The sequence below is a fragment of the Pinus tabuliformis genome, chromosome 8 (genome assembly GCF_031772625.1).
Source record: "Pinus tabuliformis cultivar Carrire ecotype Pingquan chromosome 8, CPIR1, whole genome shotgun sequence".
Classification (NCBI taxonomy): Eukaryota; Viridiplantae; Streptophyta; class Pinopsida; order Pinales; family Pinaceae; genus Pinus; species Pinus tabuliformis.
Genome location: NC_142294.1, coordinates 65,951,636 through 66,023,724, shown reverse-complemented (window position 1 = coordinate 66,023,724; position 72,089 = coordinate 65,951,636). Strand labels below are relative to the sequence as shown.

The following is a 72,089-nucleotide window of genomic DNA, read 5'->3' as shown; positions in this document are numbered from 1 at the left end:
CGCATTCCCGGTGCATCTGACCCTCCACCGTTTATCACCCCTTCGTGGATCCAACGGTCTACATATATTTCGGGTGGACATGTAGCTCGAGGAATACCCACCCGAAAAGCGATATCCTCTTCCTTCCCGCTGCTACGTGTTGCTTGTCGAGTGGAATTGGAAGCCATCCTCTGAATACCAGTTCCCGCTTATGCCCCTTCTGAAATGCCATTTGTGGAATAAGAAACCACTTCCTCACGAAAGGACTTTTGCACTTTACCGCTGAGCGATGACCGTCGATCCCCCCTTCGGATGCTTCCTACTCCTTGGATGGATTTACGATGGATTTATGCTTAAACCCCATTTTATCTACTTTTCATTGAATCACTGTGTATCCATTGATCCATTGAATAACTGTGACAAGCCTACCACACTTCTAGGATCTGTCCTTACGCCCCTGCTTCCTTTGTTTTCCTCCTCTGATCTCGACCTTTCCCATTGTTCCATATCTTTGGCAGCCTGACCTAGACAATCCTCTAATAGTTTGCCTGGGGGTATTAGCTCCCAGATGTATCTGGTGTCCCTTTCCTTTTTAATCACACCTTCATTCGCCAAACGATCTACTACCATGTTAGCTTTTCTTTTCACATGGACAAAGCTTACAGTTTTTAGGATTCGCAGGTGGGAGTAGATACAGTGAAATATTTGCGAGAGCCTCCAGTGTTTCTACACTTTATCCGGCGATGTACCATTACATATTTTTTTGGCTGCTCTGATAATCAGTTCTGAATCTACTTCAATGATGACATTATGAGAATCTGAATCCACCAATATTTCCAAGCATTGCTCTAGGGCCATGAGTTCCGCGATGTTATTAGTTGCCTTTCCTAAGTGGCCATGAAAGATTTTCTTAATTTGACCCTGTTCATCTCTTATAACACCCCCAAAACCAACTAACCCTGGGTTGCCCTTAGATGCTCCATCTATATTGACCTTTAAGAAACCATATGGAGGAGGCTTCCAAATGTTTATATCTGAATTTATTTGGCTCACTCCCTTGATAATGCCCTGTGGGCTTATGGATTGAAGACCCAAATGTAGAAGAATACTCGCATCTTGGGGCAGAGGAGGGTCCTTAGGAAGTGTCCTCAACAGGCTGTTAATTGTGTTCTTGAGTTGCCTTAAAATTTGTTCAATTATGTGTTGTGGCTTGCTTGCTTTGTTCTTGAAGATTCGAATATTGCGCTCTTTCCAGACATTCCAGATGACAAAGCCTGGAACCAGGGTCCAGGCTCTATTAATAATTTCATTCCCTGAGAAGTTTTTCCTCCAATTCTTCAAAGTATTGGAGATGTTGAGTCTGTCCCTATCAGTTTGCTTAAAGATTGAGGCCACCCATTCCCACACGATGGAGGTGAATGGGCAGAGGTTAAGAAGGTGATCCATCGTCTCCTCTTGTGAGTCACAAAGGTAGCATTTGGAAGGTCCAATGAATCCTTTTTTCAAGAGATTCTTCCATGTTAAGATTTTCCTACGATGAACTAGCCAAATAAATAGTTTTATTTTCATCTGGTGGGGGCTCTACCAAAGATTCTTCCAAACTTGATCAGGATTAAGATAGTTAAAACCTGTTACTACCTGTTTAACTTCATTGAGATTAAAGTTTCCTTCGTTGTTCTTTCCCCATCTTAGCTGGTCAGGCAAGGAGGATACCAGAATTCTCCTATGCTCTAGATCCTGGGTAAGAGAGTCTGCCTGGGCCCTCATAGGACTCTCTTCATTGTGGCCTAGATCCTTCCAAGTTCTCCATTTTCCATTGTTCCTTTCCTGGTCCCAGAAGTCTTTTACCATAAGTAGACCTTTGTTATCTGTGTCATTCTTGAGAGCTGCTAATTCATCCTTGTACAAGTTGGGTTCCTGCTGCTAGTTATCCTCCCAAAATCGTGCTAGGTTCCCAGCTCGAATTTCCCAGAAACTATGTTGCTGAACAATACTTTTATTGTCCCAGGCAAGGTTCCAAATGTGGGAGCCCTTTATGTGCCCGGACATTCTGATGTGATCTTTCTCCTGCCAATTCTTTGCATATTTTTCCTTCCATAGCTTAGCCCAGGGAGTAGTCGATTCCTTGATCCATCTCCACCAAAGTTTGGCTCCCGAGACCTTGCTGATGGTTTCCGGATCATGAAGCCCCAAGCCACCGTGGCTCTTGGGTTTACAGATCTTGTCCCATGCTACTAAAGCCCATTTCTTTTTTACCTCTCCTTTGCCCCATAGAAAGTCCCTTTGTATGCTCCTGATCTGCTGCTTGACTCCTTTAGGAGCGGGAAGAGTTGAGAACATAAATATGGGAATGGCCTGCAGTACAGCTTGTGTGAGCACAAGGCGCCCCGCCAAATTTAAAGACCTGCATGTCCATTTTCGGATCTTGTCCTGCAATTTATTTACAATTGGCTCCCACACTTCCTTGCTGAGAGGTTTATCTGTGAGAGGTATGCCCAGATACTTTGAAGGTAGTTGGTCCCTTTGAAACCCAAGAATTCTGGTGATATTACGTTGAATAGTAATGTTAGTGTTTAAGAAAAAAACTATTGATTTGTTAAGGGTTACCTATGTGCCAGCAGCCATAGCAAAATCGTTCAAAATTTGTTTGATCGTTATGGCTTCCCTAACAGTGGGTAAGCCCTGCAGCATTGTGTCATCCACAAATTGTTGATGTGTATTTGCCTCTCCATCCAAGGTGAGTTTGATGCCCTGGATTCTTCCTTTAGCATTAGCTGTTTTGAATGCTCTACCAAGCCCTTCCATCATGAGAACAAAGAGGAAGGGTGAGAGCAAATCCCCTTGCCTGAGACCTCTGGAGGGTGTGAAGAGTCTTGAAGGAGTGCCATTAAGCAGTATGGAGAAACTAGTCATGGTGACTAGTGCCATAACCCATCTTATCCAATTGTGGTCGAAGCCATAGGCTTTTAGAACTTCCCTTATATAAGACCAGCTTAGCTTGTCATAAGCTTTCGCTAGATCTAATTGAATGATCATACTAGCGCGTTTGTTGCTTTTGAAAGAGTGTACCACCTCATGAGCTTGGATAATATTATTGAGGATTTGTCTTCCTTCCACATATCTTGTTTGCTCCTCTGAGATGAGAGCTGGTAAAAGTTTCTTGAGTCTATTGGCTATCACCTTGGAAATAATTTTATACACCACATTACATAAGGCTATGGGTCTAAAGCCATCTGGAGTCATGGCATTTTCCTTTTTTGGGATCAAAGCTATGAAGGAAACATTAAACGTCCTCAGTACCTTCTTAGATCTTCTTGAGTCTTCCATCACCTTAAGGATATCCTGTTTGACTGTTTTCCAACATGCTTTGAAGAAGTCTACATTAAACCCATCCAGGCCTGGAGCTTTTCCATTTTGCATTTCATTGATCACCTCACTGACCTCCTCTTCCGACATTGGCCTGTTAAGATTGTGGTTATCTTCTCTGGTGACCAGCTGAGGGATGTACTGTGTGAAATGGTTGATGAACCTGGATTAATCCTCCAGGGGCTCCTCTGCAATACCAAGGAAGTGTCGTACAAGGAGAGATTCCATGTCTTTGTGAGAGAAAATTTCTCTCCCTTGAGAGTCTTTGAGCTTTGTAATTCTGTTGTGTGCCCTGTGATCCATGGTGGATTTGCGGAAGAACTTCGTGTTTCTTTCTCCCTCTTTTATCCACCGTATCCTTGACTTCTGCCTCCAGAAAATCTCCTCTTGTAAGCACTAATCTTCCCATTCTTCCTGCAAAGTTTCAGCTAGCTTTTTCCGCTCCTCGGTAAAGCCCTCTGTGATGTTGATCCTATTGATTTCCTGGAGTTTCTGCTCAACTTCTCTTTTGGCTTTGAAGATATTTCCAAATTCCTTTTTGTTCCAGCTTTTAAGCTTGGCTTTGATATGTTTAAGTTTCTGTTGGAGCATGAACATTTTGGTGCCTTGAATGTTTAGATCCTCTTTCCACCATTTGTCAATATTACTGTTGAATTTAGGATGAGAGAGCCAGGCATTCTCAAACCTGAAAGGTCTGTTTTTTGGTATGCCCATAAAAGTGGCTTCTAGCTAAACAGGTCAATGACCCGAACCTCCAAAGGGAAGAATAGAAGTTGTCATGGCCGGGCCTGAGAGAAAGAGTTCCTCTGAGATAATAAATCTGTCTAATTTAGAGGCGACTTGTGAAGCCCCTCCCCTCTTGTTGTTCCAGGTGAAGGTCCCATTTATTATTTCCGTGTCCACTAGCCCCATATTCATTATGAAGTTCTGGAAAGCCGTGGAGTCTCTACTTAGCTGCATGTTGCCCCCATTTTTCTCTGTAAGAGATTTTATCATATTGAAGTCTCCTGCAACGATCCAGGGCATATTAGGGTATCTTGCTCTTAGTTTCTCAAGGGAGGTAAGAAGCTTGAATTTATCTTCTTGCTTTTGAGGGCCATATACATTTGTGATCATGTATATCTCCTTATTCCCTAAAGGTCGACATACCAAAGAAAGATAATTGCTAGATGCCTCAACATCTAGTATTCCAAATTTTTGTGGATCCCACAGCGTGAGAATCCCCCGATGAGTTTTTTGCTTTAACCTCTAGATATTCATACTTGATTAGCCATTTATTATGTATTTCTCTAATCTTATCCATCGAGCATTTTGTCTCCTGAATAAACACCATATCTGGTTTTTCTTCTTTTATTCTATTACTGAGATTTCTTTGTTTCCTTCTACTTCCTAAGCCTCTAATATTCTAGGTTGTGAGCTTCATTAAGAAATATTAGTAAAGGAGTAGCTGGTAAGCTCTTTCATCTTACCTGAGTTAATCAATAGTTTTCCACATTCGTTCAACAGCTCCTTTTGTCTTTTTCTTCCTCTTTTCCTGCCTGGGTTCTTCGGAGATAGTGCCTATGTCTCCTCCATCATTTTGACCCCTCTGTATTCCTGGATTTCATGATTTCTTTTGATTCCATTTCCTTTCGATTGTGATCTCCATAGGAATAGCTGTTGAACCCTGTCATATTCCTCTTTTGGCATGGAGTCCACTCCTTTGGTCGTTCCTTGTTCCAGAATCTTTTCTAGATCTATATTTTCCTCTCTAGAATCTCCTACAATTCATGGTCCTCCGTTCCCACCTCACTTGGAGTCATCTCATGGTCCTTATTTATCTCCATCATGGTTTCTATGATTTCTTCCATGTTTTCATCTCTTTCCTTCTTAGTGATAGTGTTCTCCATTTCTTGGTTCGTTTCTTTGTTTCCTTCTTCTTCTTCTAGGATCTTAAAGCTATTGTGGCTCGGTTGTTTTTCCTCATTGATCTTCTTTTGCGGCCTCTTTCCACCTTTCCCTTTGCCCCCAACCTTGGTAAAACCCTCAGGATTTTTATCCACAATGGTTTTCACATTTCTCTCGATGTTGTTTGTTGGGCAATCTCTATATAGATGCCCATGCTCATGGCATTTGCGGCACCTAAATGGGATGTGCTCATAGTCCACTGCCTGTACCCATTCTTCATCATATACTTCTAAAATTATTGCGTCTGGGAGTGCTCCAGATAAGTCCATTTCCACACAAATCCGGGCGAAGGAGGTGTATTTTCCTTTCAGAGTCGCATCTGAGATATTTAGAAAATGCCCCAGTTTGTTGCCTATTGTTTTCAGCGATTCTGGTAACCAATAATCCAGAGGAAGGGAGTATAGTCTGATCCATATCGGTACCGATGAAAATGTCTCGTGTTTCAGAACAAAGTTCATTATCCAAGGCCGCATGTAGAGGCCTGCAACAACGTAGAAATATGGTCCTCCTTAAAATACTCCGTCTTTATCCTCTAGGCTTGTGAATACTACTATGAAAAAGCCCTTGGATCCGAGATGAAGGGTTATTTCCCCCTTTGGCTTCCAGTAGCTCCTTATCCAGACATGTAGTGCCCTCTTCGTCGGCCATATTCCCATGAATTTGTAGATAATCTCATGTTCTGTCATATGATCCCTATGCGCTTGTAGCACAGGGTCGCTCAAGATGACCCGAGGGATGGTGTTCGACTTAGGTTTGCAGACCCCAGATGTTCTTACAGAAGTAGGTTTTTGACTGCTATCCCCTTTCTCCTTTTCCTTCCTAGCTTCCTGCTGCTCCTCTTCCTGTTCATGAGGTCTGTTTCCTCCCAATGTGTCTGTATTACTTGCTCTTATTGCCTTCTCCATAGGCTTCTTGAAACGCTGCTTTCTCGCGTCCTTGCTTCTATCCATAACTACTTTACTGTAGGAAGGAGAAACACTCCCCCCTACACGTCCCGCCATGGTGCCCAACGTCAAAACCCTAACCCTAGTTCAAGTTGCAAAGTTGTTCCCTTGTTTGCAGACCGCAAAGATTCTTACCACTAGTATCATTAATCACATAGACTTTTTCTTTTAATATAAATAAATAAATAATAATAAATAAATAAAAATAAATAAATACATAAAAACTTAGGAATATAAAGCAGGGATCCAACACCTACTGATACTCTAGCCATCATCTCTATTCAGATTAACATGCCTCTTTTCAATTTCTAAGGCCTCTCTAAATTTACAATGATGAAAATGGTCAATCCTAGCAATGACCCTAGCCTCTTCTATGCAAATGTGATGATTGGTCTTTTCCACATGTTCTGCCAAAGCGGAGGAGTGAGACCTCCCATGCTTGATGTCCACAACATGCTCATAAATCCTTTGATTTATTGATCAACCAGTCTCACCAATATAAGGGGTCCCACAAGAACAAGGAATGATGTAAACACCCTTCCCATCTTTGGGGTTCACCAGGTCCTTAACTGATCGAAGAGAACTCCGAATAGTGCTAAGGGGCCTAAATGTTGAAGGAATCTTATGCTTTTTCAGGATCCTTGCAATTTTATCTGTGGTCCCCTGAATAAAAGGAAGATGAACTCTGAAAAACTGATCCTTGGGGTCATTCTTAATGTTAGGACCTTTTTGAGCCTTAAGGAAAGCTCTAAGACCCTGGGATCTACTATAACCATTTCTATTAAAAACTTTAAGGAGGTGGGTTTTTTCATATTCAAGGTGATTTTCATTAGAAATTCACAACTTTTGAGTGGCTAAGGTGTTGAGTACACCTAGTTTTTGAGCAGGGAAATGGTAGGAACTAGCAAGAAGATATTATTTTTTTCTTTTTTAATTTTTCTATTTTTTTATTAATTATAATTTTTTCACAATATTTTCCATTTAAGGTGACTTCTTGATAATGATGATGATGGTGGTGGTTAACGTCCACTGAGACCAAATTGGTCTATCGGACCTATAATTTTCTTAGTTTTTAATTGTCTGGCTTCTCGTCTTTCTTGGCGAGATTGGTGCTGTAGCTATCTTTTTTTTCTCTACGGTCTTCCAACTTCCTTTATCTTGCATCTTCTTCATCTCTTATAGTTCTTGGGACATTGGTGTCTTAGCTTCGCGATTTGTTGTGTTTGTCCTTTTGAAGATAGTCAGAGAAGAAGTTTGGTCTGGGAGATCTGCTTTGTTGTTAAATGAAGATTTATTTTGTGCGGTATTCGAATCCTCATAACTGTTGATGCTTGAGGGGTTGTCGAGTTCTTATTATTATATTAAAAACATATTTTAATATATAAATAATTATATATATTAATAAAAATAAAACACATATATAGATATAGGTATGTTAATATAAACAATATTATTATTTTTATTATTATAAACAATATTAGTTAATCATATTTCTTAATTTTTGGTGATGACATTTAACTATACACTATTTTATTAATTTATTTATTTTTGTGATAAAATACTTATCTTTGTTTTTTTTTTATTTAACTAAATTATATTAAAACTAAGCTACAAGTACTAGCTACTATGTAACCTGTGTTATTTTACACTTTCCATATTTAAAAAAATTATTAAATTTAAATATTATATTATATAAAAAATTAATTATTTTTATTTTATAATTTTAAATAGAGTAATTTACATACTTCACCACAGTTACCAAAGATTACCAAGGGCAGACCTAGCACAGTTACTCTACAAGGCTTCTATGAGTATATAGAGTCTTTAGAAAAACGCAGAGAAGAAAGAGAAGCCAAGTTACAAAAAGAGTTAGAAGCCGTGCTGGAAAACAAATTTGCATCTCTTGAAAACACTATCCAGAAACAAATAGAAAATAAAATAGAACTACTGGAGAATAAAATGGAGGCAATAGAGACTAGACTGCATGTTATAGAAAAACAAAACCAAGATACTAACCAACCATCCGAGCAAGGAGACGCTGATACCTTAGAGGGTCTTAAAATAAAAGACATGATTAAAGAATTAGAAGACAAAGTTAATAGCCGCCTCACCCTAAATAGTGTGGTAGATAAGTTAGATATTAAACCAATTAAAGACGAAATGAAGAAATTAATAGAATTAGACCACGAACGTAACAAAAGGACCTTAAACCTTATAATCTTTGGTTTAAAAGAGGAAGAAGATGAGGATACTTTAGCCTTAGTCCAGACAGAATTACATAATAGATTACAAATTGAAACAGTGTGTCTCACAGAAGCAACAAGGTTGGGGAAATTAACCGAGAATAAAGGAAGATTAATCCGCATAAAGGTGAGCTCTACTGATCACAAACACAACATACTTAGTAAAACCTCAAGTCTAAAAGGAACAGGAATATTCATAAATGAAGATCTCATTCCAGAAGATCAAGCAGAATTAAGAAAGGAGGTTCAAAAGGTAAAAGAAGCTAGAAAGGAAGGAAAATGGGCAATAATAAGAAATAGAAAAGCCCTTATTCGGGACAAAAACCAAAAAGATAGTAATCAATAGCAATTAAACATGCTCCGGATCCTTTCTTGGAACTGTCGGGGCTTCCCATGGAACAAAGGCCCCAAGCTAAGTTGGATTCCAAATGATGTTAATATTATTTTGCTTGTTGAAACTTGGGAGCACGAAGAATCTAAGGTCCCTAACATAGATGGCTTTACGCTATGGTCTACATGGAACAAGCGATCCTCCCGTAGAGGCATTGGGGGAATAGCTTGTTACGTTAAGAAGAACATCTCCCCCTATGTTAGGCTTTATAAAAACGACCCTTACAACCAATTTAGTTGGTTAGAGATCAGAGACATTAATAATAAAAAGTCCTACATAGCTATATGTTATTTCCCCCCCATTAATTCTAACTTCTATAAGAAGAAGAATCTAGATAAAACTAACCCTTACAATAGTTTAGAGAACGATATTTCTAGCCTAAGGAATGATGGTAATATCCTTTTAATAGGTGACTTCAATGCCCGAACTTCAAACAACCAAGCTATTATTCTAAGCAATCGTTCCAACCCTAATCCTCTTTGGTTAGACGAAGACCCTACCCTGGCTAGTAGATACAAAAGGAGCTCTGAAGACCTCGGGGAAAATTTGTTTGGGTCAGAGCTTGTCAAGCTCTGTAGTGCTCAGGATCTCATAATTTGCAACGGTCTAAAAAAGTGGCCCAATTCCAGCAAGATGACCTTCATCCATGGACTTGGTAGCAGCGTGGTAGACTACGTTATTTCCGATCTTCCATTATACAATGAAATGATAAACTTCGACATCTTAAACGACCACGAGCCTGACTCCGATCATAGGCCTTTACTTATAACCCTCAATTTTGTCATGCATAGAGTTCCCATAGAAAATAATACTTACAACCAAAAGAACTTAATATTTGATAAAAATAAAAAGGACCTCTTTCTAAATGAATTAAAAACTAATTTGCCTCCTTTATCTAGCATAGATAATATAGAAGACCTATATCATAAATTTACTACAACCCTCTCATATTCTATTAAAAAGTTCTCAATTGAAGTCTCAAATAATAAAAGAAATAGCAAAACCAATCCTTGGTATGACAAAGATTGTAAAAATGCGAGGAGAGCAATTAAGGAAGCTGTTAATGATTCTCTTAAAATGGACAAGATAAGATTATACAAAGCCCTAATTAAAAGGAAAAAGAGGCAGTACATTCGTCAAAGACATGAGAATCTCTTACACCTCTCTAAGGTAGCTCCTAAGAAATTTTGGAGGCAGATTCTGACCAGGAAGACTAAGGATAATAATAAAATTGCTCTTCATGATTGGAATTCTTATCTTAAAAAGCTTTATGAATCTCCTAATGTCACGGATAATTTGGAAACCCTGCTCACAATGAAAGAAGTCTTCTCTTTAGAAGACATTAAGTTTGGGGTTAATCGCCTCGCGAATGGGAAAGCTAAGGACATTGAAGGGTACCAGGCAGAAATCTTAAAAATTGGAGGCCCTGTCCTCATCCCCCACATCCACAAGCTTTTCAATCTAGCTGTTAAGCAAGGGTTCCCTAAGCCTTGGACTGAGAGCCTCATTATCCCTATTTTTAAAAGTGGAGATACAAATAACCCCTCTAACTATCGAACAATTATGATCAGCCCTCTCTTAGCCAAATTATATGGTAGTATTCTGGAAAAAAAGTTAAGCATATGGCTTGAAAGTGAAGGTAAGCGGGCTAAAGGCCAAGCAGGTTTCAGAAGGCATCACTCAACAACTGACCACCTTGTTACGCTAAGGATCATTGCGGAGGAATGTCGTAATGATAAATCCAATTTATTTTGCTGCTTTGTAGACTTTAGAAAGGCGTTCGATACGGTTCCTAGATACAACCTCTGGAATAGGTTAGAAGAGCTAAAGGTTCCTCTTGAGTTAAGAGTTGCTGCTATAAGGCTATACGAGAACGTAATTGCCAAGCTAAAGAGCAATGAGGGGTGGTCAAAAGATATTAAGTGTAACATCGGAGTTAAACAAGGTTGCCCCCTCTCCCCTACTCTATTTGGCATTTACATCGATAAGCTCGAAGGTTATTTAGAAGAAGCAGGATGTGGTGGCACAATCTTAGCTGGGATAGTCATTATCCTTCTTCTCTATGCTGACGATATTGTTCTTTTGGCAAGGTGCCCTTCTGATCTTGATAAGCAACTCAAGCTTCTTAAGGATTTCTGCTCTACCATGGGTATGACTGTTAACACAGACAAAACAAAAGTTATGATTATCAAATCTAAGAAGGACACTTGCGCTAATTTTACGTATGACAATAATAACTTGGAGGAAGTGCATTCTTACAAGTACCTAGGAATTGATATCCATCACAAGCTCAACTGGAACCATAGCATTGAGAAAAGGATCAATGGGGGATGGAAAGCTTATTTTGGTCTTGAAAATAATTGTAAAACAACAAACCTCGTAATGTGGGATAAAAAGAAGTTCCTCTTTGAAACTTTAGTCACTCCTGTTATCTTATATGGCTGTGAAGTTTGGGGTTGCAGCATCTCCAGAGAATCATGGAGGAAGATTGAGCAAATCCAGAAGCGTTTTATAACTTATAACCTGAAAATTAAAAGTAATACACCCTATCCTATTCTCCTTATAGAAGCAGGTCTTTCTTCTATTGAGAGCCTAGCTATGCTCAGGTTTCTGATGTACAAGCACAAGCTCAATAACATAGACAATCATAGACTTCCTAAGCTAGCTTTAAATTCCAGCCAAAATCACCTAAGGCTTAACCGAGGTTGGCATAAGGACACAAAGGCCTGGTTAAACTATTGGGAGATCAATGAGAATGATGCTTTGCAAAACATAAATAACATTAAAGATATTGTTACTTCTAAGTTCAAAGAAAAATTGTGGTGTGAGAAAGATTTAGCGTCTAAAAGAAAATTAAGTTATTATAAGAAGGTCATCAACCCCACCCTTGAAGATCAAAAGTATCTCTCTATTCTAACTAGCTCAAAAAAGAAAATTAATATAGCAAAGATTAGAACTAATTCTCATGAGCTCCATAGCGAAACTGGCCGCTGGGCAGTTCCTAAAACACCATGGATGGAAAGGATCTGCCATATTTGTGAGAATAGGAGCATCGAGGATGAAAACCACTTCCTCTTAGAGTGCCCTGCTTACAACCACATTAGATCTCAATTTCACAACCTCTGTTACAATACTGACCTTCCTAGCCTTTTACAATGCCAAAATTATAGTGAACTCGGGAGGCTTCTCTCCAAGCTTTTTGAGCATAGGAATAAAATCTTAAATCAAAATAGATAATTTGTCTTTTTAGGTCCGATAGATCATTATTTGGTCTTAGCGGACGTTAACCATCATCATCATCATAATAAAAATATCATATAACATTTATTTTAAAATTTTAAATAAATAATTTATTTAAGTAAAGTGATTTCTGTAATAACAAATAATAATGAGTTTTAAGATCAAATTAAAATTATGATTTTAAATATTGACCTTTAAAACTTTGTATTTATGCTATGAAAGACTTCGTCGTAATGTATGAAAATGTATAAAGTATATTATTAAATTTAAATATGGATATATTAAAATTTATTTTATTAAATATAAAAAAAAATAAATACCAAAAGGGCATAGTCAGGAAGGCCCACCAATCACAAGATAAAATCTTAAAGAAAGCTGCTATAGAAAGATAGAAAGCATTGCGGAGAAAATATAGAAGGATTCAGTATTCGAAAAAGAAGTGGAATTTGATTTTTTTCCACCAATTCCTTCGTATTGTCCAAGACGAGCATCAGCAGAGCGATACAGGTGGTGGCACAGGGGCGATATGGGGCAGGTGTTCCGCAAGCTGTTCGATAATATCTTCGGCAATAAAGAGATGAGAGTAAGTACTCCTCCTCTGTGATTGTCATAAGTTTTTTCTCCATTAGTTTTCATATCATTCGCCATATTTATCTGGCCGTAAAATTAGAAACTTCATCTTCTTTGCTTGTGTTGTTTCAATTTAAGATTCCGTGAAAGCTTAGTGCCATATGTTCTCGACCTAGTTTAATTTGGCATGGATCCAGGTATCAGATTCATTCTTGTATCTGATTTACGTATTTGCCATTTGATTCAGCGAGCCTGTATGCTGTATCCCTAAGTTTTGGGTAATTGGCTAGGGGGTTTTAGTACATTTAAACATAATTCTAAGGTTTAGGGTTTTGGTTTTAAAAAACCAGCACAAATTTTCTCGAAATATGAGGAAAATTACCCCTGAGATAATATTCTTTACACTTAATGAGGGGGTTGAAGCCTTTGGTGAATCAGGTCACCGAATTCACCTGAAACATTACAGCACAGTGTTGATTCTCTGATATGTGACATGCCAATGAAATAGAGCCAATAAGATAAAATTTTAGGTTTTTCAAGATTTTAGGAATTTGCGGGGACTTCGTGCTTCAGCGGGGAAGACGGTGGTATGTTTGGCTACCCAGCAAGGGTCAATTTCCCTGGCGGCACGAATAAGCGGCTGGTCCCAGGTGGGAATCTCGGGTGATTTCGAATAAAAACACCCGCGGCTGAACTGAACGAAAGTGTTTGTGTTCAATTATTTGCCTCTCGGGCCATTTCACCTTTTCGCCCGACCTCTTTGTTTGTATGTGATCAGAAACGGGATTGAGAACTATACGAGAAATGGGGCTAGAGGGTTTTGGGTAATAAGAAACATGAACACCTTCCCCACATATCTTGAGAATGGCAACCGGGACAATGGGAAATGGCTCTCATGATCGGGTTTTTTGTAACTTAATTTGCGGCCGTTTGTAATGCTTCTCTTGATTCTTCAGTTTAGAGGGAGCTCTATTTAGAAAAAACCAATGTTAGGAATTCTATTTTGGGACATGACAATAGCAATTCATGCTATTTTACTATTTTAGCCTCAGACCAACTTGGTTTTGTAACCTGTGTTATAGGCATCTGTCCAGGAATCATAATTATGCGAGATTGTTTGCTGAACTGGCTTATGTTGTACGTAGCTGTCTGAAATGCTTTGCAATTTGTTCCAACCTGATAACAATGATGTGTATTTTGAAGGATTGATCTTAACAATTCATCTGAAAGCCTCTTTGAGACTAACACGCAAGTTACCCTATGGCTATTCGACAATTAGAACAGACAAAAGTCATTGTATGATGAATTAATGTTGCATACGAATCTGGTCAAAATTGGCTAACTTATAATTCAAGGCTCTATGCCCGTGGGGGTTTGAATTTGAGCCATGGCGGCGTCCTGTCCCAACGACTAGACCACAACCCAATGGACAACATTAATTCAAAAAATAAGTCCTTACAAGATATGGCATGAAAATTGTGGGTCGATACAAACAGCAAGAGTTCACCTGCATATTATGGAACAATTTGCCATAAGAATATAGATTTACCAGTACAAGGCATCTGCTATAGCCTATAAGTATAATCCCATCACCTGTCAGTAAAAGTGCAATCGCAACCTGATAAATTGTAAGCTGTGAATCACTAGTGTATGAGACTGTCAATCATATTCTGATGGGAGGCTAAGTGGCGATAACCACGGCTTTGTAACCTGCTAGCCTACCTTGAAAGTATCAACCTACAGCTTCTTGCTTCCTGAAAATTTGGTTGTGGATCGCCAGATGGTCATCCTTGCTAGGTCACAGGTGAGGAGTGCAAGGGTTGACTTCTCTAAAGTAACCCTTCCTATCAACTAAGTTGGCCCGCAGTTGTGAAACTGTATCCCGTATTTACTAAAGAATACATTCAACAGATTTTTGCCTTTCTTCTCTTAGCTGCTTGTTATTTTCTAAAATTCTAGGAAGATGTGGAATCTTGGAGTTGAAATCATCTGATACTCACAAATTTAGAATGCTGGATTTTTCTGAAGTCGACTCCACAGTAGACATTTTGACAAGTAGATGTTTCGAATAACTTCACATTATTATATGCTTTATTATAATTAATTACCTTTATTTTTCCTAATTATTTAATTTTTTCTGTCTACCACTTATTCTTTTAGGGTTTTCTTTCCTTGTTTTTGGTGTTTCATTTTGTAGCTACCTTTCCTCCTGTTGCTTTTCTTCTGAGACCATGTATTTATTTATTTTTCCTCCTTTTCTTCTCCTTTACTCTGATGTCCTGATGATGTATCCGGTCATTGAATTTGAAAAGTTGACTTGTCAAAATGTCTACTGTGGAGTAAACTTTGGAAAATCCCAGCATTCTATCTCATTCCCGCAGGAATCTCAAAATTACCACTCCCAAATTTGTTGTTCCTGGCACAGGATCCATTTTAGTATGGCTGTTGAACTCCCATGCATACTTGAGACTCTTTCTCCTGCTCTTGGTTCACTCAATTCATTCGCCTATATAGTGAAAATGTTCAGAGTTAAGTTGCACGAAATGCCAAAACTTCTGGAAGTTTCCAAAATGGGTACGGCTGGAAACCGTGACCCCCGGGAAATGGAAAGTCGGCTGAAACATTATATATATATGTATGTGCCTGCGCATAATTACGTAATTTTTATTTTACAAATAAGTTAACAGCACATTATCTTGCAAGAACAAAAAGAATGAAACACATAAATGGCATTTTAGAAGGAAAACACAGTACATATTAACTCTAATAGATGCTTACATGATTCAAAATCCAAAATTATCCTTTATAGATGGGGCTGTACATCCAAGATTCGAAAATTAGTCTTCATACATGAGGCTTTACGTACAAAATTAGCCTTTATGTGTGGCTATATGTGCTGGAAATGAAATAAAACATGGGCTAATGACAAGTACAATTACATCTGATAATCTTCATTAACAAAAATAGAACAAGGCGTGTTTTTAGCAGAACTAGAGCGTGGATTGATTAGAGATAAATTAGTTTGTGGAGTGATTCGAGATAAAATTCAGTGGTAGATTACATCTTTTTTCGCCATAGAAGGGCCACACACCCTTCTTTGGTGCTTGAGTGAGTTCGCAAAAACAAAAAAAGTCACGGAAACTGGTCAGAACTGGGTGGAAATGGGGCAGATTTCAGCTGAAACGTTTCGACGACGTTTCAGGTACAGGTACTCCAACTTGGGGGCCGTTTCTTGCAATGAAGGTTCAGAGGTTTTGAGAAAGATAAATGGCATGGTATGATATAGAAGACTGCCCATTCTTCTTTCTCTAGTAAATTCACTTTATGCATATTCGACTTTTACTTTTCTAGAGTTTAATAGAAGTGAGGATACACACACACACTTATAGAAGCATTAACATAGGTAACTATGTATTTGAGTTTGCTTTGGTATGACCACACAAACATAGTTGGTTGGATTATTTTTCCAAGGAAAATCTCTTGGGAAACTAAAGGGATGTTTGTCGACATTGTGGGATGGGATCCCTAGAAAACTGATTTCTTAGACTAGTGTGCTTAACCCAGGGGGATTCAAACCAGGCACCTTCTGGTATGGAACTAGCCAAATGGTGACAACTAGTTGAGCTAACCTGTTGGGCCATAGTTGGCCGAGTATGCATCAATTAGGTCTAGCTTGGGTGGTTAAGAGGAGAAGTCATTATTCTCCCCACCTAGGTTCAAAACTTGTTTGTGGCATGTTTGCTCCTCATGGGCTGATTGGGGTTGACAAGTTACCAGCTATCTCACTAGTAGCTGAAGTGATTGAGGGTTGGATGAGATGTTTCAAACATTTTTTAACCCAAGGGGCTAGCTCAACTAGTTGTCGCTAATGTTGTTGGTCATTTGGCTAGTTCTGTGCCAATATGTGCGCAATTCGAATCCCCTTGTTTACTAGGAATAGCATCCATGAGTATGGGAAAGCGACCGTTGGGAAGAAACATAGTTGGCTCGACATACCTAGTCCTATTAAGTATTATGTTTACTTACGCTCGGATGTTGGTTAGATAGGTAGAGGACATCATGAACAAGTGGTGCTGGATTTCAAGAAATCTTTTACTGATTAGTTTAGGAATTGAAATGGAAGATGACTTGGAAGAAACAAATATCGAGAGCAGAACTTGACACAAGAAGCAGATGTTATTTGTATTAAATTTATTTTGGAAAATAGGCAGATAAGGGTATAAGCTATTAGAACAACGCTATATATATCATGTGACTACCCTTGATGGGAAAATGATACCAACCACCTTGTTTCAGAAGCAATAGATGAGGATTTGACATATTTGTCTCATATATATCTAGAAGTCACATGAATGAGGGTATGGCATATTTGTCTCATTTAGATCCATAAATCACACGAATGAGAAACTTGTCAAATTAACCATGATTGTTATAGATTGTCTCACTTGAGTTGAGTTTTGAAACACACGAACTAGAAGTTGGTCTGATTTGGTAAATTTGAATGCAGATGTCCTAAATAGGAGTAGGCAAAGATTAAGTCCAGTATTGTTTGCAACTTTGAACAGAGGGGCAATACAGTTTTTGGGGACACATGCCATGGCCAATCAGACATACATTGGGCAGATCTACATAATCATTATCTACCACTGTAGTAGATAGCTTTGAGTCCTTGAGCCAGTTGTTGAAGACTCTAGTCTGTTACATTTACGTCCTTTTGGTCCTTTTAGGAGAAAGGGCACCCCTGCCCCCATCTGACTCAGAATGCACCGATGCAAAGTCGAATACGAAGAGTTCAAAGAGGATCCAGGGGTCTAGGCTGTGAGATCTAGGCTGGACACTGGTTAGCCACTGAAACTCTCCCAATACCCAAGGCAGTTGGAAAGATTCTAGTAATGGAACACGGATAGGCAGTGCTCTATGAAGGGTGTGTTTGATTCAGAGGTCTGATAGAGCTGGGATGCATGTTGCCCTGGTGGGATCTAATCTGAGGGTCATGCCATGAGTGAAGTTTCATCAAAGCCCTAGTCAGAACCAGTATACAAACAGTAGGTCTAGAGGAGATGTGGACTCTCACTGATTTAGAAGTTTACGCCTCATGGGACTCTCTACATTACTTACAATCATCATCCGCCAAGATCCCAGGAAAGAAAGGAGTAACTAATCTAACATGGTTGGTCTTGGGTGTACCGTGTGGAATCTGTCTTCTGATATCTAGGACGTCCCTTAGAAACAAACCTAGACATCTTTAGTCTCGTTACCTGAAGACAGTAATAAGGGATCTTGATTTTCTATAGAGGCAACAGAACTTCCTCCTGATCTCATAGTATACCAGGCTCTAGAAGATAAGGTGGTTCTTTGACTTGATGTCATGTAGGTGACAAATCTGACATATCCTCCCATATACCAGATTGTATGATTATTGCTCTGTAGAAGAGGGCTCTGCCTTTCCCAGCAAGCGATCTGATTTTGGGCCTCCAACATATTCTATTTTTAGACAGCAAAAGGGTGCAATATGTCTGCAATTTAAACTTTGCATTTATGAGATATTTTTCCTGTTTTTAGCGGGAGTTGAGTGCCCTTTTGACCTCATTCTGGTCACCTTCATGGAGGATTTTTTTTCTGCAGTATCTAAGTCTAATTTTAATGCAAGCAAGGTGCTGGCATGATGAATGGTTTTAATATATTGCAAGAATATTTCTAACTCGATGACACTTTCTGTAGAGTCCTTTTTAGCTTGCTTTTCCAGGATTGCTTTGTTCTATTTTGAAAAGGATATAAGTGTTCCATTGGATCTCCATTGAGGTGCTGCATGACAGTTATTATTGGCATGCTTTCATGAATATTATCATGTCATATCTTCAGCAGATTAAGGCACCTTGTTCGACCTTACCCCTTCCTTTACTGGCATGCCAAAGCAAGCTTTTGAGGATATTCTTTGCCTTTTTCTCTGATCCAGAAGATCTATGTTGTTAGTGTCACAAAAATCGCAAGCCAAACTCACTGAATGACTTGGACTGGGTGGGAAAAGTGTCTTTATGGCCCAGCTTATGTCAAACTCGGGATTTACTGAGATTGACTCAGTTAATGCAAGTTCGAGTCATGATTAATCATAAGTCAAACTTTCCTTGCCTATTTTTACTGTTTCTTTCCCAATCCGAGTCAAGCTCCTGTCTCTTCCGCTTTGCCAACTTTTTCCTGATTTTGAGTCTTGTAAATTTCGATTTGGGCACATTACATATGGAGTAGTGGGTGCTTTATTTGAAGCTTATTCCAGGCATGCATAGTCTTATTGTTTCAGAAAGATAAACTAGCTGTTGGAATGCCATATTTGAGCTCGTTTAGATTGAGTTTGCTCCACATGCATCTAGGAGTGACGGGTTCTGTTAATTCTAGGTTTACCTTCATAAATCCGAGTTCTAGTTTCTGGTATATATTTATGGATATCATATAGGTTGAGTCAGTGTTAAGAATTTCACCATTTGGCATTGATGGTTCATAAGTACCTTAGCTTTGTTCCCGCCTTACCTTATTCCAGAGTTGTATTGTATGAGTTCCGGGGAGTAGTCAGATATTAATGTTTCAGAGGGATAGCACATCTTGTGCTGTAATTAGTCGAGCTTTCAGTGGAGACCTCTATCTTTCTATTTACAACAGTTTTTCCCATGCATCAGATTCACGTTAAGACTGAGGAGCATGCATGGGGAATGGAGGACAGTCAAATGGGCACTTTAAGACAGTGTTCCATGGGGACACGTCCCCCAGGGTCAGGTGCATGCACCCCTCGCACCCGGGACAGGGGAGTCTCTTGGGGGTGTGTTTCCCCACGCATCCTTTTTGGGGAGTCTTGGGGAGACGCAAGGGGGTGCGTTTCCCCAGTGTGGGAGTCTAGACTCCCCAAAAAGGGTGCGTCTGGGCGTCCCCCTTCAGTGTGGGAGTCTAGACTCCCCAAAAAGGGTGTGTCTGGGCATCCCCCTTCAAAAAGGGTGCTTTTGGGTGTCCCCCTTTAAATTTGTCTAATAAGACCCAAATTAAAAATTAAAAATCAAAACAATTAAAAAAATTTAAAATTAAAACTAAATAGAACAAAAAAATATTAAATAACTAAAAGTCTAAAACCTAGGTTCAAACTTTGAGTTATATAAATTTAGTGTTCAAACTTTGAAAATATTCTAGTATGTTTTGCTTTCAATTTAGATTCTAGAATGATGAATGATGAATTTAATTTTTAAATCAATGTAGATTGTAGAATGATGAATCATTGAATGATGAATGATATGGATCAATGTATTTGAATATTTCATTATTGATTTTTATTTATTTTATCGAATCTCATGGTATGTATGAATAATTCAATAATGAGACTTGAGTATGTCATATGAATGATGTATTTATCAAAATGAATGATGAGGATGGATCAATGATTCAATTGTCTATTTAATATTTTTATTCTTTCATTATTGAACATTGAACAATGAATATGAACTTGAATTTTATATATATATATTTATATAAAATTATATACCTCGACGTCTTCCTGCACCCCCGAAATTTCCCTAAAATTTGAGGGTGCTCCCACATGTTCCCCCTGTGCGTCTCCCCGCACCAGAGTCTTGGTGGAACATTGCTTTAAGATTCTTGATTTTGCTATTTTAGCATGTTGATGATATTTCTGGCATGTTGATTTTGATTTTTTTTATATATTTTTTTTCTCTTTTCTATGTACCTATTATGGCATAGAGTGTTAGTGCAAAATCTCAAGCCATTCTAAGTGCTTGTATTTTTCAGTGATAAGTTTTTTTTGACACCTGCTATTTTTGGAGGTTTGTTGTTAGAGTGCTATTTGGACTCTTATCACTGCTATTTTTATTAGGAAATGGAGTGCTACACTTGAGGGGGTTTCATGTGACTTATTGGGACTTGTACATTGTTACTTTTGGCTATGCCTATTTTGTAAATGTGGGAGGAGTATAGTGAAGAGAGATAAGATGTTATTCACTAGTGATTTTGCTTGAGTTCTAGTCACTTAATACTCGTTTTTTGATTGGAATGATTGTGAGAGTGCATAGTAGAGGTAGAGTTTGCTTGCATTGTGTTCACATGATTTTATCCCTAACACTACGGCACAAGGCTCTTCAGAAGTGGTGGAACACCCTCGGGAGCTCTTGTAGGTGAAATTGGTATCCCCTCCACAAATATTGTACCTACCACTTTGGAATTAAAGGGGTAACATCTATTCAGCCACTATATCCCTTTTACTTTTATGCATGCAGATCTGTCCCTTTAGGAGGAGATTTTTGTGTTTTGACGGCAGACTTGCATATTTCCCAATGCTGACGTAAATCTTTAGATGTAAAACTGCAATTTGGTTTGTTGTTTAGTGTTTTTAACTGCAGATTCCAGGTTTGTTTTTTTGAGCCGAAAGAACACAGAAATAGGATAGGCATGGTATGCCAATGACTGCACTGTAACCCACACTCAGCTCTCATTCCTGCCACGGAGGTTTTTATGAATGAGGTCACAACCTGGGAAAGCAAAAAGCTGAGTAACTTATGGCAAGATTTTATTGCAGTTTGGCAGTGTTCTGTTGTCTTTAGAGTTCACTCTTCACTCATGAGCTGCATAGGGATTCCCCCCAGTGGTTAGCAAGCACTAACGAAAAGGGTAGGGAGATTGTGCAAGGTGATAATGTACATTCTCAGGATACCTTGTAGCCCTTCCAGTTTTCAAGTGTTAACAGGCTCCTTTCTTCAGCGAATTTTAGCCCAACCTCAGCTTCTTATTTTCAGTTTGTGACCAGTTCGAGCCCTTTATTTGAGGCCAGATTGGCTGTTCTTCTTTTCACGTTTGCTCTGTTGATCTTATATGCAGACAGGTTGAACTGCTTGAGCATCTTTTGGGTAATGTTAAATGTGCCATTTAATGGATAGAGAAGGTGCTTTTGCTGTTTAAGATCATGCATACGAGGATAAGGATTAAGTGAGAGATGTCAAAGAATGAATCAATCCTCAAGAACACAAGGAGAAGGCCAAAGCTACTGGTCACTGGTGCCTTGAAATTTTTATCCTCCTGCTTCTCTCTCCTTCTCCTGCTTTAGTATTCAGACTCTTTGAGCCACCATTGACTGCTTGAGTTGGGTGTCTCTCTTATACTGCTTTCATAATGTTGGTCTTCAAGGGATACAGGTCCTAAGACTTGATCTTCAGATCCCCTAAGATTCTTTTGTGGGTGTGAAGTCAATCCGAGTTCCTCAGATCTATGTACTTGCTGCTCATCTGATAAACAAAGGAAAATGATTGTCTGTGGAAATTAATTCAAGTATTTCATTGGTGTGAGAATTTTATCCTACGTTATCTCTCTTGCTTAGCATTTTTATTCACAAGTTCTTATTAGTAAAGCTTCTTCTTTGTTTTTTTTTGTTTTTTTCTAAGTAATACTATTCTATTTAGAAAGGCAAAAATAAAAATACAGCGAGGCTCTGGCCTCTGCGGTGCTGAACAGAGTTATGTCAAAATTAATCAAAAAAGACTAAACTCGACTGCCCACCGGGGGAAACCAGTCCGAGTGAACCCATTGTAAAAAGCCCATGCAGGGGTCTCAGAACTTAACTTAAAAAGGCCCACACAGGGGTCCTAAATCAATACCAATCAAAACTAGCCACATGGTTAAAAAAAAAAAACAGTAGAGAAAAACTCCATGAAAACAAACCCATGAAACAACAATCTGAATGGACACCTGGCAACTGGCTCAACAGTCTGAATGGACCCCCTAGGTGTCATCTGGTGGAGGCTCTTCCACAATGCGACACACGTACTCATACCAGTCATCATCCTCTGCTGACGTGCCGCGCAGGAGGCCACCGACTGCTTGCGTGCCTGCTGAGCTGCCCTCCACTGCATGCTTGCCTGACGTGCCGCCCGGGATGCCACCAACTGCCTGCATGCCACCCGAACTGCCTTCGATTGCATGCTTGCCTCCAGCCAGCTCCCCTCCATGCAGAATGTTGTCAAGACCAGCCTTGCTCGTTTTCTCTGCCGTCTGCTGCTTGCTACTGTTTCCTTTCTCTGGTTCACGGTCATCCTTGTTCTTCTGCTGCTCGCTGCTGTTCCTTTTCTCTGGTCCAAGGTCGTGGGTCTGAGCATCCTGCTCATCTTGCGGACTGATTTCCTCACTGAAGGTCACAGTGACAGTGGCTATGATATCGGGGCGATGCAACGTGCTGTGGAAGCGAAATTGGGTCGTGTGGTGAGAGGGGTGAGGGGGGGTGGGGAGATTGGCCGTTTGGGTATCAGCGTTCAATCTTCTGGCGCCATGGGCCTATTCTCGACCTCTACCACTGCGAGTGTCAGGGTATCTGCCAGAGAAATGACCTCTGGAATGAGTAGTAGAAGGGGATGAGGAAGAAGTAGCTGGTTCAGGGCTGGGCATCAAGGGGAGGCGAGTGCTTCCACCTCGACTACCACCTCTTCTGCTACGCATTCGATGGCGAATACACGTCATGGCTGAATGATGGCTGTTGAGCTGGGCCAAAATGGCAGTGTTGTGTTCAGTGATTGCAATTGGGGAGGCATAGTTAACTCTGGAGTGGATGGAGCTATTCAGAAGAGAAACAGAGGAGTTCTGGGTGGAATTCAGTGCATAGTGAGTTGTTTGAGAGAAATGGAAGCCATTCCCCAAATCAACATAGCTGAGAATCCAACATCACCGCCCAGTAATTGTGCGTGAGCTTGGCTCCGCAGCTTGAGGGGGGCAAGAGCAGTTTAGCGGGGAAGGGGTGACTGAATTATGTCTTGTGGAAGCCATGGCCTTATGCCTGCTGCAAACTCCTCGACTTGAGCACTAGAGTAATGGTGCTTGCAGGTCGACTATAACTTGCCATAAATTGTCATGGAAAGGGATGCAGGAGGCCATGTGGCCTGGCCGCCTGCTGTCCTTCTGTCTAATCTGCATTAGCTTCATAATAATCACCTGCATCCGGGTGTAAGCTTCTTCTTTGTTACTACACTAGTATTCTTCTTTTTTGCAATCCATCTCCTTTGAAGCATTGCATTGCACTTGTTAATGGATCAATTTAAAGCTAAAGATTAATATTTGCTTGCAGAATTTGAAAATAGATTTCAGTAATTCATCACTGTCTTTGGAAAGTTTCATTACGAAGTTGCAGGTCTGCAACTTTTCTTGCAGACTTTAAAGTTTATTATTGTGTATTTTGACATTTTCTATTGCAGATCTGAATTATAGACTTGCCGATTCGAGACTAGCAGTTCGAATATTGAATGCTTTCATTTTAGATCAGCAAATTTGATTGCAGATTTGGAGGTCTTTTCATTACTGAAATCAGAAGAGTACCCTTCAGATCTTCAGGGATACCCCTTCAGACCAGCATTGATGAGACAAGTACTTTATCTTACTGATCACTGGAAGACTCTTTGTAGAGGATGATTCCAAGTGACAACACTCCCCTAGGTTGTAGGGCTAAGGTTATGCATCTTCTGAATAAGAGCCAAACATTTGATTGTCAAGTATAATTGCCATTATGTGAGAAGGATACAATGTGAAATGAGTAGCTTCAATTATTGGATTAAATGTGGTATTGTATTTGCTCTCTTCAATTATTGGGCCAAAATGCAGTGCATGCCTTTTGTGTTCATAGGTAAAACAAAGATGGGAACATAATCATTATAAAGCCTAATTAAAAATACTAAGCTAAAATGTACTAATTAATTCTGAAGTTAGCGAACAAGATCATGGTAATGAAATATTCCCTTCTGCCATGAATCCAAGTCTTTCAAAACTTAGGAAAAATTTGGTGGGAAGATCATCTCGGAAAGTCTAAGAAATTAGCAAAAACTCAGCAAAACTTTGCATGCATAACCTGAGACCTGAAAAACCTGGTAAAACTTGGACAGGTTGGTAACCTAGAAAACTTGTAAGATGTTAGAAAATTCAGGAGCAATCAGAGAGTTTTGCAACACTGAATTTGATTCATGAATCGTTGATGATGGGATCCGAATTTTCATATGTTGTACTTTAGTATCTCCTTTGATTTTATAAATACAATTATTGTCCAAAAGGTGCATGGATATTTTCAAATTGGATTGCCAAAAAAAGGGGAAAATTACTTCATAAATTTCTCATGGAGTGTACTTTCCACCTTTTCTTTCCTAAATGTTCTGAATCCATGAATTTATGAGAAACAAAAAGTTTTTTCTTGACAAAGTAACAAACCAGAGTAATCACCATATTTATTTTAGAGATATTAATTCTGGCTCACTTTAGAAATGAAGTTCTAGACTTATTTGGGGTCATGGCCTTCATTCCTAACTTCACTTAATTGCCTTCTTTCTTAGCTTCAGTGAGTGGCTGCTGAAGAGTATGAAGAGCACCCTAGCTGAAATTCTGTAGAAACCTGTTCCATTAGGGATGTCAATGGAAGTGAATTGCAGTATATGGTCCACTATGATGGCTGGGAGAATCACATGTGAAATCTAATAGTTTTATAGACTGCGATAGTTGAAATATAACACCTATGCCAGAGAGCTTAATTAAAGATGGGTGTTAACGTAAACCTTTCTGGAGTCCCTTTAAGTGACATCTTCATCATTTCTAGTTGTAAAACATCTATATATGTATGCACTCACTTATTTTATAATTACTGATGGTAATCTGCAAAGAGTTTATTTGATGTTGCAACTATGTTTTGCTTTTTGTTATCATTGTTTCTGTTTCAAACTCTCTTTTGTGTTTGTGTGTTTGCATGGAGATCATCAAAAAATAGTAGTCATGATGTACTTATTTTGGGTGTCCACTTTTTGGCTTATGCCATTAACTGTGTTGATTCCTTCGTATTAGAATTAACTTTTATGGATTTCTCTTCCTTGTGGCTCAATGTTGTCTACGCAGGTTGTTATGCTTGGCTTGGATGCAGCTGGTAAGACAACTATATTATACAAGCTACATATTGGAGAAGTTTTATCTACTGTGCCAACTATTGGTGAGTCGATTTACTCAAAATAAATTTCTTTCAAGTCATAACAATAAAAGAGAGATTTAGATCATTGTTTTACAAAACGGGCGGGTTGAAACGGAAACGGCCGTTTCGGACCGTTTCATTAGCCCACAGCTTGACCCGGCCCATGACCCGGCTCGGCTGACCGAGTCAGCAATGACTCGGCCGAGTCATCCAATGACTCGGCCGAGTCATTGCTGACTCGGTCAACCCGGCCGGGTCCGTATTGACTCGGCCGAGTCATGGAAAGGACGGCTGGGCAGCGATTTTAATAAAAAAAATTCATGTTTTTGCTGATATTTGGTAAAGGTAAGTAGGGGTCAAGCAAATTTTCACTTGGATGCATCAGTGGGGTTGCACATCAAAAGAAAATCACACTCAAATAGCCAATGTGATGCAATCTTACACACTCTATGCACTCTTTTGCTACATTGTGCTTCATTTCTTGTTGTTTAAGGTTCCAATCTTTTCTGTTAGTTTGCCATTCACATTTTTTTGCTTGCCCAGTGACCTCTTGCTTACCACTATCTCATGGTATCCTCATTCACCATAGATGCCTATACCACAATCAGTATTTGACGGTATCCTTGCAAACATTTTTGCACAACCTTCAGATATGATCTGTTGGGTAAAATGAAAAACACGCAAACTTATTAATTTCCAGGATGTAAAGCTGGCACTCTTGGTCATACTAGTCTGTGGACTCTATAACAAATTGAAGATTAAAGGAATCAAAGTTAATTGTCTGACACAATCAAAATTAACTGTCTGACACAAGGCAAAGATTAAATGCTAGTCAAATACTCAAGTGCATGGCTCTTTAAAGTCTTTCAGCAAACTAATTCAGGCAGCTTTAGGGAAACCTGATTCAGCATTTGATTTTTGAACCTTCTATCTACTGGATATAACCGTGTGAAATGTTCATTTATGTGACTCACCTCTTAATATGGAATTGAATGGTTGTCTTCCATGTATATTATAATGTTGTGTGTTTGGAAACTTGAATGAAAATCTTTAAAATTATGTTTAAAATATTTAAAATTATGTTTTTTTATAAAAAAATAAATATTTAATGTATTTTTTACAACGACCGAGTCATTGAAATCGAGCCGGCCGAGTCATTACCGAGTCCGAGTCCGAGTCGGAGTCGATCCTCGGCCGAGTCCGAGTCCGAGTCCGAGTTGTAAAACATTGATTTAGATACCTTGATATGTTTTCCATTTGTCATTTAGTCAGTTGTTTCCTCTTGCTTTCTTCCTATGGTCATGAGCCTATTGCACCATGACCTCCTGCCAATGTTGAAATTTGATGGCTCACTGTGCATGTGAAGAAAATTGAAAAATGGGCATGATGGTGAACAAGTTTGAAAATTGGTTGAGTGCCTCAAGATATGCTTTAATGGGTAGAAGAAATCTTTTGATTAGTATCGGCTTCCAACTAGTCCTAGTGAATAGGAGTGTTAGTTCAGTTTGAATGATAGGTGATTCAAGTTTTATCATCTATAATGTGTTTCATTTCTGGTGCAAAGGGTTGTGTGTGTATTGCACCATGTCCTGACTCCTACTGCAGATATTGAATATGTATAGTTTACTAACTAGTTTAATGATTGGTGATTCAAGTTTTATCATATATAATGTTTTTCATTTCTGGTGCAAAGGGTTTTGTGTGTATTGCAGCATGACCTACTGGCAGCATGATCTTCTGCAAATGTTGGCTTATCCGGCATGTAAAGAAAATTGAAAAATGGACATGATTGGAAAAAAAATATAAAGCACTTCTTTGGACAGCATTTTTGTGTGTGTGCGCACGCGACACGCAGTTTAGAAAACTGGCTGTCAACAGCATTGTAGAGACTGTTATATATATGTGTGTATGTATGTATATTGCATTCAACATCTATATAAACATTTTGTACACTATAGTAAAACAACATGCAAATGGCCATCAAAAATCAACAGTCTGCTAGGGTAATAATCCTCATTCATTATTTGTATATTACTTAAGGTTAGGCCACCTCAATGGTAAGTTACATCATGCTTATTTTATCTCCTATTTATAATAACGAGATTCATTTGCATAAGCATCTTGTCTTGTGCATTTGATTTATTATAAAGGGAGGTTGCCCCCTTGTAGTGGCTTTTTATTCATTGAATCTTTATCGTTCTAAAGGCTTAGATTTACGTCTTTCTATTTCTTTGTTATTTCGGGAATTTGGCTCATCAGATTTGTCTTAGAGCGTATATGATTCTTGGGTAACTCCTTCAAAAGAAGTTATTGTACCATTTTCATCATAACTTTTTGGGGATGTTTCAGAGAGTTAAAGTTTCAGTTCACAAGGATACATAGTGATTGTGGTAAATATTTCAGATTCTGATTTGCTATGCTTTTCAACTTACAAGTTGTTGAAGTTTAGGATTTTGACTAGTCCTAAAACTATTATCAAATAGGTGTTCTTGTTAAAACAATCATATCTGACTATAGAAAAATCCAAATTTATGCCTCCAATTTCATTTGAAAGAGGAGGAACCATAGTATTTTAGGTCAAAATTTTAGAAGTAGATTACAAAATATGGACACACTGTATGCCGTAGAAGTTCGTATGACTCATGCAGAAAGTGAATACATACATAACTAGCTATCCGATTTGGAGAAGCAGTTTAAGGAATTGAGTGATAGGTCAGCTATAGATGTTGGTTTGGTAAACTCACAACGACAAATAGAAATTAAGATGGATCAAAAGATGGAACAAATGAAATAGAAGATGGTGTCCAAACTCACATGGACCCTAGATGGGAGGTTGCCTAAAGTGATAATGTGATCGAAGGAGCTTATGAAAATAAAGGTATTATTCATTTTGAACAACCTTCAATTAGTAAGCATATAGAAAGAGGTTTTAACTCTAATATTGGAGAGATAAACATGGATGGGTTTCGAAGGGTATTTGCTTTCCCAATGTTCAATGGTAATAGTGGGTGGTTGAAATGAAGCCTCATTCTTATCACTATACTAGGGGTTTATCGACAAGAGACTTAGGAGCACACTATGGCAAAGTTTGGGAACAAGACTTCTTTAGTTAGTTAACAAGAATTAAGCACGTAGGGGATGTTGAAGATTAGAAGGGTGGATAACATAAGTGATTGACATCTATTGGAAGCTTACATGGATGCAATTCAAAGTTTGGGTCTATTTGGTTGATCATGGGTGAGCCAAATAGAGCCATAATTTGAATTGCATAATTTTATGAATCATAAGCAAAGGATTTTGTTAGCAACCTTGTACATTGAGACAAAGCCTTATCGATGGTATCAATTGTTGGTTGAAAGGAAGCCTCATTCTTGTCATTATACTTGGGGTTTATTTACAAGATACTTAAAAGCATAATATGACAGTTTGCGAAAGCACGTAAGTAAGCCTGCGCTCAAGCGCCCCAACAACTGACTTGTCTTTGTTTGTTCTTGCAGGCGGCAAATTTCCTTAGTCAATTGACAAGAATTAAGCATTTAGGTGATGTTGAAGATTATAATTTAGAGTTTCAAGTATTGCATATAAGGGTTGATAACACAAGTTACAAACATATGTTGGAATCTTATATGAATGTATTAAAAGAAAACATTACACATTTATGGAATCTATGTAATCTGCTTATCTTATACAAGCCAAGAATAGGGCTACACACGAGTCTACTGTTTGGATAAATAAGGTCTTCCATACGGGATGAACACCTTCAATAACCACTCACACAACTAGATCAAAGATCACAATACCAGTACTTTTACTTGGTTAAAACCCTCTAAGGGAGAAATAGTTCACTACCCCAACCAACGCGGCCACTTGAGACAATTTTATTAATGCAAAAGAAAATATTTTACACAAGAGAGTTTCCTAGATTGATCATTAGCCATGACCTTCCATGCCCTTTAAATAGAGATGATGGACCAATCGAGTGTCAAGCCACAGATCAATAGTCGTTAGTATCGAGGAGAATATGAGTTGTCAGATCACTCTATGTTCAGAACATATTGTGAACATTGGATTATGTTAATTTTAGGTATGTTCTATGCTTAGAGCAATTTATTTCAATTTTCACAGTTAGCTCAATATCTTTCCCAGATTAGCAATCACATCAGCATTAAAGTAAATTGCAGATAGAACATAAACATAAATCGCAGAAGACAAGCGAAGACAAGAGGACACAAGATTTGGCGCTAGCCACGGACCAACCCCAATGTGGGGAAACCCTTGATCAATTCTTCTTATATGTTCTTCAATAGTTCCGCAGAGAGAGAGAGATAGTACATTTACAACAAAAGTCAACACTTTGACTTATCTTAGATAAGAGCATAGATCATCTCTAAGTAGATGACACATGAGGTAGCTGAACTAAGTTGAAAACATGCCGCTTCCACTGATTCTCCCAGGTGACTCCATCACCCATCATAGTGCTGCACCTCGTCATCATGCTGCACCTCACTGTGATGCATCGTGCTGCACCCATCATCACTATGCTGGACCTCATTACCATGCTGTACACATCATATTGCTGCACCATGATTGCTTGCTGTCCTATGCAAGCACCATGTCCTTGCTGTCCCATCTACGATGCTCCACCATGATTGCATTTGCTGTTGTCCCACTGTTTAGCATTGCTGTGCCATGTCGTAGCTTGCTGTCCCAAGTACCAAGCTCCAACAAGCACCATGTTCTGCTGTCCCACTGTTTAGCATTACTACTACTGTCCCAATGTGCTTTTGCGGCCACATGTCATCGCTGCTATTATGCTGCCCATGTATCTTGCTGCATTATCACATTAGTATGCATTCAAACTTCATGGGTCACCTTGCTGTTGCTGCTGTCCTGTTGTGCCATCATTGCACTATGCCATCGTTGCTAGTACTGTTGTCCCAATGTTATTGCTATTCCATGTTTGCCATACTGCTGTCCATTGGCAGAGTTCTGGTCACTGGTTAGGGCATCCTCTTGTAACTTACAGCAGCCCAACTATCATGCCAAAACCCACCTTAAACTATGCGGCCACCCCCTTTCTTTATAAGGTAAGTGACCTCGCTGTTTGAGGAGGCACCTACAGCTCCATGTATAGGGATGTTTGACCCTCAAAACAACACCTACAGACCTGTGGCTTAATCATCCCAGCAAGATCCCTTACTCGGCCTATCTCAGGAAGGATTCTCCTTGGTTTTCTTGCCCAAAACTAGGGCTTGCTAGGACAACGTCTAGGGCTTCCTTAGGACTGCATCTAGGGCTTCTTGAGGACAACGTCTAGGGCTCCCTTAAGACTGTGTCTAGGGCCTCTTTAGGACAACGTTAGGGCAGCGTAGAGGTTCCTTCCATGGCTGAGATCTGATCTCCATTAGGTCTTCCTCTCCTAGATTTCTCTTCCACTAAAACCCAAAACAAGTGGAGAGAAATCAAGAGTGAAGTGTGTGAGAAATGACTCTCAAGTCATCTCTTTTTATACTAAAACGTTGAGCACATGTGGGGGTTATTTGGTTGCTGGCCGACCTTGACAAATTGTCTTATAACACAAATAAAATCATAACTCCATGAATACTTATCAGAATCGGATGATCGTTAGATCAATCCTACATCTCTCGATGAGAGGGATCCAAGAAAAATATTAGCTGCCATAAATAAGATGACCCACATGGAGTTTGGCCCTAGTTGCCAATTTTAACACTCCCTCTCAACTAGGGAGAACTCCATCTGCTGATCCATTTGCCAGACTGTACTATCTCTGCCATTAGTGCCTTGCATTGCTCTGCTTTGCTCTTGCTGAACCATGAAGAAGAAGAATTGATTGAGAATGTCTCATACCATTCTCTACTGACTCGAAGTCAGTTCCATATGAAGGGAGCGTGTCATATCACTCTTACTGACCCAAAGTCAGTTCCAATTGATCCCAGATCAATATCAAAAGAGAGTGTCTCAAACCACTCATACTGATCCCAGATCAGTTTCATTGATCCTAGATCAATGGAGGTCATCCTAGCATAGGGAGTACGATAGATACAACGATGCGTCCATCGATAGTACTACTATGGTCCCTAACCCCATTTCCCTACTCATTGGCCAGATGAGAGGTACTTCCCATGAGTCCCAGACTGCATGGGTAGGATGCCTCGACAGGAGAACCACTCATCCTGTCCATAAGTCGCCACGGGGTATCATAGGGGAAGGCTGAACCATTCACCCTATACACAGCACACCATTAGGGGAGGGTGAGTCGTCCTATGGTCACTTGTTGCTCCAAGAAGTACCCCGAGCCCCCAGAGCTCCCAGAGCTCATTGCATGCATCATGCAAGACCCTCATAAGAGGGTCTCTCAATGACTCCAAGTCGTTCAGGAAAGTCACAACTTTGACCTTTCCCTGGGGCTTCGACAAAATGTTTGTGACTTGTACATCAGTCTCAATGCGATGGAGCCTTCTGCTCATCGATGTACCATATCCCAGATAAGGTAGTATCTGATGTCTATATGCTGGAGCCATCATAGAATATGAGATTCCTCAATAATCAAATGCCCCTCCGGTTGACATAGAAGATCACGGTGGTATCCATCATGTGTCAAACAGTTCACTGAAGAGCTTCTGCAACCAGGCATCTTCACACGTGATCTAAGTCACATGACACAAGGACACGAGACACGGAGGACACGTAAATACGAGTATTCAATATGAAACGCAACGACCTGTAAACAGGACACGGGGGACACGTTTTATATATATTTAATAATATATATATATATATACACACCGAAATATAGTTTTTTATCCATATTAAATTGCAGGTTGCAACTTATCTAATCAAATTAAAATATAATTACTTCTCAAAGTTTATAGTTCACTTTACAAAAATAAATAGAATCAAAATTTACTATTTAGAAATTAGAATGTGATATGCTTGGTCTTGATTCTTGAATATTCAATGTTCATTGTTCATGTACAACTTACAAGCACATAAGAAAATAACTAAAGTCTAATCCTATTGATTTCCTCTGCCCCTCTTGCGAGAAAATGCCACAACTTTCCCTTTCCCTCTAGATGTAGATGCTTGTGCTGGTGGAGTTGGTAGTGGAGTTTGCTATGCTCTAGAAGCTGAAGAACTAGAAGTAGGAGCTATAGGAGGTAGACCACGTCCTCTACTGGTGGCAGGGGTAGCCCGGGCAGGTGGTGTCACCTGGAAACATTACAATCTCCCAATCTTGAAATCCTGAAAAACTGATAAGTCTGCTGCATTTTGAATGAAATCTAAAATCCTACTTTCTCCATATGAAATCCAATGAGGCCGGAACCACTCTCAAACATCCTGAGTCATTTCATGGTAATGTTAAAAATTTAAGTAAAATGATGAAAATGAAGATTAAGGAGAATGTAACTTTTAATTTAAGAATTTAACATTACCATGAATAGCATATCAATACTAGGGCCTAGACTTGATCATTAAGCTGCCCCACTAAAAAATTATTTGTTTCTTTCAAAAAAAAATTGCAGCTGATGCAGGCAACATTTTCGATCAACGGAATACGCGTTTTCCAGATGCAGTACACGACGAAAACTGGCGAATATGTTTTACATTTTACAGGACACGATGAAAAACGTTTTTGACACGTTTTAGGGCCGTTTTCGTGTCCGACACGTAAAATATGGGACACAGGACCTTGGAGGACGTGTCCTGTGACTTAGCACGAGATCATAATTGTAGCTATGTATTCGGTCTCAACGGTGCTTATAGCAACCGACTTTTGCTTCTTGCTCATCTAGGATATCGAGCAGAACCCAAAGAGAACCAACACCTAGAAGTGCTCTTGGGATCCTCCACATTGCCTGCCTAATCAACATTCAAATAATCATCCAGCTTCATATTTTTGGCAGTGTATCTCAATCCATGAGAGATTGTGCCTCAAAGAAATCTCAAAAGATTCTTGGCACCAATCCAGTGAGGCTCAACCATATATGAGCCCAACATGCTAACTGCAAAACATATATTCAGACGAAAGTTCACCAAGAACATCCATGCGAATGAGTTTATGAAACTCAAAGGCATTTCCCAAATCTGGTTCGGCATCACTACCACATAACTTCTGAAAGTTAAGCTCCATCGAGGTAGTCACATGCTTGCAGTTCACCATTCCAAATCCGAAATCCAACTCCCTCTTACTTCTGCAAATGAGAGGGTTTGCACCTGTTAGAAAGAGGTCGTCCTCAGAAGGTGCCAGTATGTATCTTCCACAACCTTCAAGCAATGGTTTGGATTGGCTTCACTCCTAGTGAATCTCAGCTTCATCAAACAACTATCAATCCTCTCATATTAAGCCCGGGGTGTTTTGCTTCAAGCCATAAAGGGCTTTCTTCCACCTGCATACATGAGATTCTCGTTCATGAATCTCAAAACCCCTTGGGTTGTTCCAGACCTGTGGACTTGCTACATGAGGGGAATGGTCCCCTTGTAAGATTTTCCTTCGATACATCTCAAATATGTACCTTCATGCTCTTTTTGAATTCAGGCATCCCTGTCACCATCTGACTCACATCGGGTAGGGCCCCATAAAGTAGACCTCTGTGTCAACTGACATGGTCCCCATTGGACTTCCTACAACTTGATACAAATTGCCAACCCTGAACCCATGAGTAAAAGCATCTTTGAAAATTCTATTTTCAAACACGTACCTTTCCATCGATGAATGCCTCTTTGAAACCTTTGATTTCCATTGCCGGAATGGACACCAGGTTCTTCTTGCGATCAGGTACATAAAAGAGATTCTTGTAAATGAATCGAGTTACCCTCATTCAATTGAGGGGTAACATTCCCTACACCCTTTTCGGGATAGGTGGCATCGACTCCAAGTATAATCCCACGATTGTTTCCATCTCTACCAAATTAGAGAGAGCACCCTTCTATTTGATGAAGTGCCTTGAAGCACTACAATAAATAAGCCAGATTCCCAAAGAGTCTGGAGGAGAGGGCCAATATAAGATAATGTTGCTTTATCTTACCAAAGACAACATTTGATTCTTCATACCTGGGGTTCCTTGCTTTCTTTGAAGAGTCTACTATTTCCTGGATGACTTGCATTACCTGTCATTCCTACGATCATTGAAGATGTTCCTGGAATGATTGTTATCATCATCAAGTGATGTGTCCCTGCCATTCGGACAGTCCTTCGCATAATGGCCGAACTTATTAAAAACAATCTGCCTTTCCTTCTATCCTCAGATCCAGACTTCCCATTGAAGTGATCTTTAGGTAGGCCATCATAAGCTTCCGCTATGCCATTCTGATAATATTCTCTGCTTCGACTTCACCCTTGGTGAATTAGAAGAGGGATGAGGAATCCATTGATCCTTTTGTCTTTTCCCAACTATCTTCGGTGGTTGCTCTTTCACTCTTGCTTGGGCTTTGTCTTCACGTCAACTCTAATTCCATGTTAATTTTAGGTATGTTTTATGCTTAGAGAAATTTATTTCAATTTTCACAGTTAGCTCAATATCTTTCCCAGATTAGCAATCACATCAACATTAAAGTAAATTGGAGATAGAACATAAACATAGATCGCAGAAGACAAGCCAAGACAAGAGGACACAAGCTGTGGCGCTAGCTAGGGACAAACCCCAATGTGGGGAAACCCTTGATCAATTCTTCTTATATGTTATTCAATAGTTCAGCAGAGAGAGAGAGATAGTACATTTACAACATAATTCAACACTTTGACTTATCTTAAATAAGAGCATAGATCATCTCTAAGTAGATGATACATGAGGTAGTTGAACTCAGTTGATGACATGCTGCTTCCACTGATTCTCCAAGGTGACTTCATCACCCATCATAGTGTTGCACCATGTCATCATGCTACACCTCACTGTGTTGCATCGTGCTGCACCCATCATCACTATGCTGGACCTCATTGCCATGTTGTACACATCATACTGCTGCGCCGTGATTGCTTGCTGTCCTATGCAAGCACCATGTCCTTTCTGTCCCATCTACCATGCTCCACCATGATTGTATTTGCTGCTGTCCCACTGTTTAGCATTGTTGTGCCATGTCGTAGCTTGCTGTCCCAAGTACCAAGCTCCAACAAGCACCATGTCCTGCTGTACCGCTTACCATGCTACTATCCTACTGCTTAGCATTGCTACTGCTGTTCCAATGTGCTTTTGCTGCCACATGTCATTGCTGCTATTATGCTGCCCATGTATCTTGCTGCATTATCACATTAGTATGCATTCAAACTTCATGGGTCACCTTGCTGTTGCTGCTGTCCCGTTGTGCCATCATTGCACTATGCCATTGCTGCTGGCACTGTTGTCCCACTGTTATTGCTATTCCATGTTTGCCATATTGCTGTCCATGGGCAGAGTTTTGGTCACTGGTTAGGGCATCCTCCTGTAACCTACAACAACCCAACGATCATGCCAAAACCCACCTTAAATTATGCGGCCTCCCTTTCTTTACAAGGTAAGTGACCTCGCTGTTTGAGGAGGCACCTACAACTCCATGTATAGGGTTGTTTGACCCTCAAAACAACACTTACAGACCTGCGGCTTAATCATCCCAGCAAGATCCCTTACTCGGCCTATCTCAGGGAGGATTCTCCTTGGTTTTCTTGCCCAGAACAACCTTCTATGAGGGCAGCCTTCACACAAACCTTGCTGCCTCTTCAAACAGTCCTCAAGGAGCAAATCAGAGCTCCTTTCCTTTGCGGCCAGCAGCAAGGTAACTTCGCTCTCCAACAGTCACAAGGGTGACCTTAACGTCCCCTCTCCTTTGCTGAAGTAGACTCTGTATTGCGGCCTTCTAGCCCAGCTCCTCGGCCCTCCTAACAACAGCTCTGACCCTGTAATAAACCCAAAACTAGGGCTCCCTTAGGACAACGGCTAGGGCTCCCTTAGGACAACGTCTAGGGCTTCTTTAGGACGTCGTCTAGGGCTTCCTTAGGACCTCGTTTAGGGCTTCTTTAGGACAACGTCTAGGGCTTCCTTAGGATTGCGTCTAGGGCTTCTTTAGGACAACGTTAGGGCAACGTAGAGGTTCCTTCCATGGCTGAGATCTGATCTCCATTAGGGCTTCCTCTCCTAGATTTCTCTTCCACTAAAACCCAGAACAAGTGGAGAGAAATCAAGAGTGAAGTGTGTGAGAAATGACTCTCAAGTCATCTCCTTTTATACTAAAACGTTGAGCACATGTGGGGGTTATTTGATCGCTGGACAACCTTGACGAATTGTCTTATAACACAAATAAATTCATAACTCCATAAATACTTATCGGAATCGGCTGATCTTTAGATCAATCCTACACCTCTTGATGAGAGGGATCCAAGAAAAATATCAGTTGCGATAAATAAGATTACCCACATGGAGTTTGGCCCTAGTTGCCAATTTTAACAGATTACAATGCAACTAATGCTTTTTAAAGAAACTAAGAAACACACTTTTACCTAATAGACTATTATACCAAGTTGAACTTAACTAACTCCCAAGTGTCTAAATATCTCAACACCCCCCCTAAGAACTACTTGGGATAGGATTGAAGGATTTACAAAGGTGACACAATAGGAGAATGAAGGAGGCATTAGAGCCTAACCCCCCTTAATGACAACTTCCTGAACACCTAACATAAATCAAAATTTAGGAAACTTCCTTTTGTAAGGACTTTGTGAAAATGTTTACAACTTGATAACTCGATCATGGATGAGTTTTTTGATAAAGTGCATTTGTACTTGAATGTGTTTATTGTGCTGATGTTGAACTGGATCGTTGTCGAGCTTGATGGCACTCTAATTATCACACTGGAAGGTGGTCTGATGCTATTTATAGAATCCAAACTTTGAAAGGATTTATTGAAGCCACAAGACTTCTTGATTTGCATTAATCGTTGTTCGGTACTCTGCTTTTGCTGAAGGAAGAACCATAGCCTGCTGCTTTTCACAAGCCCAATTGATAGGTCTAGAACCAAGATTGAAAACATTAACGCGCAGTAGACTTCTGATCATCAAGGTTGCCAACCCAATCTAAATCAGTGAAACCGACCAACAAAGGAAGTCTCCCTTGGACTGTGATGTATGCCAAATTGAGCTATACCTCGAATGTATTGCAGTGTCTTTTTTGCTGCTTTCCAATGACTCTCATGTGGTGTTTCCATATACCAGGCAATAAGACCAATAACAAAGAAAATATCAAGACGAGTATGAGTCAAATATGAGAGGATACCAACTAACTAACGATACAAAGTGCCATCAACTTCAAGTGTAGTGCAGGTGATAGTAAGTTTGACTCCAAATTGATAGGGAGAAGGGGTTGGTTTACATTCTTCATGTGAAAATGGTGAAGGTGGTCACATGCATTCTTAGATTGGGAAAGAGAAATTCCTTCCATGGTTTACAATACTCGGAGGGCAAGGAAATAATTCAAATATCCTAATTTTGTTATTTCAAACTTCTTCTTAAGGCTTGACTTCACATGGGTTAAAAGTTTAGGATCACTACTAGTGAGGATAGGGCCATCAATTTACAAAACAAGGATTATGAGATGATTCTTGCTTTCTTGGTGTAGACAATGGGGTTAGAATCACATGTAGAGAAGTTAATGTCAAGAAGAAAGATATCCATTTTTGCATACCAAGCTTGAGGAGCTTGTTTAAGACCATAGAGAGATTTCTTAAGGCGACAAATAAGGTTGGAGTCACTTTGAACATAGCCAGGAGGTTGTTCCATGTAGATTTCTTCTTGTAGATCCCCATGCAAGAAGGTAGATTTAACATCCATTTGATGGACCTCCCATCCAAGTGAGATAACAAGGGCTAGAATAAGTCAGATAAAATTCATTTGGTGACAAAGGTTTCATTGTAGTCAGTTCCTTCAACTTGAGAGAGTCCTTTAGCAACTAACTTAGCCTTATGTCATTCAACACTTCCATTTGATGCATACTTAGTTCTGTATGCCCATTTACATTTGACAAGTTTTCTTCCTTCTGGAAGCGGTACAAGTTCCTAGGTACCATTTACCATGAAGGAACAATATTCTTCATTCATTATTGTTTCCCAATCTGGATGGCTTGAAGCTTTTGCTAATGTTTGTTGATCACATTTCTTTGAAACTCGAGCCAAAAGAAAGGAGGCTTGCTAGAACTGTGAACAAGTACGACGTTGATCCGTAGGTTCATTAACATGGTCACCAGTTGCTTCACGTGTTGAATAGACCCATTTGGGAAGCTGTGGTGCTAGTTCAGGTTCATGTTCAATGAACTCATCTAGAGGACTTTGAGTAGGCGGAGGTGGATTTTCATTCTCAATGTCATCATTTGGAGAAGAAACCATAATAGGAAGAGAAAGGTGGCACAAATGCTGAAGATGGCTTGCAAGTCGAAGAGGGCACAATCGTCGAATTTGGCTCATAGGTCGAAGAGGGCACAATCGTAGAATTTGGCTCACAGACCAAGGATTTTTGTCAAATTTGACATCTCTTCTAATGATTATTTCATATGAGTGAGGTTGAAGAAGCCTATAACCTTTTACATCTTCAAAATATCTAATATCCAACAAAAATACACTTCTCACTTTTACATTGTAAGGCTTTCCTTGTTTCATCAGGGATGTGAGCCCATGCTACACTACCAAGGATATGGGAGTAGCTTAAATTTGGCTTAATTTTAGTCCATGCTTTTTCTAGTGTTATATTGCTTAAAGTCTTCGTGGGAGTGCGATTTACTATGTAATTTGCACAGTTGATTGCTTCCGACCAATAATGAAGACTTAATCCCTTAGACTGAATCATACAATTACTAATTAGCCATTTCCTTTAATGTATGATTCTTTCTTTCATCAACACCATCTTGTCATGGAAGAGTATGTTGCATTTGAATGCCCTATGTAGTGTAGTAAGTTTTGAATTTATTGTTGACATATTCACCTCCATTATCTGTTCTTAACCTTTTGTAGTTGATGTCCAAATTATTTTTCTACAAGGCCCTTGTAGGCCAAGAACAAGTAAAAAACTTTGCTCTTAAGTTTTAAGAAATAAACTCAAGTATGTTTGAAGAAGTCATCAATGAAAGTTAAGAAGTACTTGAACCTAGAGAAGGAAGGAGAAGAAAGTGGACCACATAAATCACTATGAACAAGTTGCAAAAGGGCTAAGGCATGATAAGAGGCATGTTTGTCAAAATTGTCCGATGATGTTTGTTGAGAACACAACCAATACAAACACCATCTCTGCAAGAAATGAGAGGAAGATTAGTCACCATATTTTGATTACATAGTTGTTGTAGTGAGCGATAGTTTAGATGACCAAATCACTCATGCCAAAGTTTGCTCAAGTTATCACTATGAGCAATAAAAACTGAGGGAAAAGATGATGACCCAAAGTTGTCAAACTTGTACAATTGGGTAATATCATCAACTATTCCAATGGCAAGGACATGCTTAGGATCTTTTAAATCCTTAATTACAACTTGGTGAGGTGAAAACTCTACTGTTTTACCTTCACTTGAATGAGTGATCTGATATATTGATAGAAGGTTGCAGGAAAGACTTGGAACACATAATACATCATTGAAATGACCATTATCTACTTGAATTGTTTTAGACCCTATAACACTAAGAGATCTATCATCACCAACAAATATTTGTTTGGTGTTACAATCATTAAGAGCAGAAAAAATGGCTTTATCCTTAACCATATGATAAGATGCTCTAGAATCAATAAGCCATTCATCAGAAGAAGAAGTAGAGGTTGCATTGAAGGAGAAACCAAAAGCAGAAAGTGCATGTCCATGAGAAGAAGTGTTAGAAGAAGAATCAAGGTTGATGTTGTGCTTCTTCATTGTTGCTTCCAAGGCCTCCATCTTTTTAAAATATTTGGACTCTAGATGATCGTCTTTCCCATAATAGTTGCAATGTCTGTCAGTCTTCTTACTCTTTCATTTTGGTACTTTGTCACCATTAGGAGTAGATGTTGGCTAAGAGTGTTTGGAATCCTTATTTTGCTTGTTGTTTCTTGTTTGTCTTTTTGTTGGGCCACTAGGGCCTTGTTAGATGTACCTATAGTGCTAATTGCTCCAATATGCAAGAGCTTGTTTTGTTCTCTAATCAGAGAGTCACAAAAAGATTGAGGAGAAGGTTTTTGTATAGGCAGAGCCAAAGCTTTTCTAGTGGCATAAAATGTTGACACAAAAATAGAATATGTAGAACGAAGTTTTGAAAGAACAATATATATGCAATGTTCCTTATCTAGAACAACTTTATAATCTTTAAGTATATCTCTAAGTGTTTTAAACATAGATAAGTAATCTTCAATGCATGAGAAATTATTAGGACTTAAAGTTATGATATGATTTTCAAGTTGACAAGATCTAATAATGTTAGGTTCACCAAATATCTTTTGCAACTTTTCCCAGACTTTGTTCGAAGCATTGGTTCCTTGAATATGAAATCGCAAATAAAGAGAAATGAATATTTCGATTAATCCACATGCTTTGTCATTCATATTATCCCATTTGGCTTTCTTATCAACATCAATGGGGACCTTTTCTTGTCCCAAGGTATTATGGTACAATTCTTTACTTCTTAGTACATCCTCCATGTGGTATTTCCATGAGAAGTAGTTGGTACTAGTAAGAAAAAGTTCACTTGGAGTGGCCATATTAAAATATGTAGATAATATGGTTTCAAAAGTTGAAACTGACTGTTTGGATGGAAAGTTCTCGAAAAAAATAAGTTATTTAAAAAAACGACACTAAAAATGGACTTTGGATGTGAAAGTTATGCTCTTTTTAAAAGAAGGCATTAACGGTAGCAAAGAGCCACATGGTAGGTAGAAGATGACCCATGTGGTGATGGATGTAGATAAAAAATTAAAAAATTATTTTCCCTTGCTACCTTTGCCTATAAGCTCACTTTTACAAATAAATTACTTTATGAAGTGACTCACTTTTATAAAACAAGTGAGAATCACTTTTACAATGAAATTACTTTATAAATGAAAGTTTTACGCAAAACAAAGATAGAGTTATTTTATAGTGATTCATTTTTATATGACAAGTGAAATACACTTCACAATAAAGTTATAAAATAACTTAAGTTTGCATGTTCTTTTTTAAATAGTAACCTAAAAAAAGAGATTTGAACTCAAGACCTCTTTCTAAATAAAGTAAATTTTGACTAAGTGAGCTAGTGCAAAAGACATACAATAGTAGTGAAGGAGGGTGGCGGAGTTGTTATTGTTGGAGCTCTGCCTTGAATTGTGTGCTTGCCATAAAATATGTTCTCATTCAAAAACAAACCACAGTTCGAAAAATAATCCGAAAGTCAACAACAATGGGGTTAGTTCTTGGTTAGCTTTCCTGGGAAATACAAGTTCTCACTGTTTTTGATTTGCGTAGATCCTACAAAGTGCATGACAAAGAGCATATGTAGTCAAGAAAACGCTTTCCGCTCCGTTTTTGATTTTCCGAGATCACATAGAGTGTAGGGTAAAGAGCATGCACAAATCAAAAAGAGTAGCAAACATGGAATATAAACAAAAAAATAGAAATATGAAATTTTTAATTTTTTTTTTTAAAGTTGTATTTGGATTGCATACCTCAAGATCTGATGAAAGATGTTGTTTCTCGAGCAAACAAACAACTTTTCAGATGAAATGAAAGACATTCTTAGTTGAAACCAACGTTCCAAATGTAGTGTAACAGTCTGTTTAGGCCAAAATAGTACATAAATAGTAATATAGGAAATGTGGAAACACGGGCTTAGGATCTCAATCACCAATCAGAGTTCATTAAACGTGCTCTGATACCATGTTTTGGTAACCAGGGTATTCCATACAAGACAAACACCTTCAATAACCACTCACACAACCAGATCAACGATCACAATGCTGGTATTTCGATGTGGTTAAAAACCTTTGAGAAGGAAATCCATAGCCTTAGCTAATGTAGGCTGTAGCCACTTGAGGAAATTTTATTAATGCAAAAGAAAATATTTTACATAAGAGAGTTCGCACGATCTATCATTAGCTATGACCCACCATACCCTTTAAATAGAGATCATGGATAAATCAAATGTTAAACCACGGGTCAAATAGTCCTTAGTATTGAGGAGAATATGAGTTGTTGGATCACTCTATGTTTGGAACATATCGTGACCATCGAATCACAATGCAGCTAATGTATTCTAAAGAAACACACAGAGAAACACACTTTTATTTGATAGACATATTAGATCAAGTTGAACTTAACTAACTCCTAAGTGTCTAATATCCTAACATCTATGACTAGGAACATATGCATGCAAAGATTGATTTGTGCCTCATAGGGCAACCCTACCTTAGCTTGCTTGTATATCGCGGAAGGAAATGGATGAAATAAGAACAAAACGACTATGCTTCTGTTGTAATAACACATATTTAAAAGAGCATAAATGTCAAGTAACAAAATTGTTTACTTTGGAAAATAATGATGAGAAGGAAAGAGGCATCCCCACACAAATGGGTAAGGAAGAACTTGTGAACTTAAAAGAGGAGGAAAAAGACAAAGAAATTTTGGCACAACATCGATTGATATAGGTGTGAAATACTCGTTCATGCATTGACATGTTTGTCAACACCTCAAACCCTTAAAATTGTTGAATACTTTAAGCGACAAAATGTCATAGTACTTATGGATTGAGGTAGTACACATTACTTCATTAATAAAGGATTCGTTGAGCGCCTCAATTGTCTTGCATATTGTTTTGTGTATTTAGTGATAAATTTTCAAGTTTTGGTTGCTAATGGGGAATATCGATTATGGAGGAAAATTCCATAACATTAAACTTTGTATCAAAGAATATAACTTAGCAAGTCCAATGTATGCCATTTCTATTGGAGAAGTAGATATTGTTCTAGTGATTTAGTGGTTGAGAACATTGGGTACAACTTGGATAAGCTATAATGAATAATCCATGAGATTTAAATTGGAAGGAATTCAATTTGACCTAAAAGGGTTAAATTATGCATCCTCTCAGGTATCTCAAAAGTGTAACAGCGTAGTTATGGTTAAACTTCGTTCATTGGAAGTGAAGCAAAAAGATGAAATTATTCTAGAGGAATTAAAAGGTACCTTAGAAAGGCACCATATGGGTTTTGAAGAAATTCCTAAGGTTCTACCTCCATTTAGAGATCATGAACATCAATTTGAGCTCACGTGGAAGTATTCCTTAACAAATAAAGGAGATTGAGAAGATGGTGCAAAAATGTTGGATGCATGTTGTTCCACCAAGTGGATGCTCCTTTTTAACCCCAATAGTGATGGTGAGAAGGAAAGATAATGCTTGGAGGATGTGACAAAGATGCAATCAAAATTACCATCAATGATAAGCTCCCCATTTTATACATCAATGATCTATTAGATGAGCTTCATGGAGTGGCTTATTTCACAAAGTTAGATATTAAATCAAGATATTGCCTATTTAAGTGAAGAGAGGAAGACATTCACAAAACAACTTTTTGAACACATGAAAAGCAATATGAGTTTGTGGTCATGGCTTTTGGCTTGACTAATGCTCCTACTTTTCAAAGCCTTGTGAACAAAAAATTTCAACCTCATCTTAGAAAGTTTGTTGGTTTTATTTGATGATATACTTATCTATAGCAAATCGTGGGAATAACACATTAAACATGCGGATAAAGTTACACAACTTTTCCATAACAATCAATTGTATGTAAAAAGATCCAAATGTGCTTTTGGTAAACAATAAGTTTGAGACCACATAGACATGATTTGAGACCCTAGACAATCACAAAGTTTGAGACCATATAGACATGATTTGTAAACCTTATCGTTGATGAGGTGTTGTCATGATCCACTGATGAGTTGTCAGCTAAGTCACAGGACACCTCCCTCAGGGTCTTGCTTCCCGTATTTCACGTGTCGGACACAAAAACCGCCCTAAAATGTGTCGAAAACGTTTTTCTTCATTTCATCCAATCGAGACACATGTTTTGGACGTGTCAAAAACGTGCCCTAACATTTTTGGTTCTTAAGACACGTGTCCCATGAAAAGTGACATTTAAACCTTGCAACATGGTTTATTTTTGGGTTTTTTTTGTCATTGTGAGCATTGCTCGTCGCTAGAATCCAATTTGTTGTGCAGCGTGAGGAATTCCATCAGATTCGAGCGCAATGCTCACAACTTCACATCGACCTAGACATGGAGATGTACGAGACGAGCGTTCGCATGCTTTACTGAGAGTTTGGAGCACTTAAATTTCTTGTAAGTTGTGTTATAGCCTACGAAACTTAACTTAATTATACACGAGTGACCATGTATAGATCGTGTGTTGAAATAAAAATCCCAGCTCCCCGTCATGTTCTCATTGCTCACTACACATTCGAGGTCTAAAGGGAGGGAAAGCTCGATTAACGCTCTGGTCAAGAATGAAGTTTGAACACATATAAATTTATAGTTCATAAATTACCTTATGTGAAGTTTGAACAAGATCAAACTTATTGAATTGAGACTTCTGTGATCCATATCAAATTTTTGAAGAAATCTTTGGCGAAAATCACATGGAGAAATTTTTGTCGACGCGTTTCCAACCAACCAGTGTGGTTCATCGTCAGGACAAGTTGAATGAGCAGATCTGGCCTATGCACTTTAAATAGACCGGGCAGAATATCCAATGACTCAGATTTCTTGATAAGGTAACAGCTAGAAAGACAACAGCTCGATTTGGCCTGATAACGGCTAGTTTGACCATTATATTAATTTATATTATTTATTTATATAACAGAAATTTTAGTTATAGAATAAATTAATCATAAAATGAATTAATTACAAAAAAAATAATTTTAAATATATTAATAAACTTACATTAATTTAAATTTGTTAGAAATGTATACTATAATAGGTAAATTTATAATAAGTAAATTACTAAAAATAAATAAATAATTTCAAATATTTTAATTTTGAATAAAAATATTAGTTAGTTATAACGGCTAGTTTGATAAGGTGTATTTATTTATTTATTTTATTTATTAATTTTTTTTAAGAAAATTCGGTTATTAATATGGAATAAATTAATAAATTATAATAAGTAAATCATAAAATACATTAATTTCAAATATATTAATAAATTTAAATTAATTTGAAATTGTTTGAAATATATAATAGAATAAGTAATAATAATAATAATAATAACATAAATAAATAATATTAACTAATAAGAATAAAATTAATTTTAAACTGTTAGATAAAAATATTAGTTAAAAAAAATTAATTCAAGGTCTATGTAATGGTAAAAATAGTATTTTAAAATTAACTTTATGCAAATTAAGTTTAAATTGATTAAAAAAAAAAAAAAAATAAAAAAAAATAAAAATGAAAATAATATATATATATATATATATATATATATATATAAATAAATAATAATAATAAATTAATAATATTGATAATAATTTTAACCTATTAAGATTAAATAATAGTTTAAATTAATAATTAAAATCGATTTAAAATTAATTTTCTTAGATAAATTAAGTTTAAATTAAAATAATAATAATAATAATAATAATAATAATAATAAAAAATAAATAAATAAGTAAATAAAAACAAATAAATAAATAAAAATAAATTACCATATTAAAAATTAATTAATCGATGAAATAAGGGAGGAAAAGAAAGAAAACGACTAGGAGGAGAGGGCTGGGATCCAACAACTACTGATCTTCCAGCCATCCTCTCTATTGAGATTGTTCGGAGTCGCTTAAGAACAAAAGAGATTAAGGTGGGAACAATACTGAAACACAACCGATAATAAAACCGATAAATAAAACTGAAAATAAAAATGCTTAAGGACAGAAGATTATGCAAAACACATAATATGTAAAACAAATCTCTTGTATTATCAAACTAGTTTCGTCCTTTATGGACTCATCAGTGATACAAAAGAAATGAGATACAAGCTGTCCTTATATAGCAAAAGTGGACAGGGCAAGTGCCATGTTAGAAACTTCTAGAATAGAGACTTCTAGAATAGAGTCTTCTAGAAACATCATGAATAGAGACTTCTAGAAACATCTTGAATAGAGACTTCTAGAAACATCTTGAATAGAGACTTCTAGAAACTTCTTGAATAGAGACTTCTAGAAACTTCTAGAAACATCATGAATAGAGACTTCTAGAAACATCTTGAATTGTTTGAAGTTAATAACAAAAATTATAACATGAACAATGAAAATTGAACTGTGAACATCATTGATGTAGTAAATTAATAAACTAACTAGTAAATTACTAAATACAAAATACTAAATAGATATCATCATGATTGATATCTATATGGATCAAGCACTATATTTCATTATTTTTTAATGGACAATGTGCTTTTTGCTCAAATTATCCATGAGGTCACTTTCAATTTGGCATCTCCACCACATTGGATTTGGGGGCTTGAACAATGTTGAAAGGGTAGGTAGAAGATACAATGCTATGCTAAAAAGACCTTAGGGTGACCTGCTTCGCCTTTTTGGTGGCACTGTTATGATATAGGAACAATTTCTTGCATAATTCAACAATGTTGAGAGTGGAGAATGGGCACGCTGATTTCCATCCTTAGTGACTTTAAAGCTAGTGGAAGCCTTAATGGTCTTTGGAGTCAACTTAGAGCTTGGGCTAACTGTCAGATGGCTATGTTGGCTTGAGGCTTTGCTGGTGGGATTTTTGCATGCTGGGTTTTGTTCATATGGCATTCTTACACTTCCACATGAATTTCGTTACATTCTTACATTGGAACCACCTTAGAGCTAGGGCTAAGTGTCAAATGGGCTGTGTTGGATTGGGGCTTTGCTGGTGGGACTTTTGTATGCTGGGTTTTGGTCACATTGGCATTCTTACATTTCCACCTGACTTTTCAGCAATTCTCTTCACTTATATTGGGAGTTTGAGTAGCCTTAGGTATAGGAAGGGGTTGTCGAGGGTGGGGCCTTTTTTTTTGGCGACACCTAAAGAAGGTATTTGGCAAGTTAATTTGTTGCAATGGATGGTGACGCAACCAATTGCCATTGGATATATGCAACTTATGTAAGGTCTTGAGACAGATGAACCACCATGTAAACATGATGCTGATGCCTAGTGCCAAAAAGCTTGAATTCCGCCAAAGTTGCAACAATATATTGCAAGGACGTCCAAAACTGCATAGGTAGGCCTAGGAAATCTACTCACATTGGCCAGGGACGCTACATTGTTTTATCAATCCAGAAATCATGGGTCCACCAGTTAAGGAGCATGACGGTGTTTTTACAAACCCATACACCAGATTCAACACTTCCTCCACATGTGAAGGATCATTGAAATGGAACAAGAAGAAGCCCTTATTAAGGGTTGCACTTTTGTGCTGTGTGCTAGCCATAAGGTGCCTAAACTTCATGGACTTAATTAAGTTAATTTTGAATAATTGCTTCTGTGGGCACCCAAGAATGGAATCTTAATGTAATAATTTAAGATATAGCATGCTTAAGATCAAAGAACTTGAGGTTAGGAGGGGATCATTACCTTGTGATACACCTTGGGGATGGATTTCCTTGGAGCATTGGGCGCCATTGCCAGTTGCTGGTTCAAACTTGCCACCATGCAAGATCATAGAAAGTTTAGGTGACGTCATTGGTCCTCACCTTATGGCAAGGGGCAGTTGGTTGGACAGGGCAGCGAGGCCAATGAATGCAGAAAGGACATGACAAATGTGCAAACCACAGCCACAAGATTGTGAAAGTGATTAACTCAAAAGTGAGCTATCGTCTAAGGAGCTCATTATGAACTATCTCATTTCTGGCATTTTTATTTACATTATATTGCCATACTGCCTCACTAGGGTTGTAGAGAACCTAGCTTATTTCTATTACATAAAGTAATATTATAACAGAAGTCCTCAATGCACATTGAAATTTTTATTAATTAAAAATGACCATTATAATATTTATCTAGCATTTGTTTGGCAACATAACCTTACTTAATGTTCTCTTTAATATGTTAGATATGATTGATGTTGTTTTGAACACTAGGAATGGGCCTTATAGCCTATAGGAGGTTGCCAAATATCTTTAGTCATCACTCTTCAATAGAATGTTTATTTTTTAATCAAACATGTTAAGGCTAGCACAACAAGGATAACTCAGTCTATATAAAGAGATTTAGAGTCCTAATTAATAGGTACTAAGACTATTTGAGCAGGTCATCCTTGACAAAGGACCATTTAGGCTTACCTTAATATTATCAAGTCTTTATCAACGTTTATTATGCCCTCTATTAATATATAATGACTGTTTAATCAATCTATGAAGGATTTGACTCTTCTGTTTTTTGTCTGGTGAGTAGACTTCAACAGTAGGGTTTATGTTTTCAATGCCATATTATTTTCACGATCAACAGCCTTTAGGGCTCAGGCACATAAAAATAAGCACATCTTGGTTGTTCTAATTGCTTTCACTTTACTCTGGCTTTTCGAGTTTAAGTACATGGAAAAATCATATTTCTACAGGGGATGATCCAAATCTGGCTGTATTTTATTTGTGGATGCAGGTTTTAATGTTGAAAAAGTTCAATACAAGAATGTCCAGTTCACAGTATGGGATGTGGGTGGACAGGAGAAGCTTAGGCCTCTTTGGAGGCATTACTTCAACAACACTGATGGCCTGGTAAAAATATAACCCAACACAGCTATGGAATGCTTTTGAGTGTTACAGAAGCAGAATATACGTTTCAGTTGTATGTTATGGAGGTTAAAGGTGATTAAATCAAATACAATAGTTTTCGTTAGTATGTTTCTCTGAATTGCAAAAATTCTTGAAGAGTTGTATTAATTGTCAGTTTTGAAGTGGCCAACATAATAATTTGGATCAGTTGGTACAAATCCTTTCTGGAATATTGGTTCACAGGGATGGTGGGGAAGGGCTATTACAGGAGGTGCAGTATCTAGTCACTACTACCTGTAATATTAAGTGCAACTGAAAACTAGCAAATTTTGGTTATAGACTGCCAAAATCCTCGTTGTGTAACTGTAAACTCTTCTTAAATCGGCATCAGTTTCGATCTAGAAAACATGTGAGAACTCGCACATGTATTTTCAACATTATGAAATTATATATGTAGAAAAGTGATGCTAATTCAAATTTTTGTTTGGAAATTCACCTCACTTATGAGAATTACTCCATTCATCTTGGGATAAGTTTTGGCATTTAGATCAGATTTGGCTCTCTAGAATTTTAAGAAAGATATAGATACTCTTCAAGGTGGAGGAAAGCAGATCTGTTAGCTCTCCTTGGTTAAGTTGGAAGGGGAACATGGTGTGCCCACTGTTCAGCTCAAGCTTGTGTTAATTATGATGTACAAGTATATTGATTTTAATGTAATACACAGCATTTTAAGAAAAAAAATGTTGCCAATTATTCTTTTGATAGGCCAGTTCAAAACAAGCATATGTAACTAAAAGTCCCTGCATCAGGCCATGAGAAACCATTGAAATTTTTTCGAGTGAGGTGAGCTCTCAAGAGGTGTTAATCTGCAAGGTGACATGTCTTGGAAAATGGTCTTTGTTATTATCATTATTATCACTATCCAATTTTAAGGTCACGGCCAAGCCAGACACCACATTGGTGTATGAGACCCCCTTGTTTGTTGGACAAGGGACCCACCTCCGCTGGTGTATGAGATCCCTTGTTTGTGGGACAAGGGAACCACCTCTGCGCAGTGATTTGACTGCTAAGTCTACGAAGGCATACATACTCGACCCCATCTGCTTTTGAACCTGTGACCTCTTAGGATGAATGATGACCTGAGTTTTAAGCTAGCAAGTACTGACTTGTTTGTATTTGTGGGATGGAGTGGGTTTGGGGCCAGTACTGGCTGGTTATAGCGGTACTTTCTTGTTCCACTGGTACTGGCTGCAAACCATCAGATGATACATGAAAGTTAAGAACCAAAATTGAGGTGGTAGATACTCTTTCATATTAAAAATCCTTCTTCAGTTTCTATCTCGATACATTCAATGTTTTAAAACTTGGACTTGGAGTCAAAATCAGTTGAGGGTCATCTCAGACTTGGATTGACTCAGACCGATCTGGTTTCAGTGACTGTTTACTAAAAAGTACATAAAATATTTAAATTTTAATGAAAATAATATATTTTAAAGATTTTAAATTATCATTCGAAAATATTGTTGAAATTTTGAAAGAAAGAGTTATGAATAAATGAAGAACATTTAAATCCACGATTACTTATATTGGGATCCTCATCATTGGCATTACCCTTTGCCTCTACCTTGATCCTCTAGGCACATAGTCAATGCTACCGTATTTTGATGAAGCTGCTTAGACCATGCCTTAAAATATGGTAGAAAAAACTTAACATCCCTGACCAGTGATTTTGGTTTGAGTGAAGGGTACATTTTTGCTAAGGCCCTGACAAAGGAGTTTAACAATCAATATGACCGACATCCAGGTACATAGAGGGCTTTGTGTTATTGCTTAAATGCCAATCCCATACTCTCATTCGTGACAGAATTGATTGAAAATGTTGCAATCCTACTAATCTTGAAATCCTAAAAATTGTTAAGTTCGCTGAATTTTGAATGGGATATGAAATTCTACTTTATCCATATGAACTCTGATGAGGTTGGAACACAGGGTACAAGTATACACAAAATAAGAGGCCTTCCACAATGGGGTAATCAAGGAAGAGGTGTATATTGAGCAACGTTAGAGATTTGAGGTGCATGGCAGGGAGTCACATGTATGTAGATTGAAGAGGGCACCTTGTGCATGGTACTCTATGTTGATTTGTGGTAGCATCAGATGTGCTCTAGCCACGAAAATTGGTGGAGAGGATAAGGCACATGAGATCTCACTTTTTTATCATGTCTTGTGCTCAAGATGTGTCTTCTCCCTAGCCCAACCTCCCCTTTATAAGTTTGAATTATTAACTGAATCCACATCCTTAACCTTCAAAGTGATCGATGATTGAAATTAGATCTCAACATTACTTGAGATCAACAGTTGAGATTCATCTAATTCACTAATGCAAATAATATTGTATTCCATTAGATTAACTTACTATATCTTATAAAAGTCAATTAATTTAATAATTAAAGTAATTGCTAAGGTTAAGGGTCATTTAGGTGAATTTCACACATTTAGACACTTACATGTGCAAAAGTACCTGCCTGAGCTACAACCATGAACAAGTTAGTGGGCTAGTGATAATAGTGATGCAAACTAGGGGCAATATCTCTTTGTGGGATGTTGAGATCTCCAGAATTGATGAATGAACTTAAACCCCTGTTCTCAAGGAAATACCAAAGCTTGAACCCTGACAACTTAGATTGTTTAGAATTTATACTTGTCTTTCAAGATATAAACACTGATTTTTGATTATACCATGAATACATCAGAGTAGACTTATCTTATGATTCATACAACAAGGATTATGAAATTTGTGTCAAAATGACACCTATTGGTTCCATACAAAATTCAAACACACACTTAACACCAAAACCAATTTCAAAACCAACCCAGGACTATCACACTTCAATTTAGATTAGTACTCAATTGAAAACCACACCAAAGGTGACTGAACTTATTGAAACCCTAACTTAACCGAAGACATGGCTAATCAATATAATCAAGCAACCAATGGAACAAGTTATGTAATCAATTGATCCTATGAGGCCAATCAATATAAGAAAAATGGCATTATAACAATCTTGCAATCCACTGATTTGGTGAAATTTCTTCCTTATGTTTAAGTGAAGTGCTGAGTTGTTGAGAATAGCGGTGCCACCTAGGGGACAATACCCCCTTGCACGATGTCGAGAACTCTAGAATTGATTAATTAAGTTGAACACTTATTCTCAAGATAACCAAAACTTGGACCTTGACTTCCCAGATCGTTCATGTTTTAAGCCTCTGACTTTCAAGAAATTAGACACTGATTTTCTGATTACATTGTGTACACATTAGAATAGATTCCTTGCTTTATGATTTTGACAACCCTGATTATATTGTTGAAAATTGGGATGAAATTCCTTGAATAAAATTTCATTTCTGACCTTTCTAAAGTGACTTTCTAAAATTAGGAAGACATGTTTATCTTTTCAACCATGACTTTCCAAAAATACTAAATCACCTTTCATCAATTTGTAATCATATGATGGAAAATCACTGAACTTGTCCTTAATCAATCTCAATTGTTTAAATTATGAAGAATGACATATGGGATGTTGTGCCGAGACCAAAGGGGAAATTTGTGATGACTTTAAAGTGGCTATTCAAGATCAAACATGGAGTTGATGGTAGCATTGAGAAATATAAAGCAAGGTTTCTGGGCCGATGGTTCTCCCAGAAAGAACGAGAAGATTATGATGATATATTTGCACCCGTGGCTTGATATACAACCATTCGTTCGATAGTTTCTCTTGCCGCAAGTCAAGGAAGGACCCTTCATCAGATGGACGTGAAAAAAACATTCCTTCATGGCATGTTATAGGAAGAAGTGTACGTTGAACAACCACAGGGATTTGAAGTAGAGGACCAAAAGACACATGTTTGCAGGTTGAAGAAGGCATTGTATGGTTTGAAACAAGCCCCTCGAGCATGGTATGCCTGCATGGATTGTTATTTAGTGAAGTTGGGATTCACAAGAAGCAATGCTGATCCCAACCACCACCTCAAGGTAGTCCAAGTTATGCCGTTGATTTTGGTTTTATATGTCGACGATCTATTCTTGACAGGTAGTGAGCCACTGATGATCGAGTGTAAGAGGGAGTTAGTCTCTGAATTTGAGATGGACCTTGGACTCATGCACTACTTTCTAGGCCTTGAGGTATGGCAAAGGTTCGATGAGATTTTCATTTCACAAGGAAAATATGTCATGAAGTTGTTGGAGAGATTTGGAATGACAGAATGCAAGTCCCTGCGCATACTGATGGAAATGAATTTCAAGAAGTTATGTGGAGAAGCAGCATGACTTGGTTTGGCGAATCCATCCGAGTATAGACAAGTTGATTGGGGCTTTGATGTTCTTAGTGAACACCTGTCCGGACATATGCTATGCAGTGAACACGTTGAGTGAATTCATGACTTAGCCTCTCCATGCACATTAGATTGTTGCAAAACACATTTTGAGATATTTGCACGGGATGATCACACTTGGTCTTGGGATATTTTGCAGGGGATGTTCGACTTCATGGATATACCAATGCTGATTGGGCAGGAAATGTTGTTGATAGGAAGAGTACATTTGGATGTTGTTTTAGCCTTGGATCTGCTATGATATCTTGGATGAACAGGAAACAAAAGTTCGTAAATGTTGTTGATAGGAAGAGTACATTTGGATGTTGTTTTAGCCTTGGATCTGCTATGATATCTTGGATGAACAGGAAACAAAAGTTCGTAGTATTGAATACCGCCAAGATGGAGTAGATTACCGCTAGCATGGCTAGTTGCGAAGCAGTGTGGTTGAGGAAGCTCTTTGGAGAGCTATTTGAACAAGTCCTAGACACTACAGTGATATATTGTGACAAAAGTGCAGTGATATATTGTGACAAAAGTGGGATCCGTTTGGCAGAGAATCTCGTATTTCATGACAAGTCCAAGCACATAGAGATTCGATATCATTACATTCGAGACATCGTGTAGAGTGGAGTTGTTAGATTCCATCATATGTCGACAGATGAGCAGATTGTTGATATTCTCACCAAGGATTTGTTGAAAGGGAAGTCCTTGGTCTTTAGAGAGCAACTTGGATTGATGGATGTGACCCCTCCTGATAAGGGGCATCATTGATCGAGAACACTGAGCTAACTCTTCTCCCTTGTCTGAGATTCCAGGGCAAGGAATTGAGATGGAGGGCTCTTGGGGTTGAGGGATCTCTAGACAATAGGGTCGTAGATGTTGCTCCCTTATCTATCAGCTAGAGGGCTAGAGATGTTAGCTCCGTTATCGTGGTCTATGCAGAGTATACCCTAGTGAATATCATACCCACAAGCTGGGCTTGTTAGGAATACCGCTCCTCGTTTGGCCAACGGGTTGAGAGAGTGCTTGGAGGTGTACAACCCAAGTTGATTATGATGCAGGTGTTCTACCACATGGCTCTTGAGGGTCATTGTTGGGAAGACCAGTGGGCAATAGGATGGGTGCAGATGTGCTCCACTATGCGATAAACTCTATTGCTTGATATGTGGTAGAAGATGTTTTGCTCCTCCATGAGATTTCGGGTTGAGATGTGCTCCTCCATGTAGTTTCAGGTTGAGATGTGTTCTTTGATATTGGTTCAGATTGAAATGTTCTCTTCAATGTTATAGAGGGTGGTAGCTAATGCTCCCTGATGATTCTTCTTCGTTAGATTCGAGAATGCTTCAGTAGATAGAGTTGAGCAGAGATGGGACATGATATGACGACATGATACATATGATTATTACATGATGCAGTTGAAATTTCTCCCTAGTTGAGATGCAGTTTTAATTTGGCAACTTAGTGACAAATTCCAACCATGGGACTAAAGTTCTTTTCGAGAGGACCAATTTTGACTATTGAAGCGCTCAATTTGGACGAGGGAAAGTGTAATTTTGGATTGAAGCCCACAATGTCACATTTGATCAAGTTGGCCCTAACAGGGAAATGTTCACCCTTGGAAGCCTATAAATACGAATGATCTCAAGCTCATTTTGACATCATCAAGCATCTTCTTCTTCTCTTCTTCATTGATTGGTTTGCACAGGGCTGAGGCTGGGTTAAGAAATTTGGTTCGTATAGGTTTGAAGCTTGCACATGTTTTAGGGTTTTGGGTCACAATTGCAGGCTTGCCACAAGCAAATTTCGGATATAATCTCAAGCTTGCAGGCTCAACAATGCGGTTGGAAGCTCTCAACCGCACACACACCTCTTTCTCTATGCGGTTGGGCTCTAGGGCTGAAATTTGACATTTGACCGCACACAGGAAAAGTTGTCTCTGATCTATATTGATGCTAGGAACATATTTCTGAATGTTGTTGGGTTAATTTTGCTAGATTATTTTGTATTGGGTTCATTGTACTCTTTGCTGAACATTTTATGACAATCTAATAAGAAGAATTTCAAAGTGCTTTCACTATAGTGGGTTTTTCCTTGGTTTTTGAACAAATCTGGTGTCTCTTGGTGATGTGTTGATTGTCTCCTTTGTCATTGGATTTACTGTTGATGATTGGAAATCTTAATTATTGATGAAAGATTGCTAATACAAGAATTGATTTGGGCTAAAGTAATTGAAGCCTTAAATGAAAGGTACGTTTGTTGGTTATTGTGAGAATTCTAAAGCTTACAAAATATACGCACCTGGTCAAAGAAATATAGAATTTAGTAGGGATGTAACATTTGATGAAGATGCAACTCTTGGAAAAGCAAGAGACACTACTCTTCCTCTTGGTAATGTTGATAGTCAAGATGATGTATTTGAAATACAACAAGATCCTGAAGCTAAAACTGATCTTGCTGATGAACCCATGGGTCCTTTGGATCCTCCTCCATGTGATCCTCCTTTTAAAAGGAGACCTTAATGGCTTCGTGACACTCTTCAAGATGCTGATAAACATGCCGCCCCTAGAGGAACTTTCAGAGAAAGCAAGAAACCTTGTTAGTTCCAAGGATATGTTGTAGCCATGAGCAACATTATTCAAGTTGAACTGTGCAATTTTGAAGAAGCTGTAAAGGCCCAAGTGTAGAAAGATGCAATGATTGAAGAATACGAATCCATCATTCATAATGATGTATGGGAAATGGTTTGAAGACCCCAAGGTAAATCTGTTGTATCTTCTAAATGGTTGTGTAAAATTAAAGATGGCGTTGATGGTAGTATTGAAAAATATAAAGCTAGATTTGTGGCTAGAGGTTTCTCTCAGAAAGAGGGAATTGACTATGACAAAATTTTTGCAGTTGTTGCTTGTTAGATCACCATCCGATCTATTGTAGCTCTAGCTGCTAGCCAAGGATGGTCTCTTCACCAAATGGATGTGAAGATTACTTTTTTGCTTGGCTTCCTTAAAGAAGTATTTGTGGAGCAACCACAAGGCTTTGAAGTACATGATCCAAAAACTCTTGTGTAGGCTGAAGAACGCCCACTATGGTTTGAAGCAAGCTTCAAGAGCTTGGTATGCTTGCATAGATAACTTCTTGACGAAGCTTGGTTTTACCAGAAGCGATGCAGATCCAAATCTTTACTTTAAGATAGTCCAAGGTATGCCTTTGATTTTGGTATTGCATGTTGATGATTTATTTTTCTTCGGTAGTGAACCTCTTATTCTCTAGTGTAAGAGGAAGTTAGCTTTTGAATTTGAAATGAAAGATTTTGGTTTGATGCACTACTTTTTAGGCCTAGAGGTATGGCAAAAATCTGGTGAGATTTTCCTTTCTCAAGGAAAATATGTTGTCAAACTATTCGAGAGGCTTGTCATCACTGAGTGTAAGTCCATGAATACTCGAATGGAAATGAATTTCAAGAGGCTTTGTGGTAAAGCTGCAGGCCCTGATTTGGCTAATCCTTCCAAGTATTGTCAACTGATTGGGGCACTGATGTTCTTAGTGAACACTAGACCAGATATATGATTTGTGGGCAATACTTTGAGTCAATACATGATTAAGCCTGCTCATGCACACTGGGTTGCTGCAAAGCATGTGTTCAAATACCTACATGGGACCATCAATCTTGGATTGAGATAATGCAGAAGATGTAAGGCTACATTGATACTCTAATGTTGATTGGGTTGGTAACTCTACTGATAGAAAGAGCACATTAAGGTGTTGTTTCAGCGTAGGATATGCCATGATATCTTGGATGAGCAAAAAGCAAAAGTCTGTTGCCCTTAACACGACTGAAGCATAATACACTGCTGCTAGAATGGCTAATTGTGAGGCAGTATGGCTAAGGAAGCTCTTTGGAGAGTTGTTTGAGCAAGTATTAGATACTACAGTAATTTACTATGACAAGAAGAGTGGGATTCGACTTTGCCGAAAATCCCATGTTCCATGACAAGTCCAAACACATTGAGATCAAATATCGCTATATTCAGGATATGGTGCAAAGAGGAGCAATAAGACTTCACCATATATCGATTGATGACCAGATCACCGACATTCTTACCAAGCCTTTACCGAAAGGGAAGTTCCTGGTTTTCAAAGAGCAACTTGGACTGATAGATAAGACCCTTCATAGAGAGGGTGGTCATTGATGATAAGCTTTGGATGTGCGAGATTGTCATGTGTTGACAAGTGGATCTCCCCAAGTTGTGATGAGCCTTGGATGTGCCAGATCCTTGTCATGTGTTGACAAGTGGATTCCCCCAAGCAGTGATGAGCTTTGGATGTGTGAGATCTTTGTCATGTGTAAACAAGTGGATCCCCTCAAGTGTGTATGGGGTGATGGATGTATCTCCCCTATGATGATTCTACTTCATTAGTTTGTAACATCATTGTTCCAAAACAAAGATAGTAGAGATCGTTGTATTAGAAAGAAATCCCTCCCTAGCTAAGAGGGAGTGTTGAAATTTGACAGCTATGGGATGAATTTCCTTGAATAAGATTTTATTTTTAACTTTTCTGAAGTGACTTTCTAAAAATAGAATAGAAAGTCATGTATATTTTTGCAACCATGACTTTCTAAAAATAGTAAGTCACCTTCCATCAATTCGTAATCATATATATATGATGGAAAATCACTTAACTTGTCTTTAATCAATCTCACTTGTTTAATTTTTAACTTAATCATTAATATTATTATTACTATTATCCTCTTTATGGTATTATTATATTATTACTAAAAAGAAATTCAAGTCTCTCAATCATGAGACTCTATCATATGTGACTCCCCTTAATTAATGCATATGTTACTCTCTCTCTCTTAATGGATTAATTCCTCTCTCTCTCTTAAATGCTCTTACACACCACTTACACTCTCTTATATACATATTATGATTCATCATAAGAAGATTCCTCATACACGTCTTTAATGCATAAGTTACACTTCTCTCCTAATTGAGTAAGTTCCACTCCTCTCCTTTAAGGCATAAGTTACATTTCTATTTTGGCATATGTACTCCTCAATGCATAGGAGTTACTCCCTCATGAGTTCGACCTCCTTGGTCTTCCTATATATTTGTCTCTCTCATCCTCACTTGATACACTTGTGCTTGTGAAAGGAAAATTTGAACTTGAAAGAGAGAGAGAGAGTTGAAGAGAAAGAACAGATCTTGGAGAGTCAAAGTGATTTAGTGTTTACATCAGCTACTGCTATCAATGATCTTCTTCAGATTTGGGTGAACTTCTTCATTCTCTTATTGTACTTTATATCTCTGCTAAACAATTGATTTCTAATAGAAGAAGAATCTGGTTGGGTTTTCCTCTGGTCATTGACCTAACTTTTCTGTCTCATTGAGTTCTTGGCTGTTTTCCATTGTGCATATGGTTTATGTTTTATCTACAATTACTTAACTTATTTTGTAGCATAAAGAAGTTATGGATTTAAGTGATTGTAACAGCATTAGAACTTCAGAATTTCAACACATTTATGCCAAATGACACTTATTCCATACAAACACACCCATGTCACTAGAAACAAATTCAAAAATGAGTCAAAACTTTCACACACCAGTCTAGCCTAATGTTTAATACAAAACCACGCTAAAAGCGATGGAACTTGTTGAAACCTTAAGCTAACCAATGACATGACTGATCGACATAATCAGCAACCAACAGAACAAGTCATGTAATCGATTGACCCTATGAGGCCAATCAGTACAAGTAAAATGGCAGTATAATCAATCATGCAATCCGCTGATTTGGTGAAATTTCTTCATGCGCTTGCCTGTAAAGCAACCCAACAAGTATGCTAGCTGCAACTGTGAACATCACTGTTCACTGCTTTGTAATAGGAATGCGGAAATCCCAAGTGTTTTTAAAGACAACCCTTGAAATATGTCCTCCATCCATGGCTTAAAATGATTAGCACAAAAGCTTGTATCCAAGCAGTGACTAAACTCAGAGTCCAAGTGCAGAAATAAAATCAGATTGTAAAATGATTATCGAATCTGAAAATTTCTTTTGTTGTTTGGCAATAACAGCTGTTGTTATCGACTCCATCCTGTTGGAAAAAATCATATTTCATCCACAGCTTAAAATGATTAGCACGAAAACTATTATTGTTGTAAGGATTAGCCAGTTTTTAAAAAAACATATATTAATTTTTAAATATATAGTTTCAGAATTAATATATTATTAATAAATATTAATTAAATTGTTATAAAATAAAAAATTATATTTAAAATTTTAAAAATAATGTATCATAATATTCAAACTTTAATACTATTATTATATTTAAATTAAATGACCATTAAACTTACTTTATGGAACTTACTTGAGGACAACACCCAGCCCATAAAGAATGAGGACTTGACGTCATCAAAATGACTCTACTTGTTAATACTACTATAATAGACTCTAAAGGAGTTTACTATTTGTTTATGAAATTTGATAGTACGAAGTCGCTCGTTCTATCTTTTTTTACGCTTTAACTAAAAGAAAACTTAATTAGAATATTTAAATGGTCGTAGCATATAATTTATAATATGGTCAACCAAAGAAAAAATTAATGTACTATTGCAGCCAACTCCCTTGTTAATTATTAGCTACGCCGGTTTTTCCATTATCACGTGGTGATAAGTACGCTGACTTGGAACCTTGTTAATTATTAGCTACGCTGGTTTTTCCATTATCACATGGTGATAAGTACGCTGACTTGGAATTTTGCACTGATGTCGAACAGTTTTAGACATTGACAGATGCTGGGCAGATCTGAATCCGAATCGGTCTCCAATATGGGGATCTTTGGATCCAGCCATTGGGGCTGACGGATCCGGTAAACTGTTAGAAAAAAACAATCTTCTTATGGAACTGAAAGCTGTTATTTTACTGGACTAATATTTAAGCTGGCTACTTTTCTTGAATCAGCAATTTCATAAGCTAGGAAGGGTAGCTCTTTTGCTGATTCTGTTTTCCAGTTTGATTTCTTGCACCTCTTCATGCTCAGACTTGAAACGATCGTTAGATGATCCAAAAATAATTTATTATCATAGGTTATAAAATTGAAATAAAATAGTTATTAATTTAAGAAATTAAATTAATAATTATTATTCTAGAATGATTAATTATTTAATGGAGACAATTAGAATTAGTATATTGTTGTAACAAGATATGACTCTCCAAATGTGTCGTATCTTAGGCTCTATTTTAGGAGATTAGTTAGCTAGTTGGTTTGAATAGCATTTAATGTAAATGGACACTTGTTATTTAATAAGTGATCCATAATTAGAGGTAGTTAGGACATGGAGCTTATAAATAGCTCATTGCAAGAGTGTTTGTGTTGTTCAGGTGTAAACTCTTGCAAAATCAATTATGTAATTGTTTTTTTTTTGATCAATAAAATTACGTGTCTGAGGACACTTCTGCCATTATTGTGGTATCAGAGCTCCAGTAATGATGCAGTGGATGTGAGGAGGATATTCCAGCTCAACAAAGTCCTGGAAAACTCCATTCAATTGATCAGCAAATGATTGGTATGGTATTTGTCAAGTTTTTTGTTTAAAAGGAACATAAATTTTATTAATGATTGAATTGGCCAAAGATAAGAAAAGAACATTCGATTTGTGATTGTCACAAATGAGGAAATGATCAAATTTATTGTAATAAGACCTATTGGTTTCGTTCTTGGACATCCCCTTCAGAAGAAATAAAAGTTTTGTACTGCGATTTCTGGCCTGGCGATTACTGTAGGGTCCACCTGTAGTTCCACCAGCAGCCCAGGCTCGCATTCCAGAATTTGTAAGCTCTGCTCTAAGTTTCTCAACTTCGCTGGCCATAGAAATCAAGTTCTTCTCCATAGCCTGCTTGTTCGGACTGCTCATTATTTGCCTTCTTTTCATATTCAATCGCTGTCCTGGATCGTATCAATTCCTGACGTAAACTGTCAAGCTCTGCCCTCAATGTCGGAACCTGCTGGAGATCAGCTTGTGCTCTAGACAATTCTTGATTCAGAGTTTGCACTTGCACTGAAAATTCTTGATGAGAGCCATTTAGATTTTGAGTACCAGCACGCAATCGCATAACGTCGGCCCTCAAGGGCTCCACTGCCCATAGTTCTGCGTCTAAACTCTACATTTGTCAATCAGATCCCTTGCTTGCCGATCTTTATCATCTCTTACATTGCCTATAATCTGATACGAGCCAATTGTCATTGAACTAGGTTATGGACACAAACTGAGCTCGGTTTCGCTTGTGTATTGAGCGCGATCTTTGTGAGCTTTCACGCAGGGCAGTCCACATGATAGCAAGCCACAGCCCGAGCACTTCTATTTCCAAGGGTGTTTTCGCAATGCTTGCAATTTGGCCGTTTTGTTGCTGTTCGACAGTTTTCCATTCCATTTTCTTGAGGATCTTTCATTTCGTTTCCTTCTATTCGCTGCTGGACTAATATTGCTGCTATGAATTTTCAGGCTAGTCGTGATAAGTATGCTTAACAAATGTTCATATATGAACGCTTTAGGGCAGTGTATATGAATAAGCCAATCAGCAAAGCCAGCCGAAGCCAGCGAAGCCAACCTGCCAGCCAAAGCCAACCTGCCAGCCAAAGCCAGCCGAAGCCAGCTAAGCCCAAGCCAGCCGAAGCCAGCTAAGCCAACCTGCCAGCCGAAGCCAGCCAAGCCAGTCAAAGCCAGTAAAACTAGCGGAAGCCGGCGTGAAAACCAACGAGAGTTAGTCAGCAACCCACGTGAAAGTTGCCAGCCTGAAAGTCGATTGAAGAAAAGTGAATGAATGTGTTTAAGATTTTAATTCAGGTTTAAGACTTTCACAAAGTTCTTTTAAATGAATGAGTTTAAAAGAAATTAAAAAAGAAATAAGAAGTGTTTTGATTTGTATTTGGAGCGATAAGGTGCATTACATTTTGTAAATTTGAAGACTATTTTGTGGAGATATAAGTGTATTATTTTGTATTTGGAGTAATAAGGAGATTTTTATTTGTAATTTGTAAATTGGAGAGATAAGGTTTGTTGGGTAATTTGTTTCAAGAAGTTATTTTTTATTTTTTTTAATTGGGATCATCACATTGTAACTCAAAGTAATTTTACTTTGAGGGGGGGTAAATTTTTTTTTACCAGATTGTGCAAAAGCACCATTGTAAAAATCAAATTTTGAAAGTTACCTTGTAAAAATTTGAGAAATTGACTAGAGCCAAGTGCAAAGCTCAGTCAATTGTCTCCTGTTTTGACGACTATTCGAGGGTCAAGGCCAAGCCCCGATAGATCGTGTTTTTTGCGTGTTGTGTTGACTATCTTGTCATTTCCGTTCTGATTCTTGGTGCGACGCTTCAACGCTAAAATGTCTAAGTTGATTAATTTGTTTTCTGATTCCGACAAACTAGAAGGCACCAAATCTTATAAAACATGGCATCGACTCATCGAAAGCACACTCATTTATGTGATGGAGATGTTAAGCCAAATAAACCCACAGATGCAGCTGCACTAGCAAAATGGGAAATCAAGAATGCTAAAGCCTTAGTTCTTATTAAATCTTCTGTGAATGATGAAATGTATGTCCATATAGAAAATGCTATAGATGCATGGACTGCTTTGAAAACTTTTAAAGACCTCTTTGATACTCAGCCTGAATCAAAGAAAGTCGATCTACAATTAAAATTGTTGCAACAAAAATTAACTGAAGGCGGTGATGTTCTTGAATATCTCTCAAGACTTAAGAATATCAGGTGAGAAATTATTAATGCTGGTTTTCCCGCAATTGATGATAGCTTTATGGTCACAATTGTAATTGCTGGGCTTCCTTCTTCCTATACGCATTTTTTAGAGACTCTACAAGTAACTGGGAAATTAGAGAAACTAAAGTTTGATGAGCTTTGTGAAATGTTGAGTCAACATGATAAAACTTTTGGGAAGAAGAAGAAAGTTGGTGAAGATGTTTTTCTCACAGAGGCTAGCACCAGTAAGTCATCAGTAGATAGTTCTCGAGGAAGAGGCAGAGGGAATTAGAATCAAGCAACACATAATTGCGGTCGAAGCCAAAGCAGAGGCAACAATTTTAACAGAGGAGGAAGAAATAATTTTCAAGGTAGAGGAAACAACCAAGGAAGAGGCAATTTTCAAGGACAAGGATATAATAATCAAGGTAGAGGACAATCTCAAAATAGAGGTCAAAGCAGAGGCAGAGGACAATCTTCAGGAAGGGGAAGAGACTTAAGTCAAATTGTGTGTCGAAGATGTAACAAAGTTGGCCATTATGCTGAAGATTGTCGAACATCACTTAATAAAATTCCCAAGTTTCAGCAGCATTCAGCACAATTTGCAAATGATCAAGATGAAGATAACTCAGAATATGTTTTTACTTCCTCACCAGCATCACAAATTTCATCCCATCTTAGAAGTGACTATGAAGATGCCTGGATCTTGGATTCCGGGGCAACTCAGCAAATGACTTGTCGACGTGATTTTTTCTGGAATTTTCAAGATTGACAACTTAATTCCATTTTTCTTGCTGATGATACAAAACATACTCCTTATGGAAAAGGAGTAGTAAAAGTTTTTCTCCCTGGTATTGGAGAAAAAATGATTTCCAATGTATGGTATGTACCCAGTTTCAAGAAAAATTTGCTCTCTTTAGTCACGATTCGACAAGCAGGACATCAGGTGATTATGGAAGATGGTTTAGTGAAGATTAATTCAGTGAAACAGAACTTGAAAACAGTCATGACAGGTTATGAAGATGGAAAACTGTTACGGATGAAAGGGACAGTTATTCCAAGGCATTCTGATTTTGCAGGGGCAGTGACTACAGGTATTTCACCTATAAGACTATGGCATGTAAGATATGGACATTTGAATTTTGAGTCTCTTTCTCAATTGCAGAAACAAGGAATGGTTAAAGGACTTCCCACATTCAAAAGGGAAAATGCAAAATGTGAAGCCTGCATTTATGGCAAACAAAATCGCGAAAGTTTTCCAACAAGTTCATGGCGTGCAAACAGGCGGCTACAACTAGTTCACAATGATGTTTGTGGTCCACTACAAACTTCATTTGGTGGTTGCAAATATTTCCTACTATTCATTGATGATTTCAGCAGAATGACTTGGGTTTACTTCTTGAAGAACAAGTCAGAAGCATTTGATAAGTTTAAAATTTTTCGCCAACTTGTTGAAAATGAAGTCAAAGAAAAGATAGGTACTCTCAGGACGGATAATGGCGGAGAATTCACTTCAAATGAATTCAAAACTTATTGCAGTGAAAATGGCATAAGACATCTCACTAATGTTTACACTCCACAGCAAAATGGAGTAGTCGAAAGAATGAATCGCACTTTGTTAGGAATGGCGAGATCCATGATAACCTTCAAGAGGTTAAGTCCAACATATTGGGCGGAAGCAATTCATACAGCTGTCTACTTAAGAAACAGATCTCCAACTGCTTCTTTAGACGGAATCACACCTTATGAAGCTTGGTTTGGTTTCAAACCTCGAGTTAAACATCTTAGAGTTTTTGGTTCAGTGTGTTATGCCTTAGTTCCGAAAGAAAAACGAACTAAGCTTGACTCAAGAAGTTTAAAATGCATAATGATTGGCTATTCTGATGAGAAGAAAGGGTATCGTCTTTTGACCAATGGAAAATTCATTGTGAGCAGGGATGTCATTTTTGATGAAACAGAGAGTAAGAGTGCTGAAGAAATTGAAAATCTTCTTCACAAGTTAGAAACCAAAGGAAGTAAAAGAAATGGAAAAATGCAAAGTCAACCAACTTCACCAAATTGGTATGAACTTGATTTTCCTTCCTCTGAAGATGAGTCATCTAGTCCATCTACATCAACAACATCATCTGGGTCTTCTAGCAGTTCATCCACATCTCCAAGCAGCAACAGTTCTTCTGATAGTGATTCTCCACATTCTTCACCTGAACGACGAACATCAGTTTATATTAATCCTCTTTACAATGATGGGGACTTTACAGAAGCACAAACAAGTGAGCACCAACTTCCGAAATGGGCAGTTCAACTTTTGAAAGATGTCAAGCCTGATGAACAGAATAAAACTGGCACCAGAAGGGCACATAGAAGTGAAGGCAATTTTGCCTTGATAGCAAATGATTTTACTGAACCTTCCACATACAAAGAAGCAGTAAAACATAAAGAATGGCAACAGGCTATGGTTGAAGAATATCAAGCAGTAATTGATAACAACACTTGGAAACTTGTTGATTGTCCAGCAAATGTTAAACCCATAGGGTGCAAATGGGTTTACAGAATTAAGTATAATCAGAAGGGTGAACTTGAAAAGTATAAAGCACGACTTGTCGCAAAGGGTTTTGCGCAGCAGGAAGGCATTGATTATGAAGAAACTTTTGCTCCTACAGCTAAATGGAACACCATCCGATTAACACTTGCATTGGCCGCTCAAAAAGGATGGAAAGTTCATCAAATGGATGTGAAAAGTGCTTTTCTCAACGGGGATTTACAGGAGGAAGTGTATATGACCCAACCACCAGGTTTTGAAGTCGAAGGACAAGAACATAAAGTCTGCAAATTGATCAAGGCTTTATATGGATTAAAACAAGCTCCCCGAGCTTGGTATGCAAAGATGGATGAATACCTTAAGAAAGTTGGTTTTCAACGAAGTGAATCTGATGATACTTTGTATGTGCGACAACAGGGAAAATATCTGGTAATTCTTGTTATGTATGTAGATGATTTGATCATCACTGGCAATCATGATGATCATATTGCACAGGTGAAAAAGGAGTTACATGCAGGTTTTAAGATCACAGATTTGGGATTACTTCACTACTATCTTGGAGTTGAAGTCTTCCAACGTCCACATCATATTTTCATTTCTTAGAGTAAGTATGCCGCAGAGGTTCTTCAGCGATTTGGCATGCAAGATTGCAAGCCCGTTCTCACCCCCATGGAGCAAAACTTGAAACTTTCAAAATTTGAAGGGGGGGGAAAGGTGGACAGTACAACTTACAGACAGTTGATTGGCAGCTTGATTTATTTGACAAATACTCGTCCTGATCTATCTTATGCAGTCAGTATTCTTTCACGTTTTATGCAGGAACCACGAGACAACCACTGGAATGCAGCCAAAAGAGTTCTTCGATATATCCAAGGAATAAAAGATTTTGGTCTTCTTTACATAAAGACTAAAAATTTTGTACTTGGTGGATATTCTGATGCCGACTTTGCTGGGAGTATTGATGATCGAGCATCAACATTAGGTTATTTAATGAACATGGGATCAACAACAGTATCTTGGAGTTGTAAGAAACAAGCTACAGTGGCCACTTCTTCAGCAGAAGCAGAGTACATTTCAGCATGGGAAGCAGCATGTGAAATTGTTTGGTTGCGCCGAATTTTGCAGGACTTGGGCATTTCTCAGGCAAAAGCTACATCATTATTCATTGACAGCCAGTCAGCCATCAAACTTGCCAAGAACCCAGGTTTTTATTCAAAGACAAAGCATGTGGACACCAAGTATCATCATATCAGATCTCTCATTGCCAAAGATGTCCTCAAGCCAGTTTATTGTCCTTCCGAAGATCAGATCTCCGACATTTTCATGAAACCGTTTGGCAGAATAAAATTTACTAAGTTCAGGGATGAACTTGGTATCTGTTGTAATGTATCTTTGGATCATAGGGGGGAATGTTAGATGATCCAAAAATAATTTATTATCATAGGTTATAAAATTGAAATAAAATAATTATTAATTTAAGAAATTAAATTAATAATTATTATTCTAGAATGATTAATTATTTAATGGAGACAATTAGAATTAGTATATTGTTGTAACAAGATATGACTCTCCAAATGTGTCGTATCTTAGGCTCTATTTTAGGAGATTAGTTAGCTAGTTGGTTTGAATAGCATTTAATGTAAATGGACACTTGTTATTTAATAAGTGATCCATAATTAGAGGTAGTTAGGACATGGAGCTTATAAATAGCTCATTGCAAGAGTGTTTGTGTTGTTCTGGTGTAAACTCTTGCAAAATCAATTATGTAATTGTTTTTTTTTGATTAATAAAATTACGTGTCTGAGGACACTTCTGCCATTAACGATCACTGAGAAAAGTTTATAGGTCAGGCTCTAAGCTTTCTTCTTCTTCTTCATAACCATTAGTATCTGTATCATATATGGGCATATGAGGATGATGATCATGTGTCCATGGGCTTCTTCATATTCTTTTCTTCCTCTTGTGGAATCAGAATCAGGAGGAATATTTCAAACAACTTAAAGGGCTAAGTAATCCACGGACCATAGGAAAACCCTGTTAAAAATTAAAATAGCTCCATCAATATGCTTGGCAAGGTCATCACATTGTTTTCCATCTTCTTTATAGTCTTCAAATAAATATGCAATGGATGGAAATATGACACAAACATCCTCTCAGCGAGGAGCTTCGCATGCCCTACTTCATGAAGATACAACAAAATTATTTGACTTTAGGAAATAAACTGTTCCTCTACCCGCTGTCCTCTGATTTCTGGAACTTCATCACTGAGAATTTGGAGATAAGACTCATTCTCAAATCAGACTTGAGAATTTGACATGGAATGCGGACTCAGACTCAACTTGGATTTGTGACTCGTATTAATGAAAAATATATTCTATTCTCAAATTTAGGTTATGCTTTTTCTGTTTTTGTTTTTGTTTTTGTTTTAATTATTAAATAATAAATTTAAACCCCTTTCCTTTTTTGCTTAATTTATTTCAATGAGTTTTAACCAAGTTTAGCTTGATTGAGTCGTAGCCTTACTCTCTGGCTTTGCAAAGTTGGCCACTGAGTCGAGTCTGGATGAGTTTTAAGACAAGGGATCATTCATATGCTTAGTTATCATTGTTACGTTTGCTAGTCAGTAAATTATGATGGAAAGAACCATTCCATTTTGATGAAAATCACCATTTTATACTGATTAATTTTCAAATGTGCAGATATATGTTGTTGATTCATTAGACAGGGAGAGGATTGGGAAGGCCAAAGCAGAATTTCAGGTTTTGATTTTGTTTAATGTGATATTCTTCATGCAGTTATCATTTATTCCAGCGCTTTCTTGACTTTTTGGATGCTGTTATTGTCATTTTAATATTATATTAAAGATTTGTTTTATCATGCACAGGCCATCATCAATGACCCCTTCATGAGGAACAGTGCTATCTTAGTATTTGCAAACAAACAAGATATGGTTTGTACATAGGTTTAATTTTGCTTTCTTTGTGTTCCACGCGAAGCTTGATTTCTATTATCATTCAAACATTTGATTGTAATTTCTGGCGGTTTTAAATAGAAAAGTGCAATGACTCCAATGGAAGTATGTGAGGCTCTTGGGCTTTATGATCTACGAAATAGGAAGTGGCACATTCAAGGTACTTGTGCTACAAAAGGAGAAGGCTTATATGAAGGACTGGACTGGTTGGCTACGACTCTGAAAGAAATGCAAGCTAGCGGACTATCCACGGCAGTTGGTGGTTCAAGAATCGGATAAACATGGTACGTCTCTTTCCTGACCGTATGTTAGCTCCCTTTTGCTATAATCACTGATGACAGACCCTTTCTAATTGGCAGGGACAATGCTGGAATTTGGAATGGCAGGTATCCATTTTATTTGTCATGCGTCTATAACTTGGATATTTGTATCCTACATATTTATGTGAACGAGCATCATGCGGTCTCACACATGCTGATTGGAAAAGCCATATGCGTCATGTACCTTTCGCGATTGCCGAGTTTCTCTCTAGCTGCACAATTATTCAATTGTATGCCCAACTTGCCCTTCGTCCAAATACTTTGTTGTATATTTTAGCTATGTATAAACTAGCCCTTGCATAAGCCAAGGTCAAATTGCACAAATACTTTCAGATTACTGTATGACAGATTTCTAGTCCCTATGGGCTATTGTTCACTCGCTGTGCGAGAATATGGAGGTTTCATTTGAGTTAGACGCAACGATCTGAATTTTAATTTTTATTTTTCCGGTGTAAAAAATATTATTGCTTGGTTTACTTTTTCTTATTCAAAGTTTGTGACACCAGAACATGTATATAGTCAAATCTTTAATTTTTTTTTGTGGTGTATGTTTTGTTTCAAGCATTTTCTTCAAGCTTTCAACACAATAAAAATTTGTTTTGTGTGGGGATAATAATACTATGTCATAACATAAATGTAAATGGTACGCCTTCAAAGTTTGTTGAAGTTTTTGTGTGGATAACACCATTATCTCACACACATAAATCATACACTTTCGCAAAAATGTTTTTGTATGTCTGTCTCTATATATATGCAAACGGAATTTGATGTGGATACTACATGAATTTGTATTTTTCATTAATATTAGTTTAAGAATGTTATTAATGGGACATGAACATGTGATACAAATGGCAAGCTCATATTCACCACACGTTGTTGGGATAGTATTCATGCTTGCTCCACAACAAGATTATTGGAAGAATTTGGTCTCTCTTAAACCCAGGCCGAATTTGTTCTCTTACGCGTTTATAATGCTTGGTGCCATTACTATAAACTAGAAATAAGGATTGCTAGTGATAGGATAAATTTTAAAACAAGAAAACAAGTGGAGCACGGTAGCTAATCCCTGGTGTTTTACTAATAATGCAATGCTTGTCCAACTTCTTCCTAGATTTATGAAATAGAATGAAACATGGATATAAATAATAAATCATTGGTAGAATAGTAGCGAGGATAGTGAAATATATGACCACAAGAAAAAACACAAATATAGCAAATGCTTCCCCTGACATGTGTATGATTGCACGAGTATGACATTGATTATGGATATAAATTAAACCATATAAAACAACGATTTAAGGAGAAACTATCATATATAGCTTTTGGCCTATGATTAAGGGAGAAGATCTCATATTTATGAAATAGAATGAAAAATAGAATGAAACATGGATATAAATAATAAATCATTGGTAGAATAGTAGCGAGGATAGTGAAATATATGACCACAAGAAAAAAAACACAAATATAGCAAATGCTTCCCCTGACATGTGTATGATTGCACGAGTATGACATTGATTATGGATATAAATTAAACCATATAAAACAACGATTTAAGGAGAAACTATCATATATAGCTTTTGGCCTATGATTAAGGGAGAAGATCTCATATTTATCTTTTGGCCTGTGTACAATATGGAGAAGATGTATCTTTACAATCGTCAGAGCAACAATTTTAACAGAGATACCAGAGTGGTCGTCAAATCACAATGGCTAAACAACAATGTGTTTGCCGGGGAATCTGTATGTCATTTTCACAACGGCCAAACAGTTATGCTCTCATATTTATCTTTTGGCCTATGTACAATATGGAGAAGATGTATCTTTACAATTGTTAGAGCAACAATTTTAACACAGATACCAGAGTGGTCGTCAAATCACAATGGCTAAAAAACAATGTGTTTGCATGGGAATCTGTATGTCATTTTCACAACGGCCAAACAGTTAATGCCTGAGAATCTGTGTCATCTGCAGTTGTTTTGTTAATTTTAGATAACAATGATATTTTTTATGCTTAGCACAACCACTTCAATGTACATTAGCAACCCAGTGACAATTTTCCATTTAGTTTTCAATAACAATTACGTTAACCATTAATCACATTGATAATAAAAGTAGATAAAACATGAAACAAAATGTAGAAGACAAACCAAGACGAGGACACCAGATTTGGTGGATACCAGGGAAAAAACTCCAATGTGAGAAAAACCCTGTCAAACACCTAATCTTTGAAATTACAAATCCCATGTAAATATTGTAAATCATCAAGTTGGAAGATGAAGAGACATTGGGAGATAAAACCCAATAGTCTCCCTTTCCTTGTATATAGTTATATTCTATCTGAATGCAAAAACACCAATTCATTGACAAAGTATCAGAGCCAGCTCCCAAATTTAGCATTCTGCATTGGTAACTCTCTTGCTAGTTTCTTGTCATTAAATTTTGTGCTGTCCCGTTATTATTTTTTCAATAATCTATGCGTTGAAGACAATCCATACCGAATTTCACTGTCATTGGCTTTGATCTTTTACATATGAAGCTATGTTGGAATCGCTGATTGTCGTTGTGTTGGAATGGCTTGACTGTGATATGGTGTACGCTTGCGTGGTTGAAAACCGGTGTGAAAGACTGCGTTAAAACTTCCACAACGTTGAGTTTGGTCGAAACATGGAAAATGTGTTGAATTAAAGGCCGAATGGTGTGAGTGTTATGCTATTTATTATATCACTGTGTTAAATTGTATGTTGAGCGTAGATGAGCGTGATTATGCCACATT

The 72,089-nt window shown here is 37.8% G+C and overlaps 1 protein-coding gene and 1 pseudogene across 1 annotated transcript; one reads left to right on the top strand and one right to left on the bottom strand.

Moving 5' to 3' along the window:
* Positions 1-12,495: 12,495 nt before the first annotated feature.
* LOC149234183 (ADP-ribosylation factor-like) lies at positions 12,496-69,792 on the top strand. The gene is made up of 7 exons (XM_089371785.1): positions 12,496-12,693; positions 25,581-25,671; positions 49,243-49,358; positions 68,725-68,784; positions 68,910-68,975; positions 69,078-69,280; positions 69,356-69,792. The coding sequence occupies exons 1-6, from the start codon at positions 12,637-12,639 to the stop codon at positions 69,273-69,275; spliced, it is 588 nt and encodes a 195-aa protein (XP_089227911.1). The 5' UTR covers positions 12,496-12,636; the 3' UTR covers positions 69,276-69,280; positions 69,356-69,792.
* LOC149234184 (protein FLX-like 3) lies at positions 60,908-62,508 on the bottom strand (annotated as a pseudogene).
* Positions 69,793-72,089: the final 2,297 nt, after the last annotated feature.

What these genes read in the sequence shown, in the direction of transcription:
- LOC149234183 (XM_089371785.1), top strand. Translation starts at nt 12,637, where the DNA reads ATGGGGCAGGTGTTCCGCAAGCTGTTCGATAATATCTTCGGCAATAAA. An exon ending in ATCTACTGTGCCAACTATTG is followed by an intron (nt 25,672 to 49,242) that starts GTGAGTCGATTT and finishes TTGTGGATGCAG; the next exon opens with GTTTTAATGTTGAAAAAGTT. An exon ending in TCAACAACACTGATGGCCTG is followed by an intron (nt 49,359 to 68,724) that starts GTAAAAATATAA and finishes TCAAATGTGCAG; the next exon opens with ATATATGTTGTTGATTCATT.